Raw genomic sequence first — 71,730 nt, 5'->3', positions numbered from 1 at the left:
GGGTTTTTGTTTTTGTTGTTTTTTTAATGTAATGGCCTAAAGTTTCTTCTGCAGCCTGGAACAGGTATTTTAAATACTGTTTCTTCCTGCAATGAATTAAGAATTGCATTTTAAATCTGCTGCATATATTTTCTTTTATCACATTGTCACCCTTTGTTTTTCTTGTCTGAAATCTGTCATACTCCCAAGTACAGACATAAGGCCACACAGTCATCTTTTCTTCCTTCCTTGGTTTATATTTCTTTTGGATAGCTCAGTAGTATGTTCTCAGCAGTTTTTAAAGGCCAGACCTGTGTGTGAAATGTGAAAACTCCAACATGCTTGGACAGCTTGGGCTCTCTCACCAAACATAAATGTTCATAGAAGTAAGAAATGTTCTATTTCTTAACAAGTTGGACATCACCAAAAATACAGAAAAATGCAGACAAACATGAGAGCATAATGTACTCAAACTTAAAAGCATAAAGGGAACATTTGGTTATAAGCACATAACTTGGGAGATGTGTATCATATTGTTGCAGTGATTCCTGTTATCTTCACAATTAGTTTGAGTATTTGCAGTAGTTGGACCAACCAAGAGATGGAGAAGTGAAGAGCCAGCAGGCCCTGTCAGGTAAAGAGAAGAAAAGGGTAGAAAAGAGAAAGTATCATATAAACTGATCTACAGAATTTCTTAAAAGTTTTGGATAACTGAGGATTTCAAAACATTATTTATATTGAATTCTGTGATAAAATCAAGGTAGACCTGTATGACACTAAAATGGAAACCGTTTTGATATTCTGTTGTTCAGTAGCAAAAAATAATGGAATTCATCTAAGATACCACATATATTTAATATAGAAATCAAGTTTTTAAAGTAATGACTCGAACAATTTGTTAAACCTGAATTTTGAAACTATTATTTTTTAAATTTAAGGGAAAAAATAAACATTTTTAATCTCTGTAAAAAGTATCTTTTGTGATACACTATCACATTTTCTACAAAGTCAAAAGTTATAGTATTGTACAAGTCCTGCACATCATATTAGTTCTACCTTCAAAAAATCTGCTGATTTTCTTCTAAGGCTTCTTTCATTAGTTCCTGGGACTCAAAGACTAAGCAAAGACTTTTTTTTAGTAGCAAATAAAACAATTTAGAAGTTTAATGGACTGTCACTTGGAAGGAAAATTATCTACATACAGGCAGCAAGTTTCCCTGTAACCATTCCACTCTCAGCTCTTCCCATTACCCTACCCTTCTGTGCTGCAGTTAAAATAAATTAGCAAGAATGTGAACACGGCTAAAGTGAGAATTTAACCTGGCAAGATTCGTGGCTGTGTAAAGTAGATTTTATTAAAAAGTCCTGTTAAGACAGACAGAAGTAATTTAGTTCCATCCTCCCCTGTTGTATTCATCTGGGTCTGAACACCAGCCATTCAATTTGCATAGGAGCTTACATTACCAATAAATAGAACAAAACATGGCATTAACTGCAATTGGAAACTTGACTTCCTTGCCTGTAAAGGGAATGGGCATTTCTTCTCCACTTAAAATACACAGGAGTAATATAGGAAATATTCCTCTTATATTGTTGCAAGCAGTGCATGAGAACTAGTGAAAAAAATTTCTGTGTTTACCTTTTCAGAAATCAAATCAGATGTGTGAAATTTAGCAAGAGAATGTTAAAGCTTCATTGTAAATTCAGTATATTTTTAGAAATGTGCTATCTGCTTTAAATACTTTCTAATTTGGATCTGAGCAAACAAAATCTGCTGGCTGAGATAAATACCTATGTAGGATGGAGAAGATTTTGGCTGGGATATATGCAATCAAGCATATTAAAAACCTTTAATAATGCATTGAAAATCTTTGCAATGCTTTATCAACACATAATAAAATACAGGTTGGGGATTCAATTTTCACTTAGGTTTCACAGATCAGAATTAAAAAAAAAATATTCCTCCCTTGAAAAATGGTGAATTTGGACATGGATACTACCCACAGTAATGGTCTTCCCCCACAAAATGCAGTGGGGTGTGGAACCCCCCAGCAAGGGCTGAGCAGATGGAGCCCACATGGGCACCTCTGGGCCTGGGCAGCAAACACTGCCCTAAAAATGGAGAAAATGGTTCAAGTGCCTTGTACTGGATGTCCAGAGTTCACTGGATTTCTCCATGGGTGTCCTCCTGAGGCCTTTCCAGCAGAGGATGGGATTCCTGCATGTCAGGACCACGTCATGTCTGCCTGCTTGATGCAGATTGTTTGGGCAGCATCAGGCACCTGAAAGGCCTCTGTCCATCTGAGCTTGGGCAGCTGACTCTCATCCTAAGCCCTCTCTACATTCACAGGACTGAGTACCTGAATTTCTTCAAATATCTATCTAGGCCTCAATATTTGGTGGTGGCACCAAATTAGTTATCACCAAACCACAAAACGTAAGGACATTCTGACAGCTGTTTCTAAGCCCACTGCAAAAAACTCACCAAATTTGCATATTTTAAGACTGGTTTTGTTAAACTCCAAAGCTCTCTCCCTGACTTTATGTAATCATTGTAGCTCATATTAAAAGCTATATGTTTGGCTATAGAAAAAAAAAATTAAAGAATGACCAGAACACATTAAACACTGTGCTGTAAGAGTGTGCCCTTTCTCTTGGATAAAGTGTTTTTGGGAATCTTATCAGGTCACTGCAGGAGCTCAGCTTCTCTAAGGCTTAAATGCTGGTGCTACAGGTAGGGGAGAGAAAGAGTGGCAGCATTATGTACTCCCATCCATTCAGTCAAATCAATCTGCTGTGTCAAGGGGTAATAAGTGACCCTCCTTTTTCCTTCTTCTCCCAACAGAACCCACTCTCCTGGGCAGCACCTCATTTTCTAAATCACAGCCCTATTGGGTGGGGACCCTCACTTATCTGGTCTCAGGATCATTCCAACTCTTCTGTGATTGCCTAGGGCAAAACAGCCTGTTTTGCCTAGAGCAAACCTTGCCTGTTCTCAGCTACATACCACAGAGCTAAGAAAAGTGGAGTCAGCTTCCTTAAGACCTCCCTTCTGGTTCAATGAATCTTGCCCTGCTGTGAATCACCTCGAATGCTTCCCTCAGGCACCTAGCCTGGAAAGAGGTCAGAGTCCAGCCTTCACTCCTGTATTAATCCTTTCCTTGGCTGGCTGGAAGCAGCTCTTTTCTCAGTGAGTGGCTCTAAATCATCTCCCTCGGTCCTTGGATTTCATTGTGGTCAGCATGTGTCTGGAATGAAGAATTGCAGCATCCCAGTTATAAGCACCCCAGGCTTTTATTAGCTATAGTCCTCACAGCCTAATTCCATGGTTTAATCATTAGATAGGCCTTCCTGCTAGAGATCAAACTTCAGTCTTAGGTCAAGTTAATGTTGTTTGTTTAATAAATGTTCCCCCATACCAAACCATGTACTGTCAGAACATTAGAAATCACCCACCACACCGCTTGCCTTCTGCACCTCTTGAGTACATTGGCTTCAGAAAATATCACAGTCAAGAAATGTTTTTTCCATTAGCTAAGATAAAAACTCACATACTAGAAGTGACAAGCCATCAGCAGGATGTAAAAAATACCTGAATGAAATTTGTCTCTCTTGTGAATGAAACTCATCTCATTCATGTCAGAAGCAGTGTTGAGGTAATAACACTATGAGCCTTGTAAAAAGTTTTACATAATTATGATAGTCTTCCACTGTGGTGTTGGGAGGAATACCAGAGCTCAGTGGTGACAACATTTAATGCACTCCTCTTCTTCTATGTGAGTTTGGGGCATATGGAGGCTCTGTTTTGGGCACAAGAGCCACAGAGAAATCAAGCATTCTTCTAATTTTCTTGAAATGTCAAAATGACAAAAATAAATGTCAACATTTATCCCAATGCTAGGGATAAAGGAATGTTACTGTAGGAAAATACGGTCACCTGATATACAAATATCAGATTTTCAAAAGATATGTGAAGTGACCCAGGAGTGTTGGGAAAACTCTGTCCTTACAGAGTTCAGTCTTGGACTCTTGGCATCCAATATTCCTCACAATAGGAGAGAGATTTGCCAAGGAATTTTGGATCAAGTCTCTTCACTTAGTCGAGACTTTGAAATGTGTTTTGCAACCCATGGAGGAAAAAATAGGGAGAAATTAAAACTGTGACTCAGAACCATCCCTAGAAGGTGTAAATTAAAGGGTTAGAAGACATCTCACTTTTAAATGGTGTTCACATTCAATAGAGAAAAGCACCCCTTGATGTTGCACTGACTTTTTGATTTAGAGCTCAGTAATTAAAAACAGCTATTTTAAAAATGGCTGTTTGTTAATCCAAGATGCTGTTACTTCGCATTTCATTTCAGGCAGCACTTTTATAAGTTTGCTCATAAAAAAAAGCCCAACAGGACTAGTTTTAAACCAAAAATCCTGTGAATATTTATCTTCTGGATTTAAGACATGATGAATTTAAGAAGCTTAGGAAAATGCCAGCAAAAGTCCACCAGTGCTTTCTAGCATTGCAACTGATGCGATATAAATTGGAAATTAATTTCTTTCAGAAGACAGGGCTTGCATTGGAAATAGTACTCCTTCATTGCAGGTCCAAAGGAAGAGAGGGAAAAAGTGGTTCTACTGTGTTGGATCCCTCATGGCTGATCATCCCAGGGGAGGGAACTGGGCATTCTGCATCCCCTGGAGGAAGAACATCCCTAGGACTTAATCTTTTTATCCAACTGGATCAATATGTATGATCATTAAGGTTAGGTTTTAGACTCAATGGTGTTTTTTTCTTACCCAAAGAATACAGTTACAGCTTGGTATTTCAGATCATCTGTGGAAAAGCATCAAGAGGAGAACTATTATAGATTAGCTGCCTTTAACTTTTATCACTAGGGTCTATTCTGTGCAGCTAAAGTTGGGTATGAAAGATTAAGACTGTCTGATTATAGGATTTTAAAAGATGACTTGATCCTTGTCTTTTGAGAATACTTTGTCTGTTATGTCTTCATGCCACCTTTTTTTTCTTACTTTACTCCACTTATTTGTAAGTTTAATTTTCTTCTATTCTCACTCCTATTGAGTTGAGCTCTAATATTTTGAAGCCTTCCTATTCTATAAAGAAGCTTGAAAATGAGAGTATGTCTTTATTTCTAGTAAAATCCAAGTTGCCAGGCACCTAGATAATGCATCTTGCTCAAAAGTTTGTGGTTACACCTACCTCTAGATCTGGAGTCTGAAGAAAATTTCCACCTTCTTCAAAGCCACCACCAAAGGGGCGTTAGAGATCCATTTTCACAGTATGTGGAGCACAGAATAATTTCTGATCAAAGATGTTCAGAGAGTAAGAAGTTTTCTTTCCTGGACAGGTCTGGAAACACACATGACCCCAGATTTTCTTGGTCTCATAGCAGGTTATTTTGCTGAGTTTGTTACAGACTGCTGAGGAGTTAGAGAATGTGAGACATCAAGGGCTGCACTGTCCTCTCTGTCTGAACCTAAAGACTGTACTAAAGATGGCACAGGACAGTGCCCCAGGGCAGGTCCTTCCATCCTTTTTGATTTGCCAGTGAAGAATCCAAACTTGCTGGTCTTGCAAATTCAAAGTGTTCCAGGGAGAAACCTCTGTGACCAGAGTACGTCAGGCTGGAACTTAAGTGATATTCCTCTGTAAGTATGTTTGCCAAAGGCAACAGGAGTGTAGAGGCATCATTACATTTGGCCTGAGATTTTGAGTAAACAAGTATTACTTCATCCAAAAAAATACTTAGAGTTTTAATATATCCCTTCTTGTGAGTCTACATCTTGTCAATCTTTGACAAATACCTTATTTTTCAATAAAAATGAGGAAAACGTAAGTTCAGAAGCATATCAACACCTTCTGTTTTGTCATCAACTGTGATAAGGTTAACCTTGAATATTTTTGAATTTATTTGGTAAAGAAGAAAAATGACATCTGTTTTGTAACCTCACATCATCCTACACTTTCTGACAGTATGCAGCATTTTCTCTGAACTGTAAGGTTTGCTCATGAAAGCTGAGCTAATCAGAGGTGGCTATCCAAAGTTCAGTCAATAAATAGCTTGACTTTCTAGCTTGTAATAATATAAAGGGATCAATAAGAACTATGAAGATTATTTCTCCATTTCCTTCTGCTTCATGTTAAGCTAGCTATGAATGACAGACTACTTCCCTTTCCCTTCTGCCAGTTTTTTGTCTTTAGCTGTTATGCACTATCTGTTCAGGGGATAGAACAAAGTGTATTGTAAATCCTAGCATCTGAGCATTTGCATTTAAGTAATACATTCCTAAACAATACCTGTTTATAACCTTTGCATAATTACTATCAAATCAGAATGTGTGATTTTAAAAAGTGTAATTTCAGTCTTTAGGATGCACGTGATTTTTGGTTTTGGTCACTCTTCTTGCAGAACTGGCTCAGCTATAAATATTTAGACCAAATCTCTGTCCTGAAAAATTAGGATCACTACTAAGAGCAAGCTTTTGTTTTGGAAACAAGTACATAATTTCTACCATAACAGCATATAGCACAGCTTCAGTAATGTCAGCCCACATGAAGCTTGTGGAACATCCATTATGTCAGATCACTTTCTGGAAAAGGCTTTAGTAAATGACAATACTGGAACAGTGGGGAAGTGTCCAGTTTGAAATTAATATCAATGTGGAGATTAAACACTGACCAATGTGAACTGAAGGGTATTTCTGAGGCAAAACAGAAAAAGTAAAGCTCAGTAAAAAGAAATAGAATTACACATTGAATATAGATTGTAGAACTTAATACAGAACACTTAATATAAACTGTAGATTATAGATGGAAAAAAAAGGTAAGAAGAAGGATCCAGAAGAACCAAGTCAGTTGTAAATGTTTATATAAAAAACAGTTACCCGTACAACCAGTGGCTTTTATGTTGGGATTTTTTTAAGGGTCAGTGAAAGTGAGTGTGTACTTTGGATCTGTATCTCACCTGCAATTAAGGTTATTCGCGGCCAGACATTTAATGCAATTTTAAGCAGAAGACTAAGACACAGGCCATAATCTGGAAGAACATAAAGAGTTAAAAGTACTCATAAAGAGTTAAAAGTATTTTAATTGTCAGGATAGCTGAAATTCCAGGAAAGCTGAAATTCCAGGAAGGAGTCTAGGGAAATAAGCCAAAGTAATCTTGGAACAATTCTCTTTGAATATTCATTGAGGACAAAGAAGGTCTGAGAACAGGAAAAGTTCAGAATGCATCTCTGAAATTTGTGGAACAAACCAGAAATCTTAAAGACTAAGGAAGAACAAGTTTGAAGTTTCAAGAAATGCTGGGGCTTTTTTGGTGCTGGTTATTTACCCTCAGTGATGAAGAGATCTATTATTGCAACTGAACATGATATTAGCTACAAATTTGGTGTGGTGGGTAACACAGTGCCACAACCCAATCTCTCTGTTAATAAATTCCATCTCAGAGAAGGAACAAAAGCCAATTTGGGGCACCCAAAAAAGGATACCTCAAACTCTACACCTTTGAAAACTGCCTGAAGTTTGTAAAATTAATTTCAATGCATCAAACTGCAGGGGAGTGAGAGAGGAAATGAAAAAACCAGAGTATGAACGATGCAGCAAAATACCACCACTACAGAAGCTGCCCTAGCTCATACGGCTGATCCTTAACTACATACATGCTGATGCTGTGATGTTACTTTAACAAAAACCAAACTAAGTTTTTGTATCCTGTAACATAAGAATCATATCTAAGTTGTAAGAAGCAGGTTGTTGTTTTTTTCCCACATGGTGGTGCCTAGGATCAGTAGTTAAGGCCCAGTGTCCAGTTCTGGGAGCCACCAAGTGCAGACAGAATTCAAAGGAGAGAAAGGACACCCAGAGAAAACCACTTTGAATACATGGTGTTGAAAGGATGGAGGGATTAGACATAGCTGAGAAAGACAAGAGAAAAGAGACTCTCATAACAGGTAAGGGTTTTGCAATATAGATGTTAATCAGCAAACATTCTGCATGCTTTTTTGACTATGACAGGAAAGAATAAGCCCTGATATTTAGCATTTTCCAAGGATGGAGTCTGCTCAGACCTCCTGGGCAGCTTGCTCCAGAGTTTAACCACTGGGATTTACAATGGCTGCAGCACATCCTGTTGCCTTGTCACTGCTAAATCTATATCCCCATCTCCACTGTAAACACTCTCATGGGCAGTTGTAGACAGCAATTTAATCTCTTTGCCCTTTCCTTTTTAGGGTTGAAAAATCCAGTTTCTTCTCCTATGTCTTGTGCTCCAGACACCTTTGTGACATTCTCCAGCACATCCATGTATTTCTTTGTGCTGGGGAGACCGAAACTGGTCACAGCTCTCCAGATGGGGTCTCACAAGTGCCAAGAGGAAAGGAAGAAGCGCATGCTCTCCCAATGCATATGTGTAGATGGCTCCCACTGCCATAACAGCGTGTGGCTGACTCACGTTAAGCTTGTCTGTCAGGATTTCCTGGTCCCATCCAGCAGAGCTGCTCCACAGCCAGTCAGCCCCAATGCACGTGATGGATTATCCCAGATACATCCTAGATACAAGACTCCATGCTTGTTTTTATTGAGCATCCTGAGGGTGCTATAGCTTGTAGAAGGTCCTCAGCTTGCAGAAGGTCCTCAGAGTCCTGCCTTTCAGTCCTTCAGCTACTTCACCCCAAATTTTGTATCACCTACCAATTTGCTAAAAGCACACTTCATCCTCTCATCCAAGATAACTATTGCCTTTTGCTCAACCTGGAAATGAAATTTGCGATAATTTTAGTAAAGAGGTAACATAAAAGATGATCCTTATTTGAAGGCCTCCAGAGGCATTTATGGAAAGATGTTCACAAAAGCCCACCCCACCAGAGTGAGTACATTTTTATAGGTTTTAGAAAATAAGCATAATTGATAAAAGAACCAATTAGGAGAACAAGTGGTGATGCAATTCCCCAAGTCTAGCCCCTTCTCTGGAGTCCCCCCTTCAGCACTAGTTGTACTTTGCCCAAGAGAATGTGTCTCCAAGAGTTGTTCTCAGCCTTGGCTCCCAGGAAGAACCAATACAACACTGGGGCCTTGTACATCCTGGGGCTCAGAGCTCTGGAATTTGTTTTGTCTTTCTGCTTAGAGAAAGACCATGGGAAAGTACTGGGAAAACTAGCTACTAATACAATAGGTGACAGAATTACAAATACACGTGTGAGCAATACAGAGAACATGTAAAAGAAAAAAAGGCAAAACCCAAATGGCATCATAACCAATGGAGGTACAGTGTGATACCTAAGAAATACTACTTGTATGTGGCTGCCCAGCTTTTCAGTGACTCACATTACTGTGTTAATTGAGAAAGCCCAGCCAAGTTTCTGTCTACCTTGCAGTGAATCCTCACAGTTTGCCTACAAGTTTACTATGGAAGAACCCGTCAAAGTAAAAGCCAAAGTGAAGATATGCAACATCCACTATTCTCTTTTTGCAATGAGGGTGTAACTGGCCTTCTAGGTCAGAGTCCGGCTAGCTGAGGTTAAGGCCGACACCCAGCTGCATCCTGCCAGCGCCCCTCAGCGTCGTAAGGCCTCGGGCTGTGCTGGTTGCGGACTGGATCGCTGCTAAACGACGAGATGGAAGGAGCTGGACACTCGCCGGGGGGGGGCTAAACAGGTTTACTGGAAAGCCCACGATGCCAGCCAGACAGTCACCCCCTGATGTACCAGCAAATGACAAGGAACAAAGGGTGCATCAGGGTTATAAAGGGAAGGGGTGGATCTGGGAGGGGTTTACAGAAGACCAATGGGGGGAGAAGAGGGGATGAGCTTAACACAAATGACATAGTGGAGAGCCCAATAGGTACCAGGTATGGGAGGGGCCCCGGGACCACAGCCAACCACAACCCCCAAAGAGGAGAAGCTTCTGGAATACTAGGTGGAGTGGGGTGTGATTGACTTGGCCCAGCGAGGAGAAAAAGCATACATATAAGGGAAAAAGGGGAGGAGGAATTATATAACCTAACAGATTGACAATAGAACTGACAGGGCTGTGGCGGGAAAACTGAGGAGGGCAGAACCATTTTACACAAAATGGGGGGGAGCAGATACATAAAATGGGGGAGGAATTAAATGAACTTAACGAACACACTACAACATCTTTTCATTGACAGAGCCCCACATTTTTGCTTCAGAATGCAATCAGGTCAATCAGTTTCCATTTGCTCATGATAAATCTGTGTTAGCTGTTTTCAAAAACTTTCAGTTTGTCACATACTTGGACAGGGCTTCTGTGAGGACTTGCTTTGTAATGTACTTACTGATGTGAGGCTGGTCAGGCTGTAGTTTTTTCTTCATTGCTTTTGCTTTTTCTTTTTTGAAAATGGAAATAAGATTCCTCTTTTCACAGTAATAAGAAACCTCTCCCGAACACCAAGAGCAATTTTGCATGACATGGACCAGGTCCTTCAGCTCCATCCTTGAATTCAATTCTCCCCTATCACAGTGGGGACACGTATGTTCATTTCATACCTCCTTCAATTTTCTAAGTGCTGCTACTAAGAGCAGGAATTGTGAGGTCCAAGATCAAACCTTACTAATAAAGAGCAATGAGAAGAGGACCTTGATAATCAAACCCTTGTCAATGCCCTTTGCCATTAGTTTGTCTGCCCATAGACAGCAGTAAGTACCATATTCCTTGGCATTCCTTTTGCTGCTGAGGTACTTACAGAAGGTTGTCTTCTTACCTTTCGTATCTGTGTGGTGTCAAATCCAGTTGTGCTTTGCTTTCCAAATGTTCTCCCTGAAATAATTCACAGAATTCACAGAATGACCAAGTTGGAAGAGACCTTCAAGATCATTGAGTCCAACCCATGCCCTAACACCTCAACTAAACTATGGCACTGAGTGCCAAATCCAATCTTTTTTTAAACACATCCAGGGATGGTGACTCCTGGGCAGGCCATTCCAGAACTTTATCACTCTTTCCTTGAAAAACCTTTTCCTAATAGCCAACCTATATTTCCCTTGACACAGCTTGAGACTGTGTCCTCTCATTCTGTCAGTTGCTGCCTGGAGAAAGGGACCAACCCCCACCTGGCTACAGCCACCTTTCAGGGAGTTCAGAGAGTGATGAGGTCACCTCTGAGTTTTCTTTTCTTCAGGCTAAATGCTCCCAGTTACCACAGCCAGCCTTGTTGCCCTCCTCTGGATGCACTCACTCATCTCAACTTCCTTCCCAAACTGAGGGCCCAGAACTGGACACAGCACTCAAGGTGCAGCCTCACCAGTGCCGAGCATAGGGAAAGAATGACCTCCCTGCTCCTGCTGGCCACACTATTCCTGATACAGGAATACTGGGTGGTTACTCTACATTGTCAGTGGATTGTCTGTCCCTGCCACCACCTCTTGTGGCTTGAGCTCGTTGGGAGTTACGCACTCAGCTGAGATGGCATCCTGACACACGTTCATTTTCCTGAGCACAGAAACACAACTTCCTTACCCTTTAAGAAGGTTGCTTAGGAAGGTCAATCAGCTCTTTTAAGCTCCTCTGCCTTTCAGGGCAGTATCCCCTGGGGCTCTGAGGCTTCTTTCAGGCACCCAGTTTTGCTCAGTTGCTGTACTTGATCAAATCCAGCAGCAATGTGGAGGTCCATACCCAGTCTGGGTGACTGTAACCAGGCTGGATGGAAACCACTGTTGACATTTACTTGGAATTTCTCTGAAAAAAACCATTAAGTTACAAAGGCCTGTCTTTGGCCATGCCGAGACAGGAAAAGCAATTCAAGCTGTAGTAGGAAACATGGAAGGGGCACTCAGGGAAATCCATAACAAGTATCCAGTGAAGCCAGAAAAACATTTTCTAAGATTCTCCATCTTCGTCTTGATGCAAAATCCCCAAATAAATATTTCCCAAACTAGTTTGACATCCACTTGCCATTAATGAGTGTGATGAGTTCCTGTCTGCAGCAGAAAGACTTGCAATCTGCACGTTATGGTACACAGTGTGATGAGCAATATTAAGTGCACCCTTTTGTATGGTGCAGTCAACCTGATAAAAATAGAACCAGACCAAAGCCTAAGGAAGGATTTCTTATTCTCCTACCATCAGATGAAACTCTTCAGACCCATAATTTAAATGTTTTTCTCATTGTAGAGGTGCTAAAAAATGTGTCAAAAGACTTCAGCTAGTTAGTCTGCAATTTAGCTTGAAAAGTTTGTTTCTTCCCATTCTTCCTAGTATTTGAATAAAGAGATGCGGGAAAACGCCTGCTTGCCATGGTAGGTACATGAGCTATAATTTGCAATGAAATATCATGGACTGTGCCATACTACAGAAGCTTTAATTAGAGTAATTAAAACACATTGTAACTTACCAGTGATTTTGCATTCAGTATATTTTAAACAGCTGAGCCCTGAAAAAAATGCAGTGATTTGCTCACTACCACACATCAATGGGTTTCTGCAGCTGTGGAATCACACTCAAATTGAGCTTGCACAGGCAGCCAAATTATTCTTTAGGAGCTGGAGAAAATCAGAGAATGATATTCCTAGAGACAGATCATTAAAGAAAAATTAACTATTAGATCTCCTATGTGATTTTTGGCTCTTAGTACCCAGATGGCAGACTCCAAGGATCTTCTATATTTCATATATATATATATGAATATATGAAGGTTTCCCTCCAGTTAGCAAAAGCAAAGAACTATGCCCAAAGAAAATATGCTGTTAAGAGTACTGTGAGCATGGACTCACAGTAGAAAGGAAAATATACCAGGTATTACTGGTTGGCAGTTTCAATCCAGCTGCTTCTTAAAGGATAATCTCACAAAAGTGTAATTAAGAAATGAATACGCTTTTGAATGAAGGAATGAGGGCTAGGAATTTTTTTCCTAACTGTTTCTTGGCAATTGTATTAGCTTTGTATACATCCCCTGTGTATTTCATTGTGTAGGCCTTTACCACTTCTAGAAGCTAAAAAATATGTAAAAATTCTGTACTTCCTTGCAGAGATGCTTAAATGAAGACCAGCTATAGGTAGGAGACATCTAATTTGATTACACTTCTACACATCCTGCACAAGTGCTTGGTGGGAAAATACGTGGGAGATTCAGCATCAACATCCCCATCCCTGCAACGTGCTCCATAGGGCACAGTGAAATGGCTGATTCATGCTGTGCACCTGGTGCAGCCCAAAGTCCAGGTCTGTGCCCAAAACCACATGTTCTGCACACAGAAATCCCTCAGCTTTGGCCACCAAGCATGTCCTGCCCTGTGTCTGCTGGTGGAGAGGCAATCAAGCCTACCCCCAGTACAGAGCAATACTGTGACTGGCGAGTCCCAGAAAACTGCCCATGTACCATTAGGTCATTGTCAGGAATGAGATGAGTAGTTGGGGATCACCTAAGTAAAAATACTGATAATCATCCTAGCCAGAACCCATCAGAGGCTGATTTGGACAGAAAAATGCCAGCTCAGGCACCAGATGAGTAAAAACCTTGAGATTTCCTTTGAGGAGGAACCAGTGTGTAAACAGAAGATTTTCACACTTCAAAATTTAGTAAGGTTAACATCCCTGAGATTAAATGTACACCACAGCATCTGTAAATGGTAGAGAAGGGTATAAAATCTTTAAAGGTCATGCAATCTCCACACAAAAGGAAGTGATTCCTATCAAAACAGTCTCTCCGGGCAAGGATTGTTCTGATATTTTCAAGACAGCACAACAAAACAGCTAATAATTATAGTTTTCTGGAGGACACCTGCATAGTTAAACTAAACCACCGAGAAACAGAAGCACTTTATTCCAATACTGTTCCTTTTTTTAAAACTACCTTTCTGAAAATGTAATTGAGTCAGCTTCAGCTGTTCAAGTGGCAGCATTGACAACAGAGAAAGGATGAGTCTTCAGTGAGTGATTAAAATCTGAAGCAACCCATTTAGATAACCATAAAAATATCTTATTGCAGGTTTAGTCCAAAATGAAGTTTGACTATTATTTTTTTATTGACTTTGTAGACAAATGAGTATTTAGAGCAAGCAAAAGTTCATATCTGCCTCTCGTCACAGCCCTGCTAATTTGTTGTCATAGGACAAAAAAAGAAGAACAAAATAAAAAAAATTCATACAAGCCTTTTGAATATGTTTTTTCTTTCTTGGGAGCATTTGAAAATTGTTGGCTATTTCTGATACAGAAATTTGTCACAGGACATCACTGCCTCTTGCTGCCCACCAGGCTGTCCCTTCTTGCCCCTTGAAACAGTGAGTGCCTTCTGCCCATGCAGCAGGCACCAAATTTCATTAGTGTGCTTCTACAGGAGACTATTTAGCAGGGCTGTGATGAGAGGCAGATATGAACTTTTGTTTGCTCCAAATACTCATTTATCTACAAAGTCAATAAAAAAAATAATAGTCAAACTTCACAAAGCAATAACACTAAAGAAAATACATATCTGAATAGCCCTGGATAGCACTGACAAGAAGTGATGCTTCTCACTTGCACAATGAGCCATTACAGCTACATCTCCTCATATATGGCCCCAGGGTGGTGAAGGTCCCCCAGTCTGCCCCAAGAGGAACCAGGGGAGGATGCTGTGGCTTAGGACAGTGGTAGGGATAAGGTCATACCAGCCACACTCCAAACAGCAGGAGCTTCATCTCAGGTCCAGCAATGAGGGTCCAGTGTTCCCTTGCATGAGGAACTCCCATAAAATTTACTTCACCATGTAGGGTTTATACTGCCAGTCCCTGGGCTGAACATTACATAGGTCATCCAGTCTTTATCTGGTCTCTGGCAAGGAGTAGGGTGCTGTGGGATGCAGCAGACTTCTCCACAACCACAGTGGTGAAGGGATCAGGATGACAAGAAAACAACCCAGCTCTGACCTGCATAAATCCCCTGGGTCCACAAATACAGATAAATTCTGTCAGTAACCGGACTTCCTTAGGAAAAGAAAATAGCCTCATTTTCTGGATATTGTGTAAGAAGATTTCAGGATTTTCCTGTTTTACTGGTCATTCCATCTTTCAGTTGACCCATAGCTAACCTTGAATGACATATTTTTTCACAAAATACTTGTCAGCACTGTGTAAAGACATCAGTTATCGTGATCCAATGACATGCAATGTAATTTTTTATGATTAAAAAAACGCAGAGGCCCTAACATACTCAGGAGAGAGTTATCAATAGAGATTTTAGTACAGGGCTCAGTAGAGTCTGCAATGTAATCTGCATTCTCCCTTTGAAGCATGATTTGAGAAAAGTATGTTTGGTGGTACCAGCAAGTTGTGTAACAGCTGCTTTAGCTTTCTTGCCTTCCCAAAGGTCAGACTATTCTTCTAAGAATTTTTTATTGGAACACTCACAGCTCATCTAATTATATTGCTTGCTTAGGGGCACATATTGAATAGTAGTCAATTTATTAATTTAAAAATGCTGGAAATGTCTCAGCTCAAGTAAGTTCGATCCTTTCCTTTAAAAGCAACATACTAAAGAAGCCACATTGCCTACAAAGCTTTACCACACACACCTTAACTTAACTACATCTCTAAATGCCACCAAGAGTGTATTCTGAGCCAATTTCAAAGCCCATGCAGAGCAATGACAAAGAAGGAAGAAAGCACAGTAAAGGAGAAGCTTTTTATAAGTAGGTCACAACCAGCCCTAATCATTTATTCACTAACAATTACCTGAAAGTGTCCAAGAGCATCAGGTATTTTGTGTAAGAAAACAGGCCAAAGCAGTAAATCTATTGAAGAAATATTGGGTATTTCTGCTGTATCAATGTTTGCTCTGCTGCCTTCCCAATTCTCTCTGATTAGCAGTAACTTGTAGCAAGTAGCTCAGCTTCAGCTTAAAGTACTTTATTCATCACAGGTGCAGATGAGTCACACTCATGAGAAAGCCTCAGTCATGTGAATTGGATTTGGTATAAAACCCTATCCCAGTGCTTTCTCCCTTCTATCTATAGGTAGTGAAAGTTTTAGTTAAAAGGTTTATGTCTGGTGTCATAATTGTTGCTGGCCAAAGCACTTTGAGGGACTTCCATGTAAGCTGATGGTATTGTTTTGAGCAGGTAGGTAAATTAATGGATGGTTAAATTTTACTTCATAACTGTTTTCATGGTTATAGTGTTGCAGTTTGAAGAGGTGTATTTGGTTAAGCAAATGTGCTGTGAGCAGAGAAATGGCAAGTTAGACCTTCTGCTGATGTTCTTGAAAATAGTTAAGGGTCATAGGACTTTGTGTGTTGGGAGAGAGGAGAGGGGATGGTGTGGTCTGAACTAATTTGATATTAGTGAGGACAAGAATGCAGCCATTATAGGCAGAAAAATCTAATTGCTCAGCATGTTTGCTTTATGGCTTTTTATTATGGTTCTGTACTGTACCTTATGACCCTGTTTTTACTTCTAAAGGGATCTCCCTTTGAAATGAGTTCTTTGAGGTATAAAATTATTGTAGTGCTGTCCATTAGTCTGGCTTATGTAGCAGGAGGTAGCAGTCTGCCATGAATTTGAGTTATGAATTGTTTATACAGATCCTATTTTAAATCTCTGTTCTCAGATTTGTTTTTTTTTTGGCTGTTTCTATTTGTGATGCTAAAGTGATTGGAAAACTAAAGAAGAGCAAATTGAGTGATTCTGGTATTGCCCTTAATAGGCCTTCAAAGACATGCAGATTGAATAATAACCTAAATCCAAGGTAGTTACCAAGTGTCTATAGGCCTAATCAGCTGCCACCACTGGGAATAGTTAACGACAAAAGTGTCCCACTTCTTTGCAACTTGTGTATATTATTTTTTTTTTATGTTTCAGTGTTTGCTGTCATGATGCCCTTCAGAGAAACAGGACAGTAAAATTCCTTTCAGCTTTAAGGTGGTCTGGCATGTGATTTTGATAACCGCTTGGATAGGAACCTGGTGTTTATTGGAACAATGCCAGGTCAGCAACTTTGAAGTGTAAATCTTCTGTTTTGTTTGCCCAAGAAGTGCAGATGAGCCCTGGTAATGCAGGTCTACCTTGCCCTGGGAGTGCTTAGTAGTGTGCCTGAGGGATGGTAGCCTGAGCTGAGAGCATTCCATCACCTAGGGAGGGATGTCTTGTGGCTCTACACAGCATTGCTGAGGGGCTGGGGAGCTCTGCTTGGGTAAGATGCAGTGAGAAGGGGTGATCACTTTGCCCTTGTCCCCTGCTGGCTGCCTGCTCTGTCTTGCTGCCCCAGTGCCTCTCTGTGGCTGGTGCTCCTTTTCACCTATGCAGTAACTGTCTTAAATCCAATTTGCCTCTCTTCCACTTACCTATGCAGCAAGTCTGCTGTGACTTTCTTCAGGCTTTCTAACTCCTTTAATAAAAGCATGGCCTTGGGAGATATCTTAATCTGGGAAGCCAAAAGGGCGATATTGTGAGGGGAAAATTGCTTCCTTGAGGTGCTTGCTCTGATCTGCAGAGTGGATTTGTGGATCCTCTGTGGACTGCTAACAGCGATAAATCCTTGCTGTTCTATGTTAGATAATCTGTCCTTACTTTTTGGGATCCTTTTAGTGCTGAAAGTAACTTATGGGTTTGCAGTGTAAAGGGCATTCACAGTTAAGGAGGGAGTGATCTGATTTATACTCTTATGGTGGCGCATATCAGTAGCCAGTATAAGTAAGATGCATGTTTAGGTTACAAAAATGTATGTATATATACACACATACAGTGTCTGTATATATATGTATACAAGCTGTAACTAAAGATTCTTGTTGCCATAGTGTCTAATTCTAAAAAAAAAAGCCCTCTTCCAACCCAGAGTGTTTTTTTCAGAGCTCTTTTATTAATCATTAGTTTTTGTGTTTTTTATTCTTTTTATTGATGTTGCATCTAATGGTGTCAGTCTGCCTTGAGATGTTAAGACAGACCATCAAAAGGTAAATTTTCTGCAAGACTTAATTCAAAGAGATGTATTATTCCTGCAGCTCTCTTCCATGTTTCCAAATATGATCTCATGAATTTAAATAGATCAACTACAGTTGATGTCTCTTCTTGATCTATTTGAATTGCTTCTGAAGCTACTGATCAGATGCTTTTGTCTCCTTCATGCTGGTGGCACAGCTGTCTGCTCATTCAAGGCCCAGCTTCTGAGGTTCTGGGCTTATTCTATGCCTCTAAACCAGCTCTCAAACTGCTAGCTCTTATAAGTAATCAATGCTAGCTCATTCTTGGCAAGGGTTTAATCCACACCAGGGTTTTGATGGAATGGTTCAATTACTCTTTCTCTTAAACTTGATAGTCAGATGCAAAAGGAATAAAGGAGATGGGACAGTTTCCATAACTCTTAAAGATATTGTGCTCTACTCTGCAATTAATAGTATTTATAGCTTTGTGTACTCTCTCTTCTGCCTCCTTCTTGATATAGAAAAGTGAATTACTGCTTCCTAAAAATCCATAATAAAGACAAAATAACTCCTGCAAATACCTTCTTTATAGATCGTTTGAGCAGTTAATTAAGTAAAGCATGGTTTCTCTTTTCAGTGACTGAACAAAACTCAAAGCAGTTTCTAAAGAAGGCGTGAGCCTAAATATATGCTGAAGGTGTATTCCACAAATATATTACAATTACTTATTTTTTAGCATTAGGTAATATTTTCTTTTCCTGTGAATGCTTCTAAGTTATGGCCTTGTTGGAACTGCTACAGAAGCAAGCTTGACATTTTGAAAATGCCCATTTATTTGTTCCCTGGAGTATCTCATCTAGCAAGTGCTCTGCATTTCCTTTTCTGCTCCTGCTATTCTCTTGTGTGTTGGCATCACATCTGAAGTGCAGATAGCTGACCTGCAAAAAAGCTGCCTCTTCTTTGAGCATCTCTGACCTGCCTGAAATGGCACAAGAGCACTTCAGCCATAGAAAATTACAATAGCTGTAAGATGTTTGTGCCATGTTAATTTTGTTTGAATATGAGGGTAGCAATTGCTTACAATAATTCTGACAATGCTGCACAAGCCACAGCATGGAAATAATGTTTGCATAATACATACCTAGAGCTGCTGTTCCTCCCCAAGAGGATCCTAACAAATTAAGATGAAAAAGTTATCTTTCAAGATTGCCTTTTCTTTGAAGACTCAACAACAATCACAAAATATATCAAAGCAGTTAATTTGTTCCTGCTGTACTCAAGTGCCTGCATGTGTCTTAATAGCTTCTTAATGGATGCTTAAGAAATTCTGTCTGTGTCCAACAAACAGAGAGCTCAACATTTCATGGCTGGTAATTACCCATGAGTTTACTTAATAGGGTGAATAGGCTGCAGTGAGAGCTTGCCTTTTTGCTGTCACATTTGGGAACTCATTGTCAAGGACTTGTTACCTGGGATGTCCCAATGTGTTCCTTCAAAAAAAAATAATCTTGAGGGATGAAAGGGAGAAAAGCTCTGCTTTTACTGACCTTCAGCAGCAGCAGATCACATTAAGCTGGATAATTAAGCACAGACTCAAGCTCTGTCCAAAATAATATTAGATCTATAACTTGTAGGTCTGGGCAGATTGCGAAGTTTAATAGAACTTTGTGCAGTACCAGATGAAATTTGTGCAGCAAACTTTCATTTCCTTGTGGCAGCTTGTTGGGGGGCAGTCAAAGGTAACATTCTGCCCTGTCCTGCTGCAAACTCTAACCCATCCCAAGACTACTGATGCTAAAAGAGAAACCAGGATGAAATATGTTTTGCCTTTCTTTTTTTTAAGATTACTAGTCCAAGTACAGCATTCTTGATAACTGGGAGTATGTTGCTCTCAGCTCTTTTGTTGCCATTGAAGGAAATGACTTTTTTTTTTTTTTTTGCCCTCTGGGCAAAAAGGCATAAGCAGCACAAGGAGGGTTTGGTAGAAGCACATTACAGTATGTGTTTTGTGGCATAGGAGCAGTAGTTCTTGACTCTCTTCATTGGGCATATTGCAGTAATTCAGGTGAAAATGTCCTGTTACATTACCCTGCACACACCTTTCCCACCCCACCAAAAAAAACCCTAAACAAACAAAAAAGAGAAAATCCTCAATCCCTCTCAAAAAAAAAAAAAAAAAAAAAAAAAAAAAACCCACAAACCAAAAAAACCAAACCCCACAAAAAAATGAAATTAACCCCCAAACAACCGTCCTCTCCCACCCCCTAAAACAAACCCTAAACCAAGACAGACTAAAAAACAGGAAAAAACTTTGAGAACTTTGACTAGAGTGAATACAGCATGATGCTCCAGGGATAAGTTTTCTTTGTCCTCAACAATTATTTTTCAATTTCAGAAGAACATTTCTTGATGACAGTCAAGTATCACTAAAACTTGTTGCTCTGCTCATTTCCCAGGACACAAAGGCAATGTATAAATATGAGCTGACAATTCATGCTTGCATGATGGTGTAATAGTAATGTGTAGTGTGGTTTCACTACAGTCCAGTGTGTCACTGTTTGGCTTGAATACAAAATTCAGATGAGCAATGTGGGATTATTGTGCTGCACAGGGCTATGTCTATAATAGCATGTGCTTCTTTGGAGAATGCTGGAAACAGCCTCTCTTCTGGTGCTGGAGTATTAGATACTGTCTTTGTGTCTAAATGTGGTGAGCATATGAATGTGAAATGTAAGAGGAGATTTGCCAACTGCTGATATCTTTCTGATTTCTCTGCCTCCATATGTCTTTCCACTGGCTGCCTCTTACGTCACAGTTTCCATCCCCCTGCTCAGATGCTTCTATATCATTTTTGGAAGAGGGATCTGTGTTCATCTGACAGAAGGCATGCATAATGTGAGCTACTTATTGAAATAGAAGCAGTTTCTTGGACCCTGCATATATACTGATTTTCCTGAGTTCTCCTTTGAGGGTATAGGTAGGGAGGCAGGGAAAAGAGAAACCCAAAACACATTACCTTTTCATGTCTGACTTGATCTGCAGTCCCTCAGTGCAGGGTGAACTGCAAGAGGAGCATGACTCTGCAGAAGTGTGCTTACATGGCAGAAAAAAATCATCCCACTTTGACTCAATGCTTGATTCTGTTTGCATACACCAATAAACAAGATCTTTTTTATTTATTTAACAGGCTTAAAAATTTCCTAAGGAGGGGTGTGTGTAATACAGGTTGTTATTGAAAAATATTCAGGTTTGCAGTTAGGTACATAATGTTTCTTGAACAGAAAAGTGGAAAGCACAGTTTGAAACACTTCAATAAAGTGAAAGATATTTCTTTACAAGTTAACTATGTAAGCTATCAACTTAAATCTCTTGTTTAAATACCAAAAGTGCAATTTTCACAATAATTTGAATTCTGCACAAGTGAAATAAACAAATTTCCAGCTAATATGTTTCTGTTTATACTATAGGTACAAACCTATTTATAATATAGCATAATATATGTATTGTGTCAAAACCAGTGTCTTACCAGTTCCTTTGGGCAGTTTTAGGTCTAGTAACTAAGATAAAAATAATTCTTTAATCTTTATATAAAGGGCAGACATTTTTAAAAGGATATTTGCAGTTTTGCTTCTCTGAAATGACCTCCAGTCTCCGAGAAAGTAAAAAGAAAAAAATGAAGGTGTTTTGTTTTTTAATGGTCTTGAGAGATACTTTCTGTGGTCCTTCAGGTATGCTCCTCTGGAGCGGAACATGCTGCCCTTTAGCAGCTCTGTGCCTGCCTCTTGCCCTGCTTGCAGCCCAGGCTGCTGTGGGTGAAGGGGGACTGGATGCTCTGTGCTGGTCAGATATTCTGTTGCAGCACTTTCTGCACAGCTGACAGGTACCCAGGCTGCAGTGTTTTCTGCCTGTGTCCTTTGGTACTAAAGAATGTCTGTCTTTGAGTCCTTTCACTCTTTTAGTCAGAACAGTGCTTCTGTAATTGTCTGATTAGCAAGGCTTCAGGCAGATGTGAACTAAGGCTCTGACAGTGAGTGGCTTGGATGCTCAGGCAGGGTTTGGAAATACCTATAAATTAAAACTTGTGAGGGCTTAGCTGTTCAGATACAGTATTCTTTCTCTCCAAGGTTGGACAGTCAGTCACTTAAGATGGAGACTTCTTGTGTGCTTGCAGAATAAATTTTTTAAAGGAACAAGTAATCCATATTTGCTTTTCTAAGTGGATATGAGATACTTAAGAAGAGCCATTAATTTACTGAGTAAATCCTTTATACTGCAGACAGTCACTCTGGCTGGATACTGCAGGAGACCATCATAAGCAGAAGCTGAGGTGATGTAATGCACTGTATTTTGGATTAAAGGTTATCTCCTGAATTGATAGCTGGAAAGTGGACTCTTTAAACTATTCTGATTGTGAAATATAGCTGAGATAATGGAATCTGTGTAAAGTGCCATGAGAAATTGTGATAGAGTAAGGGGCAATACCTGGACTATGCTGTCACAAAGCCACAGCTGTAGGCTTTGTGACTCTGGTAGTGTCAACCCCCACCTTTGCGCACAAAAAGTGCTTTCCAATAAAGACATAAGCACTCATGCAAGAGATGTCCCTCCTGTGTGGTGTTCACTTGGTCCATGGGTGCCTCAGAGGTGCTGGTGCCAAAGGGTGATGGGGGTGCCAGGTTTGGCTGAGCTGATGGCAGCTCAGGGCCTCCAGGTGTGGAGGACTTGACCTGAAGATTCTGCCTGGGGGAGGGGTTACCAGAACAGGTTTTTTATAAATCAGTCTCGAGTTTAGCCCTCTCACCTGTCAGTTTAATGGGGATTCTGGTGCTGCCTTTATGAAGGAGTAATGAAGTCAGGACACCCCTGCCATGTATGCTAGAGCAGCTAATTGTTTGTAACATCATCCTTTTTAATTATAACTTCAGTCTTGGTATTTTAGTTCCTCATGTATCAGAAGTGATGAATCTTACCTTTTTGAAGAATGTTTGCTTGCATAAATGATATGCCTACCAAAAATCAAAGTAATCTCAAGTGTGTGCTGATTATCTTATGCAAATAATTTTATCTTGGGTAACATACTTGTTTCATTTTAGGGAGTATAAAGATACACTTTGAAATGCAGACTAACTTGGCCAGATGAAATATACCTTAACTGAGTTCTGCTTTGCTTGGGGCTGAGGGGAAGAGGGGCAGCAGGAATTACAATTGAACCAGCTGACAATGTACAGAATATCTGCCTCTGTTACACCTAAAAGATTAGTACAGCATTCAAGATAATTACTGTTTAATAGCTGCTCAGAGATCCTCATAAAGAAAAGCAATGGCTGGGACATATTTTATGGATGTATTGGTTTTTTTTGCTGCAATGTGAAAGTGGCACAGTGATTGTATGGTTCTAGTCACTGTAAAGAAACTTCCACAAAACCTCTTTAACACCATGTATAATGATTATAACTCGCAGGGGAGCATGTAGTATTTGAAGGAGGATGGTTTATCTTGCATATCTAACACTTTTTCTAATTATAGTGCTTTAAACAATGGCTAATAAAGCAAGCTACACACTTTCATTGGAAAGCTAATAACTGCATTCCTCTTCAGAGGAATGGTGGTGTCAGCTTTCCCTCTCCACCAGGCAGTGGTGGTCTCTGGGACACCACAGTCACTATTCTATGCATCCTGCATGCTAAATGCTGAAACTCCATCCACTTACAGTTAGGGTAATGGTGGGTCATTAAGTATAAGTCAAGCCTTTCTAATCTTTCATCTGGACTCTGGGAACAATTCATTCAGTGTGGTTTGACAAAAATCTGAATGAGCCACTAAGGAAAAAGCAGATTTGTCAAGTATGTGTTGCTCCTATGAAGGGTGCTCTTTCTGCCTCTAATGTCTTTCCACCAAACATAACTATTGTTCATTTCAGAGCTCCCATTTCTCCTATTTTCACCCTCCACCCATTTTCGTTGGCTTCCTCTCTGTAGGTAAACAAATCTTTTAAATTTAGCCTTGGTAAGGAATTAGTGGCCTACTGCTAAATAGCAGCTTTTGGAATGCTCATTGGTTACTTTGGTGGGTAATCAGAGAAAAATAGGCATCATCAAATATGGTATCAGTTTTGAGAGGTGTGAGTTGCTTGATCTTACCACTTTTATACTGGGGAAAATAGAGCTAATAAATGAATATGTCAAGAAACTCTGGATCTTCTGTGCCTCTTGATTAACAGCTAATGTTACACACAAATAAGGCAATTGAAGGATTTACTTTGGTCTAAAAGATTTGGTCTATACAGAAGAAACCTGTAGGTACAGACCATGGAACACTGGTGTTTTTTGCCACTTGCTTGCTATTGTGGGTTAATTAACTGTGGTTCTCCCCCCCCCCCCCCCCCCCTTCACCCTTCCTCCTAACCCTGTATTAAACCTCTAGCAAAAGGGCCAAGTACATCTCAGTAAAAGTTCTCTAGCTGAAGCCATATTTTACAGATAATCTCTAATTGTACTTAATATTCTTTTCTCTCTTCTTGCTACCGTTTCTCATCAACTGCAACAAAATTTCAACTTATGAAGGTCCAATAAACTGGTAAAAGGGAGAAACTTGGGCCCAATAATTTCTATTTGCTTTCTCTTGATCTGACTTAATTTAGTTTTGATTGTAAGGGAATAAAATGAAGGGAGATTGTGGCATCCTGTGATGACCTAAAGGATGAAACTTCATATAGAAATGATGTTTCTAAGAGTATTTGTGGCGCCTGTTTCTTCATCTAACATTGTGATAGCTGCATGCTGAAAAGGCATCTTAGCAGGAAAATCTGGTCTCTGAGATGTCCAGTCTGCAAAGCATGCAATTATTTTTGTGGGGATGGGAGAGAGAGAAATAAGGCCTGGTGACCTTATAAATATACCACAAGACTGAGGAAAGGAACTTGTGTAATTATAAGGTGAGGTGGATGTTTTAGGCATGGCTTGCCAGAGGGCAGTATTGCTTAGAGAAAAGACCTGGGTGCTGCAGGAATGGTTGCTTGCTTCAAATGCCTTTTGCTTCATGTACATCAGATTACTTCAGTAAATTGTTAGCTTTATCAGGAAGAGGAGCAGGGGGAGAACAGAAAGCCCAGGAAGCCATTCAGATCTCAGGCAAAACACAAGAAGTGAATTAGTCTAGTAGGTGTGTGTCTATGCTTGACCAGGACCTGGTAAATCTTCCCTTAATCTCCAGCATTTTAAATATTCTCTCAGGACCTGAGATTCAAGTCTGCTCCTCAGCTACTGAACTGCATCTGCATTCTGCTCCCCTGCAACTGAGTAACAAGGGAGAGACTTTTGCGGAAAGCAAGGCCTATAAACAGAATTTTTTGGGCTTCCCAGACCAGTGCCAGCAAACTTGCATGCCACTGTCATAGCTGAGGAGTTTCTGACCTATCTGATGAAGGAGGACTGTGTAAAAGCTGCTCTCATGGCTTATTTTCTGTGCAGAGAGGCTTTTTTACATGCATCGGAGTGATTGTAAACAGACTTTAAATCATTCTTCAGAGACACTGAGGCAGTGTTAGCCAGTCAGCAGTTTTCCAGCACTTCTATGGAGTACAAAATATATTTCCAGGTAGAAGTGAATGTTGCCTGGCGTCCAGAGTGTCTCTATGGTATGGACACCTAATACTGGCATGTTGCTTTGGAAGTGAGACATTCCATAGCCTTTGCTATGGAATTGTTTTGCACTACAATTAAAATTCAAAGCAGCAGAGTTGAATTTTCTATTGTCATCCATGTTGGGTGTTTGATTTTTCTGAGGTTGAGGAGGTGGGAAGTATCAGACTGAGGTCTGAAGCAGCAAAGACAGGTCTTTGGGCAAATGCTGCCTGCGTCTTCATTGGACAGGTCAGCTTTCCTTCTGGGTATTCCTGGAGCCTTTTGATCAAGGGTTAGGCACAGTTACTATCTGTCCCCAGCCTTTGGCATGGGACTGAGGCTGGGGGAAGCTTGCCTTTGGAGCTTGTGTGTTTGTTGTTTCAGCGCTGCTGGCTGAGATACAAGGGTCTGCATGAGCTCTGTCTGTCAAAAGGCTGGAAATGGAACAAACTATTTATTTGAAGAAAGAGCTTTCTTCATGGTTTAAATGTTCTGGATGCAGGTGGGTGGTCTTCCTGCCATTTTCAGGACCTCGTAAGGTCATATTTCTGTGCTACAGGGGCAGGAACCTTTCCTATTTGTATGGACTGCAGTCTTCAGCTCTTGGCTGCCCAACTTGCACTGGACCTTGCTGTGGGTGGACAAGTATTTGGTGTTGTCACCTGGCCTAAATGGCTTGGCAGGGCTCAGAATAACAGTTAGAAGGGGGACTTGGCAGAAGCCTGGGGCTCTTTTGGGATGCTTCTACTCAGGATCTCCAGCAACTTTTTATTGTACACAGGTGCCCAAGTGTTTTAAAGACCAAGATGTTGCCACCTCATTAACCTCTGAGTTTAGGTTGTGCTAAGTCAAGGCATTAAAAACCTGTGCCCTTAATTCTCAACTTACTGACAGCCACAAAATAGTTATAAGGACTTGCAAAGGTGTAGGGATGGCTGGGTAACAGATGCATCTCTAGCTCTTTTTAGGTGGTGGCATTATCTAATGGAAGTTTTGGGGGAGATGTGCACATATGAAGCAATACAGGCTGAAGAGCAAAATAAGAGTGTAGGGAAGGAACTGTGTAATATTGATGCGACTGCCTTGATGCTACATGTTGGAAACCATAAAAATAGTCTTGTGAAAGACACTGAGGCTGCTTTCTATGTGATTCCTCTATATTCAACCTGAGCTGTTGCATTGTCTTTGCTAAGTTGATGACAGTCTGTGAAATCCCTACTGAAGGTTACTGTGCAGGCACAAATGTGAGAGAGACAATATGGTTATAAGTGTTACTTAAGGGGAGGAAGCCTAACAAAGCCAACAACAAATGTCCACCACCAGGGCATCTTGTTACAAGTTTTTACCTGTTTTAATGATTTTTCATGGAGAAGCTTAGGCTGAGTGCAAGAGAGGGCTTTTTTTAACTTCTGTTATGCCTCAGCTGCACACTGCTAGTAAAACAGATTTCAGCGGGGTTTATGATGTTTCAGTGGCATAAATCCTGTCACTGTAGGTGCATTAAACTTTGACTCACCTACGTGCATCTAAATACTTGTTTACAGAGAATTTAGAGGCTGCATTCTCTGAAGCTGACTGAACTATTCTTACAGGTACTTACCAAGGCTTGCACTGGTTTGAGGCTTAATTTACATAATGGCTTCTGAGAGAGGCTTTCTTTCTCAAGTACCATGACTGTGAGGAAGGCAGAGGAGTTTAATGGTGTCTCAGGAGCTGCTGTGCCATTATAAGTACCTAAAAAATGAACAAGTGTTTTACAGCAGTTACATGAGTGAAAGGGCTTCTCTGGGAGACTTCAATATTGTTCTTTTCTTCTAGTTCCTCACTTGGACATTGAAGACATGAAAACAAGGGCAGAGCTTGTTTTTGTCAAAACTGTCAGTGAAATGTTTGAAAGTAAGTTTTGTGCTGCTTCAGGATGAAATCAGTACTATGTTAGATTGTGTCTTTATTAAGGATCATTGAGCTGATCAGGGATTCTTCATATCCCTCACTAAACACTCTTCCAGAGGACAAAATCTTCTTTTGGAGTCCAGGCCCAAATATCATGGGTAACAGCTGATTTTACAGCTAGTTTATGTCCACAGTGCTTTGCCTCCAGAGAGATAAGATTTGTCTACTTTCATTAGCACTTTGCCTCTCACATCTAAAAAATCTTTAGTAGTTTCTTTAAGTCTTTAGATTTGATATACAGTCAGAAAAATTCTTAAAGCATAGTAGAATATAAGTAATGTAGCTATCTGATGAGTGAAATTACATCTGAAATATATGCAAACATTCAAATATCCTTTTAAAAACTAGTCCACTCTATGGAATAAAGCTCCAACATCTGAATTCTGGAAAGACCATATAATAGCCTTCATATGAATTCAATAAGAGTTTCTTAAGCTTTTCATCTTTAGCCCACTACAAAAATAAGGGTTTTTTTGGGTGGGGGTTGTTTTTGTTTTTTTAATAAGGAGAAAACTACTACCTCTGCCTTGGATTGCCCAACATTAAAGCATGTAGGTTGTGTGTCAATTTTTTTACACTTTTTCTATTTAGTTTTGACTTTTTTCATGGTTGTGGGTTTTGTGGAGGTGGAAAGGGATCAAGTTTTCCTGTGAAATTTGAACAAACATTTTGGTTGTCTTGGAGAGCAGATTTATAAAAAATATCTGCCTACCTCTTATAGCTTCAGGGGGAAAAACCCTCAGTGTTGCCATGACTTGGAAGGACTTAGTCAAGGCCAGTCGTAACCTGCGGTGTGATATATTTTTCTCATACAGATGAGTCCTGTTTGGTCTGTAGAATTTATTTGCTTAGATTTTTTTTTTTTAGCAAGTGCTGTTTCTGTTGAGTGCAATTGAGCTGCATTGCCCAATTAAGAAATATTCTTGGTTTTTTGGGCTTCTGTGGAATTAACCTCTGAATTGAGGAGGAAGAAAAATTCCTTTTGCTCTTTCAGTGCCTTCACTACTTTTATCTTAACAGTATGGGTGGGAAAAGCATCTCCCTTTGCAGCTTCACAGAAGAGGAAAAGGGAATGACACAGGGTGAATGGGAGGCATTAAGACAAATGAGGACGTGGCAGCAGTTTGCTGTAGAAAAAAACTGTAATGTATCCACAGGAAAGAAAAAAGTCGTGTGTGCAGGTCTGATTAGATGGCAACATGCTGCAGTTAGAGGAGACCAGAGCTTCACAGGCAATCTGGTTTCTGTATGAATTCAGCCTCTGAGTCTGGCTCAGGCTATTCTCAGTCTCTGTGAGTAACCACCTCTAGGCAACACACCTGCAGTCCTTTGATAAGGCCTCTGTCTCTGTGGCGCTGCATGCTGTGAAATGGTGTACTCATGCTTTAAAGCATGGGAGACCTAATCAGGGTAGGAGCAGAAGTCAAGACCACAGTACAGTGACTAGAAGCAGCAGTTCAATCTTCTGTCAGGCTCTCCAGAGGTTTTTAGACTGGGCTGTTTGACTGGGTTAAAGCTCCCCCATAGTGAGTCCAATTGCAGAACTGAACCCAGACTCAACTACTGCGAGAAATGCTTTTTAAAAAATAACTGTTAGGCTCTTTTCTTTTCTTTTCCCCCAGTTCCTTTAAAAAAGTACTTCAAACCCCAAAGAAAGAGGAGGAGGATCTTGGAGAACCCCCAGCCTAGGAGAAGAAATCTTTGGTGTTATAGGATGAAGGAGATAAAACGGGAATTGTGCAGGAGCTGGCATCACGAGATGGTTCAGGTAGATGGGAGTCCAGAGGGAGCTCAGCCTCAAGAAGTGGTTCAGGAACCCATTCAGGTGGATGAAAGCCCAGAAGGAACTCAGCAAATCTCACCAGTACAGCAGGAGCAAGAAGACCATTCCTCAGCAGCACAGCTACTGCCCTCTGCTCAAGAGCCTCAAGGAGGGAATGATATCCATGTGCACTCACAGAGGCAGCCAGGGCAAGGAGGCACGGCCCCAGACATGGGACCACAACCAACAGAGTCAGGCTGGGAGCTCCCAAAAGTGACTGTCAAGGTGCAGCCCCAGAGCATGAGCCAGGGGTGGGACTGCCCGGAGGTGACAGTGCAGGTGCAGCCTCAGAGGCCAAGCCCAGGATGGGAAGCCCCATCAGTGACTGTGCAGGTGCAGCTCCAGCAGCAGGGCCCAGGGCCATCTCTCCCACAAGTAACTGTACAGCTACAGCCCCAGGAGTGGGGACAAGGCACTGCTGGCATCAAGGTCACTGTGCAGCTGCAGTTGGGCTGTGACCCAGAAGAGGTAACCTTCCTCCAGAACCAAGGTGAGGAAGTGTTAGATAATGGAGAACAGTGGACCCTCCCAAAAAATCAGGGAGGGATGATGACAAGATCTGAAGGTGAGACAGAGCTTGCTGTGGTGGAGCTGGTGCCACAGGGGGTTCTGAGCCAAAAACAGGATCAAGGAGAAGTGGAAAAACCCCAGCAGGACCAGTGCCAAGAGGAAAGAGCAGAAGTGGTGAAGGTGCATGACATGCAGGCTGGAGACAAAGCAGACCTGAATGGGATGGTGACAGAGGAACAGCTGCGGGACCAGAGCCAAGAGCAGGAACAGCCAGAAGCAGACCAGCCTCTGCAAAAGGAAGACCAGAGACATACTGTGATGAGACAGGAGCAAGGTAATATCCGAGAAGGGCCCAGGGGGATTGTAGAAGACCAGAAGGAAGACCTAGCACGAGAACAGTCTAAGAAACGTCTGAGAGAGTCTCCAAATTATTTTGTTGCTATTCCAATAACAGATGATCAGGTACTTTGAATTAGCTGTTTTATTAAAAAACTTAACTTTAAACTTAGGCTTAATTTCCTGTCTTAGTTGCAAGGGTGCTTAACAAGCCAAGAGTAATCAAATTCTGCCTGCTTACCACAAGTGGTTTGCTGGGTCTGGGATGGAGTTAACTTCCTCATAGCAACCCTTAGGTACTGTGCCTTGTTTTTGTAGGTAGAGCTGTGATTATACACATCCATGTTTCAACTACTGCTAGGAAAGAAAAAAAATAAATATCACTTCCATGATTGTCACTGCCCTTTCTATAGGGTCTGAGGTGGGGTCTCTCATCACTAGTATTTTCTGTTTTGTAATCTTTTTTAAAAAAAAAGACCTGGCTTTCATCTTGTGTTGTCCCATCCTACATTTTCTTAGGGCTGTATTTAGTGCAAGGATATTGATTTGTTTGTTCATAGTCTTTTCCACCAAAGTTCACAGTGGACAATGAGAATTTCCTTCTCTTCTGCAGAAGATTATAGAGAATTGATCTGTTTTTTCTTCTCCATCTTTTATCCAATAAACTTGCCCTGAGATCCTAGATAGATGGTTAATTTCAAGAATCCATGAGTGCAGTCTCTATGCTCATACTTCAAGGTGTGCTGTATTCCGTGACTCCCATGTTTAAGCAGTGTTAGAAAAAGCAACAGATCATTTCACCTCCATAATGTTAAACCAAAGTGCAGCAAACAGTGGAAATACAAATAGACATATTCTCTTCTAGAGGCTTTGTGGGAGACCTAAAGTGTTCCAGTCACCACAGTAAATGCTGCTTTTGAAATAAGTCATACAGTCCTGCTGGGCTTGGCTGCTACAAGCCCTGTCTTATGATCCATGGAAGTAAATTCCAAAAATGATACAATGGCTGGAGAGAGAGATTTCACACTTTATTTACTAGTTAGGGACTTCCAATGAATCTTAGATAACTTCTGCACAAGTCTTTGTACTTGTAAAGAAAGTGGGAAGATACTGGCTCACGTTGAATTACTTATTCCCATTCTGCTGCTGTGAATTTTAAAGCTCATTCCAAGCTTTGTGATAGAAGACTATGGAATGTCTCATTTCCAAAGCAGCACTGCAAAGCCTTTATGGACAGTTTTTTTTTAACCTTTAGCCTTTCACAGACCACTGTTACCTGCAGATGGCAATGGGGGTTTTTTTGCAGCTGCTCAAGGTAAGCAAAAGCAGAGACAGGTCTCACTTTGTCCCAGTATCTGCTGTTATCCCAAGGGAGCTTGGATGGGATTCTGTTCCAGCATTGTGGAACAGCAGCACTGTGAGGTGGGTGCCCCATGGCCTTTATGTAGCAGCAGCAGATGACTGTGCACTCAAATGTTGTATGAAGAGAAAGAGTAGCCTTGAAATGCCAAGACAATGAGCAGACTATTCCACCTGAGGGAGACAGGCAGGGGAAAAATCTTAATTTGAATCAGAAAATTCTGTGCTCAGCTAGCATTGGCAGAATGGAGAAACAGGATATAAAATCTGTAAATTACTAATATTTTTATTATATATATGTATCTTGGTATCTCTTCCTATAAAAATGTTCAGACAAGTTAATATTCAGGTTTTGTCTTTTACAGAGTGAAAATAGACCATTCTACTATCAGCGTCCACTACTAGTTTATGGTGTGTTTCCCAATGAACAAAATAGATATTTTTTGTTGCAGTATATAACTTGGTTCCTTTTTTTTTTCCTAGCTTAAGCTTTCATGCAGTATCTGGCATGACTATTTATGCTGCTGAAAGGCAATAATTAAGTAAGAATGATGTATCTGTTGCTCAGAATTGTTCCTTTTTTTTCTCCAGTGTGACAAGCCGTTGCAGCACAGTAGCTTGCTTTGGCAGGTTTCTGAGTTTTTGTTTTTCCCTAAGTTAAGTGTAAAAACACTTATGCATGTGTTAGAGGGAGGCGTCAAAGGTGCCTTCCTCTTGGTAGGCAATTATTTGCTCTGGCTTTGTCTTGGGCAGAAAATGATCTTTGAAGGTTATCTGGAGGATGGCCTCATATAACTTTTGTGATTCCTACATATGACTGGCTTTTGAGAGGTGAACAAAAGTGCAGAGCACATCAGGAAGATAAATGCCAGGAAGGGAAAGTGACTGTGTAAGCTGAAGACAATGTTGGCAGATGAACAAATGGGTATTAAGTGGGCAAAGAATAAATCTAAGCTAGAAACTGGAAACTTTCCTGCCATCTGAGGAATGACATCATGGAACAGCTTAAAGGGTCATGAATGCTTAACTTATTCTGCTATTTTAATGAGATTTGGGTGTTCTTAATATATGGCCTGGGACCACATCCTGCACAGCCCAATTAATGTCTTTCACCTCTTTTTTTCCTTATCTTTTCTCTCTCTCTTTTTTCCTTTTCCTTTTTTTTTCCTCAAATTGTACTCTTACAGATGTCCCTGCATTCACATGAGCTCTGGTAATCTGGCAGCTCTGGCATCCCTGTTTGGAGGCTTTGCCCAAGATATTCCAAGTTTGTGTTCCTCTGAAGTGCTACCCTTACGGGTGTCAGTGACCTGACTCTCCTGTGTGAGGCCTTGAAAGAAGCACTGAAGAGTGCAGTACTGTAAAGCTGGCATATGTACATAGTGTGGGTAAAGAAATCATAGAATAGTTTGAGTTGGAAGGGATCTAGTTTCAACCCCCTTGCCATAGGCAAAGACACCTTTGACTAGACCAAGTTGCTCAGAGCTCCATTCAACCTGTCTGTGAGAATTTCCAGGAATGGGGTATCTACAACCTCTGGGAAACTTGTTCCAGTACCTTACCACCCTCACAATCAATAATTCTTTCCTAATATCTCATCTAAACCTACTCTCTTCCAGTTTGAATCTCCTTTTTCCTTGTCCTGTCACTCCATGCTCTTGTAAGAAGTCCCTCTCTATCTGTCTTTTGGTCTTGCTTTAGCTCCTGAAAGGCAGCAATGAGGTTACTTTGAAGCACTTCCTTTTCCAAAAGGAACAGAACAGAAACAAACAGAATTGTCTCAGCCTTTCCCCAGAGGTGAGGTGCTTCATCCATCTGGTAATCTTGGTGTATCTCCTCTGGACTCATCCCAACAAGTCTCTCCTGTGCTGGGGCCCCCAGATCTTGATGCAGCACCACAGGTGGGGTCTCCCCAAATGCAGTGGAGGGGTGGCAGCACCTCCCTCGACCTGCTGGCCAAATGTCTGTGTATATACACAACACATGTACATGCACATGTAATAGTGTTTTGACAATTTTAGATGCTCTTACCTCTAAAGCAGAGGTTCCTGACCTCACTGACCATACAATTGGTTTTCTGCTGCTCTGTAGACCTTGCCTATAACAGGAGGGTTTTAAAGATGTTTTTAGTGTTTGGAAAGAATTAATTTGCCTTAATTATTTAAGAGAGCTCTACAAGTGGCAGGACTTAGGGCTGTCAACATATTTCTCCCTTTCAAGAGTAGAAAGGAAAAGCCCTGTTCCAGTCCTGGTGGGTGCACTGCTCTTTGGTCTTTGTGTCTGAGCAGGGTTCTGGGAGGCTGGACACCAGGCTTGTACTGGATTGAATCTAAGAATGTTGTGGTCTCAGGCTTTCAGTACTCCATTTTAAGTGCTTCCTTCCTGCTCTGCACTTCCCAAAAACCCCCCAGCTATCCCATCAATTATACAGCATTTATAGAAAAGTGCTAAAGATTGATGCACCAAAAAATAAAAAAAAAGTGTAGTGATAGGGTAGACTGTTCCCATGGGAGTAGGAGCAGGAAGTTGTGAAGATAAGAAGAAGAGATAAGAAAAGACATTAACACTGCTCTGTAATAGTTAAATATCTGTGTGAGAGAATTTCACTCAAATTCAGCTTCCCAGATGCCTGAGCCTCAAACTGAAATGCAAAAGGATCTTCTTTCTTATTTGAAGTATGTTCTTGGAAAGAGTGGGGAAGGGAGAACAACAGGAGGCTCTTTTGTAGAATTACTGTTAATACTTAGCCTAGTCTGTTGAGGCAAAGGTTGTTGTTTGTGTGGTCAGACAGCTTGATGGCTTGATTCCTGCTCAATGTTTTCACAATCTAAACATATGCTGTAAATAGCAGGCTGAAATAAATTGTGCTTCAGTTGCAGTAGGAATTAACTTAATGTACAGTCAGTGAAAAATGTACCGTAAGGGTCAGTGAATTCAGGGAGTTTGTATCTTCAATTGGTTATTTTGATTGTGTGAGGCTTTTATCCTCGTGTTTATTGGCAACTTTTTATGCTAATCTCCTCTGATGTGCAGGTTGTGGGACTGTTTACTGGGCTGCACAATGGCTGCTAGGCTTTATGGAGAAAGATTGCAAAACAAAAGCATATTGACCCAGCTGTTTCGATCTGTGTAAGGATAAAGGGCAGCTCTAACATGTGTGAGCACCTAGGCATGTAAGGCAGAGTTTTCTCACTGAAATAACCTGAAAATCTATAAGTTATTGCTTTGTAACTTGGGATTCCACCAGATACTTAGTAGCTGCATAAATTAATTATTCTCTCTCCTGCCTGTTCCCATGGCTGGCTTATAAACCTTAACAGCACATATCGAAAAAAGAAAAATCTTTGGAGTCAATTGTGTAAAGGCATAGATAGATCCACAGGAGCCAGAAATTGGCCACAGTTCTGAGAAACACTGGCTCAGAAAACAGCAGGTTTACCCAGCCTTTTCTTACTTCGTTTGCTGTTACATTTTTCTTTTGGGAAGAGATATCAGTTTAATCTGTGATCAAACTTGTAATCAGAAAATGGCATAAGATTAATTATGGAAATGCCATTTAATTTCCACAGTCTATTAACAAGTGACAACTGCATGAAGATCCCATTAATATTTACACAGTGCTGTGAGTTTTATCTAACATTCTTAGGGTCAGATTCACACCTACTTCAAGATCTGGGGCTTCTGGTTCACAGGAGAGCAATGAATTGAGCCTGTAGGCTTTTAAAAAGGAAAATAGATAAATCAATTCCTGAAAAATCAAGTATGAAACTCAAAGTTGCTGCATGATAAATCTGGGGTGGGGAGGAGAGGAAGGTGGCTTTGTGGGTTCCTGGCTTAAACACTGAGTTGCATTTCTGGTTGTGTAAATCTTTGGCATTCTGAATTTTTTCCAGTAATGTGTAGGCATTTCAAAATGAAAATTGATTTCTTTCTTCTATTTACTCCACTGCAGATTTTGGACAGAATTGAAGATGTTCAAGAACTCATATTCTCTAAAGAACCTGACCTGTCAAGAGCTCTTCTCCCTGTTCAAACTATGCACCTTACTATAATAGTAGCTCATCTGGGAACAGAAGAAGAAGTGAAAAAGTAAGAATCCTGCCAAATTCAAGAGCAGCTAATTTTTCTGTAAATGTGGTAACCTTACTGCTGCTATTGTGAATCATTATGTTTTATTAGAGCCTACACACAATTCCTCTTAAACTTTTTTTATCAGTGTCTGGCTTGCTTTCAGTACCTGTGGGGAAAGATCTTTACAAAAGCTAGCTGTGATGCATCAGAGATGGAAATTTTCTTATCTGCCACGGGGTGAAGAGAAAAAGTAGTGTGGCTGTAAATAGTATTACTGCTTTCTTACTGTGTTACTACCACAAATTAGCTCAACAGATGTAAGCTTCCCTGAGCTGCTTTCTTTTGAGAAACCATAGCTTTTCAACTCAGCCATACTTTTATCAGCTGGAAAATGTTTGCTGTGAAGATACATTGCATTAAGAAAACAACAAAAAGTCTGCCTAGTTCCTTCCCAAGCTGCTCTCCTGTTGAATTTGAGCAGTGGGCTGTTGCTGGGGCCCTGTGAATTAAGATGGAGCTATTGACAGATGACTGAGGAAACCTACCCTGTGGTCAGGAAGGCTGGAATTGAAAGAAAGGTCCAGAAAATAATGCCAGTCTGCTGCAGTTTTTTTCCCTAAGCCTTATCTTACTGTACCACACTGGGAAACCTGGAACTCCTTGACATAAGGAGGCAGAAAGGAAAGGCCCTTATTTGCCTGGGAAGGCATCATGTGGTAGAGGTGGGAACCTGGTGAGAACAGCCCTTTCTCCAGGGGCCCTGGCACCTATCAGCATGGGAATGAAAAACAGGCCTCAACACCATATGAGTGTCACACAGGATCTGCTGGGGTGTAAAACAGAATGACTAGCTGGAAAGGTGTCAAAAAACCCAATATGACTAGGAAAGAACCTCTCCTGCCCATACAGGCAGCACCAGTTAAGCATGATTAAGATGCATACGACAGGCTTATATGTGCCTTATTTTGAAGTTACCTGCTTTATTTTTTCATTCTGGAGACTTTTTTTTTTTAGGGTCTGAAGGAAAAAATTAGGAGAGTTATATGGGCTAAGGAGACATGCAGAATACAGTGTACAGTAATTCAGTAATAAAACCCTGTGCCAGTGCTGCTGACTGGGCAGGCTGATGTCCAAGAGGATAGGAAGCTAGTTGAGACCAGCAATCAAAATGGGAATCAATTGGTTAGGGAGGTGAGTGGAGCTAAGTAGTGTTAATGAACTTAAGAGTGGATGTGTGTCTGTAATGTAAAAATAATGGACATACCTAATGAAATGCAGACCTGCCTTGCCAAACGTTTTTCATCCTGTATCTTTTACCTGCCTCCACAGCTCCTCTAAACGAGGCTGTGGTTCAGTGGCCACTGCTCTGTGCTGTCATATGAAAGACTGCCTTGGGCTTAACTGCTTCTCGCTTTTTAAATTGGTGCTGATACAGCTGGCCCAGCCCCTCACAGGGGGAGGGAGGCATCTTCAAATCTAAGGGCAGCAGCTGGAGCAGAACTTTTTACATTGACATAGGACAAGGGGGAATGGCTTCAAGCTGGAAAAAGGCAGGTTTAGATTAGATACTGATAAGAAATTCTTTGCTAAAGTGAGGCCTTGAACAGAGAGATGTTGTGGAATATTCAAGCAGTCTGGATGAGGCTTTAGGTAACCTGATCTCCTGTAGGGTGTTCTGACCCATGGCAGGAAGGTTGGAAATAGTTGATATTTGAGGTCCCTTGCAACAGAAACCATTTGATGGAAGAAGTTGTCTTAGTAGTATTTAATTTTTGCTTAGACATTATGAACTTAAATGAAGGACTAGGTCAGCCATGCTTATTAAGGTGGAAAACTCAAAATCCTCTGCAAAGAATTCACTCTTTTCAACTTCAGTCCTGTCCTTGCTATATCTTTATTGCTGGCTTCCCATGAGTCTTGGAAAGAAGCTGCCCTTATACCATTATAGCTGAAGTAACTGCAGTGTAGTGGTGAGGGCTGTTCACAATGCTGGGTGAAGTGGCCTTTATATGCATTAAAGAGGCTTTCCAAAGGGCACTAGTAAGTACTGTGTGGGTTTTACTGTCTGGATTTCTATTTGTATGTTACATAGGTCCAAGATTTTTAAAGAGTGGAATGAATGCACTCAAAACTTGTTTTAGGTGTAATGATAAAGTAAATGTGGCTGCAGAAGGCCCAGGAAGCTACAAGATGGTATCCTGCCATCCTTAATCATGCTGCAGTTTGTTAGAAGCATGAAACCTTAGTAGAAGGCTTCTGGTCAAACTCAGTTTGAAGACTGATAGGATTCCCCTTCCTGAGACACCAGGGTAAAACTTCAGCAGGTGTTAAGTTCTTGGAATTCTTCGTATCTATATTTAGAAATTTAATTATATTTTCTGTGTCTTTAAGAAAAATATTTTAATTTGCAGTATTAATGCCTTTGGATAACTCACTTTTTTTGAGGTTTCTGTGCACAGCAAGGTGCATATTTAAGCTTTATTAACATGGGATGCAGAGCTGAGAACATAACCATCAATCTGATACTTTTTACCTAGACTGAAATAGGAGGATATAATGGAGAAAAATTCTAATTCTGTTTCAGATGGGAGAGTGAATTTGTTTTAGTTCAAGAATAAAATTAGTCAACCAGTTGAAAATGACAGTGATAAAGTTTTAAACTACATACCACAAATACAAGTTCCATTTTATCCTTTTTGGCTCTTCAGTAGCATATATTCATAGTTTTTCTGCAATGTTAATATTTTGAATGTTCACTTCACTAACAAAACTTACTTCTAATACATAAGCTAAGGTTGAAGTGAAAGATGTAATTTATTTGAAATCTTCTAACTGTTACAAAAGAATTAGCATGAAATTAAATACAAGTGTGCCTGTGATACCTTGCATAGTGCTGCAGAGTGGTCAAAATCAGGTATATTGGCTAGCAATAAAAACAATATTTCAATATGTAAACAACCTAATAACTTTCAGCATTTATCTATTGATTACTTTTAAGGGCTGTTCTGGCACTGAAGCAAAGCAAGACTAAAGTGGAAGACATCTTGCAGGGTAAAGACCTTAATTTGACATTCCATGGGATTGGAGAGTTTAATAACCAAGTGCTATATGTGAAAATGCTGGAGGAAGACCAGAAAATGCTTAGCAGAATTGCAGGTAAGTACAAAACCTCATTCTCTAGCACTTTTAATAAACCAGTTTGTGGAGTCCAGCAGCTCCTGCCAGCACTGGCCCAAGCTGTTGTGCACGGCTGTGATGTGCTGCCTTTCCTCTCATTTCCTCTCTTTCTTACTTGTTAAATATGAAGCCAACAACTGGGTTCCTGCAGAACGATAGGCCTAAAATAAGGTTATCTGTTCTAGTATGGAACAAGTGAGATGCACAGACATTCATGTGAAGATCACACAGCAAATCGAACTTAACCTGCTCTGCAGCTGGAATCTCACAGGCCTGAGGTGTGCACAGTGTTCAAAGTGACACCTCTAGCTGAGGCTCTGCTCATTCAATAATATGAAAGCTTATTAAGTGTTGGCCCCAGCTGATTATACAAGAACTTCCTTTAAACTGGAATATGCATGAAATCATAAGTACCTCTGGGGTGGGAGGTGACAGAAATCAGTATTTGTCTGCATATGTGTGTATAGCGCCAGCAATCAGTCTTTTCCTTCCACTGTAGAAGATGAAACAGAAGTGTAAGAATAGCTTGTCCTCTGCTCTAATTTCCCAAAGCACTGAAGGGTTTATGAGATGGTCTGGATTTTTGATCTGCCTACCTGCATCTGAGTAAAGTTTCAGAAGGGCTTGATACTCTCTTCTTTCTCCCTACCCAGTTCTGCTTTTAGGACCTGCTTTAGCCTGCAATGCAGAACCTAATCTGTGTCCTGGGCTTCCATCCCAACAGAACAGAAATAATCAATATACATTATGTTTCCTTGCTATTTTCATACTAAGCAAAAAGGAAGTATAGTTCAACTAATGTTTCTCAGAGAGTCATGCAATACAAAGACACTGTGTAAACTTGAAAAAATATGATTCTCGGAGCTGTCTGTTTTTCCTTTTGTTGATGCTGTTTCTGACCTCCTCCAGTTCTCAGCTTTGGTATTATAGTTCTTATCCTCCTGTTTATTTTACCTCTTAAGTAGTCAGTGATATAATTAGACAAATGTCTTTTATGAGCAGCTTCTTTGCCTCAGCTATATAAAATTTGCCACTTGATTATCCATTACTTCTTGCTTGACTCTGGCTTTCACTTCTCTTATTGTTCCATCCATCCCAAAGCTAATTTTGACTCAAAGCAGCTGTGCTTTTCTGATGTTGTCCCTAATTATTAGGACTACAACCTCAACAAACTTGCCCATGCACAAACTGCTTCTTCTCAAGGCTTTAACTGGAAATAATCTTGACTGGAAGTTAACAAAGAAGGCAGATGATGCAATTTCCTGTAAGATCATATTTGGTACATGCCTGTCTACAATATATATTCAATTCAGTGCCATTGAAATAAGGGACTGATTGATTTTCTTGATGCCCGGTTTGACTGTTTTGACAGCACTGAATTGGCTTGGCTCTTTGCTCACTCCTGAAAGATACAGAAATGAATACCTCACTCCTCATCTGAAAGTGACTGGTTTCCCCTGGACTCATTGTCTTGCTTAACTGAGAATTTTGTTCCCAATGAGTCATACCATACAAGGTCCATCTTTATCATGCTATTTTATCACCATCAGAAGTGTTTAATTTTGGTTCTGCAGCATGTATGCTATGATGCTCTTTAAATATCATCTTGGACCTGCATTAGCTCTAAAAGCCATTGCAATAGTGGGTGGCAGATCCTTCATCTTCTCTGCCTGTATAACCTGCATCTTCAGGGAAACCTAATATCTATCTTCTGATCTGAACCCCTTAATTAGATAGAGGAGAAAAAATTTGATTGCAAGCCCTGGGAATATTCTGCCAGTACTTGTGTTTTTAATGCAATATGATTGTTCACTGATTGCCTGAAATAATTCCTTGACTGGGAGACAAGCTGCCAGTTTTCAAGCTGTTAACTCTGTTAACAATGATTTTGCTATTCAGAGAGTTGTAGCTTCCAGTGTTGTTCTATTCTGCATAACTTCTGACCATTTCAAGAACTTAATGAGTCTGGGAATTATGCAAATATGTATCAAAGTCTGTCCTTTCAATGACATCTGCAAAGAGATGGGGTTTTGTCTCCCCTTCTCTCAGCAAAGCAATTGAATTAATTGTTATACAATGAAGAGTGATTTTTTTTCCTTACCTTTTAGTCAATATTTTTTGTTGTCATGAGCTAGGTGTGAATTTTAAATGCTGGTTTTTTGAGCAGCATGATGGGCCAGTGATTTGGCTGGCAAAGGTCAAGACACTCCTGTCAGCTGTCTCCGCCTCATCATGTCCTTATCGATGGTTTGTCAGCAAGTTTAAGGGTTCTGCCTGCTCTAATGAAATCTTTTAGCCTCTGAAGTGTTCCTGACATTGGCCAGGTGACTGGCCCTCCATCTGCTTTTGGTACTGCATCATGGACTTCAGTTTAAAGTGGAGAGTTAACCTATCTCTAGATCAATTAACTGCAATTAATTGGTAAATTCTGAGTGCTCCTGGGTTTATCTTGCTGCTAGTGGCCTCAACCACTTTGAAGAAAAGATACTGCTTGCTTAGGATGTCTTGGGACTTTTGTAGGATATTTTTCATACAGCTAGAGAAGACAGTGTCTGGAGAATTGAGTGCCAGCCTGGCATGGACAGGGCACACCAGCCTGCAGCCTTGTCACCATACCTACTTTTTAAAGATGATTTCTGGCCTTGACCTTTCTTCCACCATCTGCTTTTCTGATGAAAATCTGCTCATGGCAGTAAGACCTTCACCTTCTATTAAGAACCCCTTCCAGCTGTTCTGGAGGCTGGGTGGCAACCAAGAGGAGATGCTATTCTCAGACTTTTTCTTAGGTTAATATCTACCTGATTCCTTTTTATGCAGCTAGGGGAGGTTGCATGCTGGATGATGCATGGGGAAAGGCTTTTTGCTTTAGAAGGAGCTTAGACACTCTTCTGTGGTGTTTTTTCTCTGGGGCTTGCTGTGCTTTGACCAACGGACATGGGAACAAAGACTTAATATACAGAAATTCTTCATGTTAATGTGTACTTTTTGACAAAGTAGCAGGGGCACTTTAGGTTGTTTGATACCTAACCATAATCACCTAGGACCATTTTCAGATGCCCTAAGGTATTTGCAGCACTCACAGCAGACCTACAGCCTGGCTGTACCTTCTGCAGCAGCAGCTGGAGGCCAGGTGGACATCCTGTAGGGCACCTAAAAGGACATTAGATGCTTGTTTGGATAACTGGATCCTATTCCTTGTGTTTTCCAGATGGAAAATATAAAAAGCAGTTGCCTTGGCAAAGTGATCAGACAGCCCCAGCTGCTGTTCCCTCATAAATACTCTGAGAAGAAACATTTTAAACTATTAATTAGCTGAACTTCAAGCCAGAGACCTGGCCTTGATACAAATGCATATGACAAACTAGTGAAGACACATGTAGTGAAACTTCCTGATAGGTGGAAAAATGAAATGGAAGCAGGGGATTTCAAAAAAGGCACTCAACTGCTATGTAATATGCTATTTTTTACACAGTTTCAACATTGAACCTCCTTCTTTCAGTGCCTAGGCAATTTAGCAGTAACAGAAAAGGATGTCAAGATGGGGGGGATCTGACTGGAAGAGCTACAAATGCTGCAGGTTTCCATAAAATGCTAAATTCCCCTCTTCCCCCCCCCCCCCCCCCCCCCATTTTATCTGCTTTATACAATCAAGGTATAGAAGTACTCCAGCCTTAGCCAAGGCTTTAATTGTAATTTTGGAATTACTTCTCATTGTTTAAGCTTAACTGTTGAGCAAAGCATCTAGTTTTTGCCAGACTTGTAGGCATCTGCCTCATGCAAACCTTACCTTGCTGTACTTGAGACTCTGCATCCCCAAAATCCGTGAAAACCAAGAACAGTCCAACTTGGTTTGACTTGTCATTAAAATCTTTAGCTGAAAGGCCTTGAAGAATATAAATCCTGGAGTTCCATGTATTTTTTTCTATGAAGGGTAAAACCTTATGGATTTATAAATACGTGACTGAAGTTTTTAAGCCAGTGACATCATAAACACTTTGTATCACAATTGTGTCTGGGGAAGGAGTATTATGTTTGTGTGATATTCCCTCCTGAATGGCTTTAAGTGCTGTGGTGTTGTAGTGGTTTTGGGAATCTAGCCACTTTTTTTTTTTTTTTTTTTTCTGGAAGCTCTTTGCTTCTTGCATTGCTGTTTGCAGTAACTGGGGAGAATCTGTTGTGCCACAGACCCCAGCTGTGGCCGCTGGTGGTGGCTGCATCTTGCTCCTGGCAGGGCTGCCATGGACAGATGCTTTCTTGAGCTCACCATTTGGTAGGGGATTTATGAATTCAGAAGAATTGTGTTGCAAACACAGAAGTTTGGATCCAGTCTCAGGTTTACAGCTTATGTCTGTATGTTATGCAGAACTTTGGTTTTGAGTACTTTTCTCAAATTTTTCTGTTGCCTGTGGTAGTGCAGCAACTGGTTACTGGGGTGTGTTTTAACCATCTTGCTCAAGACAGGGATGGTGGCTTTTTGTCTAACACCCCTGTAAATATTTTTCTCTACCTCCCCACTATTACTTATTCCTTTCTTATATTTTCCTTTTCCAGAAGCTGTGGAAGAATGCTTTATTGAAATGAATCTCGACATTTCAGGAAGTAAGGACTTCAAACCACATCTGACTTTCCTGAAGCTCTCTAAAGCATCAAGGTTGAGAAGAAGGGTAAGTAACTGGGTGTAAGAATATTTTTCCTGGGATCAGTTCTAGTGATTACTTTTCCTTCAATGAGATCCTTGGGATCTAAGCAATAATCACTGCAACTGGAGAACAACATAACTTCTCATATTTAACAAAGCTTGTATATAGGCTGCTCAACACATTTGTGTTTGTTCATATCTGACTGAAAGAAATGAGGTCTGTTGTTAATACTCTGTATGACTCTTGTAGAGTACAGATTGCTTCCCCTCCATTGTGGCTGGTCAAATCTGCACAAAAACAATGTCGAGCTGATTCCACAGGGCAGGATGGCTTCTGAGCAATATTTGTCTTCTGACTAATATTTACCTCAGAACAAGATTAATGTCATGTTGGAAGTCAGGCTGCCTTGATTTATACTAGAAGTGTGTGATGTGCTTTTCTAACCTTTCCTGCACCATTGTATGGGTTTTATCACAAACAATTAAAGTAAAAAACAACTCTGATTAGATTGCTCATTTCCCAGTGGAATACTGTCCTGCTTGTTTCCAGAAATAATACTTGTATTTATGAGGTCAATGTATTGCAAACCTGAAACACTAGAGGAGCATGCAGAAAGGAAAACAGAAAAAGCTATAATAGCTGAAGAAAATGACCTTGTTCAAGTACTTTGTATTGACTTGATATTAGCCTTTTGTGTACATGATAAAATCAAAGTTGGCTAGGACTGATAGAGCCTCCAGCACAGAACTTTCTTTTATACTGCCTATAGGGATTTTCATGAGCAGAGGCATCTGCAATGTCTAATGCAAAAGAAACCGCACAGTAGGCATGTAGGAATTACTGTTGACTCTTGTCTGGAGTATTTTCACACTTCCTCTTACTATGAAATTTAAAATTAAAAAATAGAATTGTAATTTCCTGCATGCTCTCCTCTTTTGATCTCTAGCACTAAATATAGCCTAATGTCTCATAACATGATTTATGTATGCTGTCTCATTGCGTACATATATATAATATGTAAGTGTATAGGTCTTTGAATGTTAGAATATCAAGTGGTATGCCCAGAAGCGGATGCAGTGTCCCTGGTGTGGCCTCACCAGTGCTGAGCAGAGGGGAATTATCTCTGTCAATATGCTGGCAACATTCCTCTTAATGCAGCCCAGGACACCACTGGCTGCCTTTGTTGCAAGGGTATGCTAGTGGCTCATGGTCAGCCTGGTGTCCACCAGAACCTCTAGGTCCTTTTTCTGCAAAGCTTCTTCACAGTCAGCTGTCAGCCTGTACTCGTGCCTGGTTCACTCCTCCCCTGTGGCTGACCTTTGTGCTTTTGTTCAGCCTCATGAAGTACCTGTCAGTTCATTTCTCCAGCCCACTGAGATACCTCTGGTTGGCAGTACCCTCCAGTGATCAGGCACTTCTCCCAGCTTGTAATTAGTGGGAGGGTGAGGGTGCACTCTGCCCCAATATCTAGATGTTTAATGAAGATGCTAAACAGTTCTGGACCCAGTATTGGCCCCTTGTGTATATCTCTAGTTACCAGCCTCCAAGTAGACTTTGTGCCACCAATCACTGCCATAGGGAACTGGCTGTTCAGCCAATTTTCAGTCCACCTCACTGTTTAGCCAGCTAATAATTCATCAGCTTTCTCTATGGAGATCTCACAGGAAACAATATCAAAAATTTCCCGGACTTCAGCTAGACAATATTCACTGCTCTTCCCTTGTTTACAAAGTAGTACTTGTTTCTGTGCGAATTTGTTTTCACAATGAAAATATTGCTCCTAAAATATTATTTTACAGACTAGGGTTGTGAAACTGGAGTAAGACCATATATTGAGTTGATTATTGGGGGCATGTGAACTCTGTAAGTTCATGTACAAATCTCCCTGAGGTTAGTAAGGCTCAAACCTAGATATAAACTCAAAGACCACTTACTGCATTTCTTTCAAAATACAGGACAAATAAAAAGAAGGAAACTGATTACTTTTATAATATCCCGTTCCTAAACAGTGCAGAAGAGAAATCAGCCTTCCCAAACACTAGAAGATGCCAAAGTATGAATAAGGCAAAATATCACTTAAGTTATTATGATGCCATCTACTGGCTGTAATTACTTTCTTTATACCATAAATAACTGTTTCCTCAAAGAAAGTGTGCTGTTTAAGTATTTCACACAGTTGAAGTGCTTCTTAAATGAAGCTTAAGAGGTAATTGCTAAGGCAGTTTATATTTTATATCTCAAGCACATTTGTTAATGAGAGGTATGTGATGATACTGGTGATGTAGCTGCAGACTTTGTTCTCATTTGTGGGGAAAGAGCAGCTGGTTCTCTTTAAAACTGATACAGCTGTAAACTTTCACCTTGAGAAGCTGTGCATCTTTGGCTTTAGTTGTGTGTCTAAATATCTCAAGAGGCTGGAGAGATCTTGGATTGTGTGCTTTTTATTCTGAATAGCTACCGAAGGAGCAGTATGTGCTGTTTGAAGATCAGGTTCCAAATGGGCAGTGTGACCCTGGCATAAATAAAAAATATGGGCTCTTCAGGTGTTTTGATCTCTACCTTTTCAATGAGCCAAAAGGAAACAGTTCACCTCTTAAGAGAATCCACTTCATTACTTGTAGTAACAGCCTTCTCCAGCACACAGGCAACACAGTGTGGGCTGTTAGCCTTTAGTGCTGGGCACTGCCTGCTCTCACCTCTGCCAGAGCAAAGTGGTGGATCAAGTGCCTCTGTGCTAAAGTGGAAAATGTTTGCTTGTTCCTTTTTATGCTGTTCTAAGTAGATTCACTTGGTGCAGGTGTAGAATTGGCTGTGGACTACACTGGGTTGTGAGAGAATATGCTTTTTAACAAATATTAACAAGTCACATACTTGTATTAAAATATTGGGTGCTTTTTAATGGAAGGGCAGTCCTAATCTTGCCCTCTTCTGGCTGCTTGATAAGTTATCTTCAATGATGTGACCTTACTCAGGTTTCCATTATCCTCCTGGATTACCCAGAAGACAGCCCATGCGCAGTGTGTCTCTGCATTTCAGCAGAACTTGAACCTCATGGCATTTGGGTGACAGCAGCTCCTGGCTCCTGAGCAGCCTGCCTCTGACTGACACATGGGTGTCTCTGGGGCACAGAAAAAGTGTGCTGTTGGTTTATTTAAACTTTCAAGTGTTTTAGTCACCTCAGGCAGCAGTGCCTGATGGTTTGATGAGTTTGGTTATGAAGCTATTTATATCTGCTTCTACCCAGGTGACACTGGCTGTTCTGGCTGTCCTCCCACAATTTCCATGCTGTGAACTGCACATATCCCCCTGCTAATAAGTCTGTCATTATGAGGAAGAAATCTTGTAAAAAATGCTCTTTTTTTTTCTTCCCCTGGTGTTTGGAAGCAGGTCTGAACAAACTGATTGAGAATTCTTTGAGGCAATGTGCTGCAAGGAGCTCCTTGGAGCCTTGTTAGCTCACATACTCATTAGGTTAGGAGAGGTGGAGACTATTCTCTGTTTAATGATTCATCTGTCCTTCATTACATCTCCATATGTGCCCCTAGCATATGTGGTTTGCTATAGGCTAAATGCTTTGTGGGAGCCCCTTTTATAAATTGGCAGCCTGTTGCTGTCTGAATTAAAGGCCTGGGAACCATGGAATTGTTGGGTTTCTCATCCATCCCCAGTGACACCTGTACAGGGCAGCTAGTGCTGCTGTGCACAAACTTGTTGAGGGGGAGAAGAGCAAAGAAATCACTCTGTGGAGCTGCTGATTTTTGGTCTTGACAGTCATATGATTTCTAAGTATGTGCTTTGATATGGCAATAGAAGTGACTTTCCTTAGGCTGAAAAGAAGTGTCAGTGTTTAAAAACACATCTCTAGGAGTGTACCCTTTCAGTTGTGTCAACTGTTGTAGCATTTGGCAATTGAGATACTGACAGTGCTTGGTAGCTATCTAAGAGCTGCTGAGGTTTTCTTTTTCCTTTCTGCCTTGCTGGAACATTTTCCTAGTTAGTCATCAAGTTAAATTTCTTTTGAGTATTTCTTCACAGGGATGAAGGTGCATGAACTCTATTTCTAACCTGTCTTTAGCAAACATTTTAATTACTGTTGTGGAGAGTGAGCACCAAGGAGAAGGGTTAATTTTTCAGTCTGCTAAGACAGCTTTAAGATGAAATTGAGTAAGGTGAACTCTAGCTGAAATCAAGCAATCCCTCCTAAAGGCAATTCAGAATAATTATATATGGTAGCTGTGAACTTGCCTGAAGTATCTAAAATTAAGTGGTTGCATTTAAATAACAGTAGGTTAAATTGATCTGATTTTGTATATTTGCCATGTTTTTTATTCTTGAGGAGGGTAGAGTAGATGGAGGATTGGGCAAAAGCCAAGCTTCCCATAACTTTAATTTGTAATGGTTGGCTTTTCTCAGCATCAACTTAAATACTACCACATGAAGTTGATGCTGTTATCCTAATTAGGTGTGAGGTGGGTGGGGTGGTGTTTTCTTTGCTGGGTTTTAAGATAATACTTGACACACCTTCCTAAAGTGCATGAGTATTTGTGCACCTATACTATACACATAATGTCATCTTGCTCTTTGAATAAATAGGGCTTCAGGAAAATTTGTGCAGACCTGTATAAAGAATATGAAGACAGCCACTTTGGCACAGAGCTCTTCAGTCGGATTGATCTCTGTGCCATGCGTAAGAAGAAGCAGGAATCTGGTTATTATTACTGTGAGTGCTCAATCAATGTGGGCTCCAGTAGTAGGGAAGAGAGTAAAGAGCAAGAAATGCAGACAGAAGATGTGGGAGAAGCAAGCAGTGAAGACCTCACAAAAAATGTAGCAAAAGCTGAAATAGGAGAAGCTACTGCAAGCTGTAAGCTTGCCTCAACAGCAGTAGCTGATGATAAACCATCTGAAAATGCTGCTGAGGCCTCAATTGCAACTAAAGAAAAGGAAATCAATGAGGCAAAGGGACAGCCTGAAGCTGCAGATGGGACTTTTCCTACAGCTGGAGATATCTGCTCAAAGTCAGCACTTGGTCTGCTGCCAGTAAGTTCAGATGTGTTGAAAAGCTTGGAAATGGAACAAGAAAAAGCAAAGATAACAGATGGTAGTTTGCAAAAAACTGAAGCAACAGAATATGCTGAACCTGGTCAGACAAGTTTGAGATAAAGTTGTTGCAATCCTTGGTGAACTTGGTGAGGATGGAGAAGACAAACAGGTACAGTGGGGCTGAGGTCAGAGGAGTGGGTATGGTGAGTTCATTTTTTGCAGGAAACAATCTTATTCAGAGTCTGATGAAAAAAAGTAGAGCAAAATCTGAGGGGAACATCACTGAATATTGTAATGGTGAAATGCCTGGCTCAAAACCTGTACCATCAGTGTGTGTGAGCATGTGTACTGCAAAGACAAGTGAGCTGTGGTTTATAGAATCAGACCCTTCAGCAGCCACAAATGCTGTTGCCAGACACATTTGGTGCCCAAATGCACACTGCTGCCTTGGCTGAGCTTCCTTCTGCCCTGCTTCATCCCCTGCCCCGGGCCTGCACCCTCAGCTTTTCTCCTTTGCCTGCCTGCCTTCTCCTCTCTGATTGCTGCCTCAAGACCCCTCTCTTGCTTAACCCCTAGAGCCGCTCTCATTTGTGACTCAAGCCACGATTGCACAGGGTCATTCAGTGCATGTCTGTAACAGGTAGATGGTGTCAGCTGTTAACACACCACTGTGAAGTACATGCTTCCCTCTGACCTAGTAGATACTTAACGAGAAAATTATTTTGCCCAACTTGTGGAAATTGCCTTTTTGGAAGAAAACGAGGTACAGCACTAAATACATTCTTTTGTTTTCATCTTCCTCTCCTTTTCTTTATCTAACGAATTGTCTTTACAAAATGCCCTGAGGAGGGCACAAGGGCGCTTTTCTAAAGCGGAGTTTTGGCCGGGGCTGACGTTTCGTGGCCTTGCCCTTCGCTGGCCGAGGCCGAGCGGAGCTGTGCCCGCTGCCCTGCCGGCTCGGGGCGGCGCTCCCGGCGGAGCCCGGCGGCAGCAGCGCCAGCAGAGGGCACCGCTGGAGAGCCAGATGCGCCGGGAAGGGACCGCGCATCCCGGGGAGCGGGACGGGAGCCGGCGGGCACCTGGGAAACGTCTGTCTGTATGTGCTCCAATTGAAAAGAGATAGATACTTAATACTTTGTATTTTAACATCTCTCTTTTTTTTCCGGGTGGGGAAAAATAAGTGTGCAGTTCAAATTTTAAAAAAAAGTGTGTGATCAAGGATCAAGAAGTAGCTCCTCCTCCCCCACCCACCCCCCTCCCCCCCAAAACAAACTGTTGAAGCATCAAGCCTATTTTGCTTCCCTGCAAGGTGGGAATACACGTTTAGGCAGAATGGTCAGGATGCACTCTGTTAAATTAACATCAGGCTGGTTTAAAACTTGTTACCAAACTTTTGAAAAAAAAAAAAAAAAAACAAAACCAAAACCACAAAACAAAGAGCTGTATTGGTACAATTTTCACAGGGAGTGGAGGGAAACAGCCCTCCCATGCCAGCCACTGTGCAGGAGGAAAGGGAAGGCTCTGCATTTAATGAACCTGCTTTGTACTCACTCCGGGGTCTGTCAGATCCCTTGTGTTGCAGTGCTTGGCAGAGCATTTATTTTTATGTCCCTCCACTGAAGGTCGTGGACTTTGAAAAGGCTGTCCCCAAATGGTCTTCTAAATGCAAATTCCAGAGTAGCTATTCCCAGCTTCTCTGGGGTCTTCAAAAGGCAGCTAAATTGTTAGAGGAAGCCTACAAGGTTATTTTGGGAGAGTACTTAAGAGTGGACACATCAGGGAGCATCTCTATATCAAGGCCTTCTGGATTATTTTTTTTTTTTCAGGAACTCTTGCTTCAAATGTACACTAAGGACACAATGTTCCTTAGTTTTGCGTTGTTTTTTTTTTCCCCAATTCAGAAAAGGATTAGCAGCATCATTCATTGTAAGAACTGAAGTGGGTTCAATAGCCTAGGACCAAACACACTTTACAACATGCTGTATTTCTTCTTATTGAAAATGTTAATTATCTTTTTATAGACAGATGGCACTGGAGTGTAGCAAATGCATGGTGAACCTGCACTCGTAAACATTTGGGGGTTTAGTGTGTACAGGTTCCAATTAAGTTTAATTCTGTTTTAGGGTTAGTATAATGATAGTATGGTAATTAATTTCACTTATCTTGGGAGCAGAGTAACTTGTTTTGGGACATTAAGTTAAATATACTTAAGTTGTATCATTGTGATTAATCTTGACAATTCAGAATAGTGCTTGAAACCATATATCTACCAAATTCATCTATTTAGTCTCTAATGACAACCAAGCCAAAATAAGCTTCTGTAATTCTGTTCAAATAATAACATATTTTCTGCTTTATGGTGGAGAATATAAAAGAAGTAATAAATAAGTCTTAAATTTTGTTGCTGTTCTGCTTTAGCCAAGAGTTTTTGTTGCCTGTTATTTTTTTATTCAAATTAATTGAAATAGATTTGATTATTAGACACTTATGATGTAAAACAAGAGGGAGAGAGTTTCTGAAAAGAAAATCTTTATAGGGCTGAAGATTAATTGTCCTTCTTTACGACTACTGTAGGAAAATTACACTCTGCAAGTCAGATCCAGAAGGCAGTTTGATTCACTCTTTATGATTCCTGTATTTGCTGTTCTTTCCTATGATTTTCTCTTTTTAGTCTCTAACTTGCCTGGGGTTTTTTTTCCCTTTGAGTAATTTTCTTTACAAGCACTAGTTGTTAATGTAGAAATGCAATCTACTACTTTATTGTAATTGAATTTATTTGAATGTAACTTGAATTATTGAAATAATGGCACAACATTGGCATTGGAGAGAGCTTGCAATAAATACTATCCACTGTGACTTTTTGTGTAAGTATTCAATGATGAATTTCACTGCAATGATAAGTACTTTCCAAGCAAGGTGGGAGGAGGCTGGTTATACCTGGATGTTAGTTAAACTAGCTATTCTAATAAATAGGATGCCAAAGCCAATGGAAATAATGTTCTGTAAATACCTCATCATGAATACCATGGTCACTGTTAGGCACTAAACATCAGATGGGCCAGTTCTTTCCTGGATATTCCATATTTTGGAGGTCAGATGCAACTAAACAAGAGCTGTGTTAAAACAAATGAAAATTATATTGGTTACTTCAGCTGGCTTTCCCCTTCTGTACTCTTGTACTTTCTACATATGCAGAATAAAGCAGAGACACCTCCTTGTTTCCCTACATTCCGTGTCAGGAAGGTGCCAGCCTCTTCAGCTGGCACTGCAGAGCCAGTGGAAAGGTGACAGCCTCAGGCAGGATCCCTACACCCATCCTGACTGATCCTTTAACTAGGAGCAGGAAGTTGCAGGGGGGTGAGTGGTAAACTGACCTTCTTGAGGCATTTTGTTTCCATTTGATTTTTTTCTGCTGTTGTTAGCCACAGTTTCTATGGTGTAGTGTACTACCAAGGCAGAGTCCTACCCTGTTTCCTTGCATGCAGGTAGAAGGAATAATCCCTCATTTTAAAACATTTAGCAACACTTGCTGTTGTTCCTCAAAAATGCTTATGTAAAAAACAAACACAAACAACAGCAATAAAAAGGCAAAAAACTTGAAGTTTTTTGCACATTCCCACATTCCTTGCAATGTCAGCATGACCCCCGGCTGAAAAGCTGCGGGCTTAACCAGGAGAGAAGCTTTTTTATGGCACTCTGGAGATCAGAGAAAACTCTGGATTTCTCTCTGTTAAGAAATTTTCCCTTCTTTTCTCATCATCATATTGTCTTGGAATTCAAAGTAGTTGTTGGAATGAAAGATAAGTTTAATAAGTATTCCTGTTGAAAAAGCCATGTCCTGAGGAATATTTAAATGTTGGTAAATACTTTCTTTGTGGAAGTAGCTATTCAGAGTTAGAACCAGAAGAACACATCTGGAGCCCCATAAATCCTAAGCAAGTTAGTATAGTTTTATTCTCAAAACCATTCCCAGATGGGCTTAAATCCAAGCTCTGTGTAAGTTTAACACCTCTGAAGCTGGCTTCCAACCATGGGTTTTGGCCACTGACCTCTGCAGCCAAAACCTGAAGCAAATCTTATAAAAAGAGTCCAAAAGAGACTATTAAATGAGAGCCTACTTTTCTTGCTCATGAAAGAAAAATTAATTTCTAAAAAGTAAAATTTTTTAAAGGATTGAATGCCCACCCAGGGCTTTTTTTTTTTTCCCACTGTGACATTTGATTTTCTAATAAGAAAAGTGCTTTTTAAGATCAGCTGAAAAAATGAACAGATTCTTTTAGAAATTTTATTTAAAGTTTTTTTTATCTAAGTTGCAAGATGTGGGGTGTGAGTGCTTATTTCAGAGGTGGAAAAACAGATCCTGTTTTTAAACTGGACATAGCACTTAGATAATTCCATCTTTGAAATGAAAAAAAACCTTGTAAACTGCTGCCTGGCTGTTTGCTACCCTTTGAACCTTCAGTTTCTTAATGTAAAAAAGAGAAATGAACATCTGTATGAGATAGTAGTTTATATCCCTGTTTGCCAGAAATCCAGCATTTATTATCTGCTGATGGGTGCCTAGTTCAGCTTTCATGCTGTTGAGTAAGAAAAAAATATACTGAATAAGCATTAAATAGTGGCAAGTAAATATGTTGGAGAGAGCTGAGCTTCTAATGCACTTGTAAAGTTTATGGAATGTTTCACTTTTCTTTTCCTTAGACAAAGAATCTGCTCAACTGCTTGTCAATGGAGAACTGGAATCAAAGACCTGTTAAAGGTTTTTCTTTTGATAAATCCCCTTTAGGTGGAGGGCTGAGCTTAGGATGCTCTGTGGTTCATAGGTGTTTTTCAGAATTAAGCTGACTTGAGGTTAAATCCTGCTCAGACTGAAGTGGAGGCAGTTCCATCGGTGACACTGGGCTCTTATCTAATTCTGCTGAGACCAAATCAAATCCCCAATTTTCTGCATGATAAAGGCTGTTATTGAGAGCTGCTGGGAGTTCTGAATATTTTTGCTAAAATAAATTTGATAGAGAAATGCAGAGATTCTTCTGCCTGATCTTTTTAAGGCTTTGCTTCCAAATACGGTATCCTAATGTGAGCGTGTTTCTTCACAGAATAATAATTCTCTTATCTGTATAAAATCTATGGGCCTGATTCTTGATTCGTATCCCAGTGGGGCACTATCTCCTTGTGTTAGGTGACCTGATGGAAATCCAACCTGGACAGATACCTTGGCCAGACAAGAAGGAGGCTGAGAGGGCTATGGGAGACTTGGCAGCTCTGCTGACAAAAAGAGTTTCTTCTCTCACCTTTAACTTTGTGGGAAAGACCTTTTTGGTCTTGGTTTACTTTACTTAAACCCACTAATTAGTCTCTGAGGCTGATACTGAAATTATTCTATCTACTAATTTCACACATAAAGCATCCAGAAATTATTATTTCCAGAAATAATCAAATTATATTGAAACATGTAAAACATAATTAAAATAAAATTATATTGAAGCAATATAATTTCAGCCTGGATAATTGAAACCATTTAGGTACTGTTATGAAACCCTTAACAAAATGTGTTATAAATAAATACACTATAATGGTAATATATTATCAGTCAAAACCCAGATGAATCTTGAGTTTTGCTTAAAGTTATATTTTAAGATATGTTCCAGGGCATTTTAACTGCTGCTGGCACCAGAAAAACTTTATATGTGTAAGAAGTGATATAAATATAATATTTCAGGAGCTTAATCTTTGAGGAAAAAAAAAAAACTGAAAAGAGATGGACACCCTTGTGGCAGTATTTGTTTTACTTTTTTTATTTCCTTCTCCATGTTTTGCTCTCCACTGAGGACAAGAGCCAGGTATCTATTCCTCAGCATATCTGCACATCTTATCTCTTAACTTGTCCTATGCACCAGCCCCACTCCTGTGCTGTCACCCATTTTAGTAGTGGCAGGACTTGCAGTGACACTATTCTGTTTTTTTAAAGCAGAAAAGGAGAACCTTTGCTTAACTGATCACTATTTATGTGATAGAAAGCAAGCAGTAATGCATGCGAAGGCAGTCCCTAAAATCAGGTTTCCCTCAACCTGTAATAGCCAGGAGAAGTACTTTTACATTCAAATCTGCCTCTCAAAAACTTAAAGTACACTTCTCTTCCCATTGTCAGGAGCATGGCTTTGTAGAATTCACTAAACTGATTCACTGCCCCATCACTAGACCACCTCTTAACACTGCCTTTCCTATTGCTGTTTATTTTTTCTGCTACTCTTAGTTTATTCTTCCTCCTATCCATTCATCCAGTTAGGCATGAGGCCATACACTTCTAAGTCTTCCATGATGCTTCTGCACTTGACTGCATTTCCCAGCTGGAATGTTTTGTTCGGTTTATTGGTGCAGAGCAGGATGCCCAATGCCACCCCTTTGAGCTGCTAAGGGCTCTGGGCTGGCTCCCTTTGGCAGCTGTTAGTCTGCTGCTTGTAAGCCCCTTTTGTTCTGGTTTGCAAGAGCCCCTGTGGCAGTGGGGGCACCGAGCCATCCTGAAGTCTCTGAGCTGCTGGAATCCTCCGTGGAATAACCGAGGAAGTGTACTGTAAATAGAAAGTGGGGCCAGCACAAAATGGAATTGCAGTAAATGTAGCAGCAAGTGTACACCAGGGTCTCACAGAGCAGCACTTACACTTTCCTTTGCAGATGCTGGTTGTTTAAGAGCAGACAGAACGGGCACAAGTTCTCCCTGTAGTCTCCAATTTACTCAGATGACTCAGAGAAGCAGCAGCAAATTGCAGGGTTTAGTGTCAGGGGCTGTCCTGTGTCAGGCTGGCTCCAGCCTTGGACATGTGAGCATATCAGCCATCGCTTGTCCATGCCCCATCCCTGGAAGTGTCCAATGCCAAGGTGGATGGGACCCCCAGCAGCCTGGTCAAGTGGAAGGTGTCCCTGCCCATGGCAAAAGGGTTGAAACTGGATGTTCTTGAAAGTCCCTTCCTTAAATCATTTAACCCTTTAACTCAAACTATTATATTCTTATGAAATGCTCCTGTTCTTCCTGGGCTCCTCTGCAGGGTGAGCTGCCATGCTGAGGCTGCTGCTGTCACCTCTGTCCTGTGGGTCAGAGGGTCTCTGTGCTGCAGCCTGCAGTTGTAGGAAATGCTCCACCAGTCCCTGGAGGAGGACTGGTGGAGCATTTCCTACATCCACTAGGGATGCACCACTCACAGTGGTGTGGGGCCTGGAAACAGCAAGTTGGCACTAAGCATGTCCTTTCTTGGGAATAACTCCTGCCTTGAGTTGGGCCCTTTCCCATGTGTTTGACTTAAGATGCAGTACTGATGGGAAGAGTTCCTCTCTCCTTTTGAACAGCTTCCATGGGCTGCAGGTGAGCTTCTTGGCATTGCCTTCAGTTACTACTTGGGCTTTCTTCTTCTATTTTTTTTTTTTTAATTACTTTTTGGCAACTTGTATCAGGTTCAATCTAACCTCCCATTTCAAGCAGCTCTGATTACCAGGTCTGTGGTTTTAAATCCTCCTGCACTGAAATCAGCTATTATTTACTCATTGCCATCCCCATCTATGACACCTGTTTTAGTCTGAGTGCATATGTTGCCCCATGTGTTGCACCAGAACTTCAGATTTTAGCATTTGGCTGCTCTTTGGGCTATGCCGAAGTAATGTCTTTTCAATCAGCACAACCATGCTGATTTATTTACGTCATGTTGATGCAGATTCAAGCATGTGTAACAATTGCTTACACTCCCTACCATAACAGAATTATTCAATTAAACAAAAGCTGATTAAGTTGTAGCCCTTGACAGATGAGAAACAGAACAATTCTCAGGACTCTTCATAGAAGGAGACTTGCTAATATTTCTATATTTGAAGACCATAAAACCAGTGTATTATTTACTATTTCAAAGTCATTAAAACGACACACTCCCATGGCTGATAAAACACAGATATTTCAAGAGAAGGCTCCAAACTGGATATTGCTTCCATTTACTATGTGTTATACAAATAGTCTATCATCTCATGTGGTTGGAAGGCAAACAAAAGAGATTAAGCAATCCAGCATCATAGTATGGATTATTTATCAGCATGTGTTTTAAATGAATATATTACTCACTTTGAATCTCCTACTAACAAAAATCTTCTCAATCCCCCACATTGCCACATGTATTCTGTTTTTATGTTAAAAAAAAGAAATGCCTTGTGAACATCTAAAGATATTTAGGGAACAATCTTTATTTTCTCTGCACTCTATAAGTATTCCAACTGCTCATGGGAAACCACAACTCATTTTAAAATAATTTGAATAACTTATGCTATAATTTCCTAATGTTTTGACATCTTGAATTTACAGAAGTATCTTGGAATGTATGAACTGATGGTGTGAGAATTTCATTTCTAACAAGAAACTGAATTTTAGGATGGCAATTCTAAATAAAGGATTTGTTGTCAATCTAAAGCTGATTCTTGTTTCCCACCATTTCTTCAGGCTGGGATTAAACAAAACACTTGTGTTCACTTTATCAATTTTGCTGAAAAACATATGTCTGTTATTTTTATAGTGGCAGAATTACCTGAGTATATTTGCCTAAATTGCAAGTGAGATTTATCTAGAGGTCTAAACTAAGCCAAGACATTCTGCAGAACATTTTGTGAGGTACTTAGTTGCTGGCAGGTGTTGAACCATGACAGATATATACCTAATTTCTTTGCCAGAAAACATTGCTGTTGAGATATCTGTTGCCTATGTGAGAATTCAACCTTTTGGTGACTCATTAGGCAGCCTAAAATGTTTATTTTAGTAGAGGACTGCATTTCAATTTGCCAGTGAAATGCAGAGAGCTCTTATGGAGGGTGTCATGAGTGAAACCACAGGCAGCCATAGGTGGAAGCAGCCAAGAGCTACTCACCAGTCCTGGTAGAACTGCAGCATTTTGTGGTTCCTGTTTTTGCCCACATTTGACAGCCCAAAACTACAACGACAAGTACAACAGAAACTCAGTGACTTGTTTCTTTGCTTTCCATCTTTGATAGTGCCTTCTTGGCATCAGAAATTATGCAACCTGCACTTTTGTTGGCTTTTTTTGCTCTTTAGGTAACTCCTGGGGCTTGTTAGGTGCCATGCTGGCAGCTGACATTCAAACAGGTGATGCCTAAAAGCTGCTGACCTTCCATACTCATCATGTAACCCTTTTCTCTCTTCCCAGATTGTCAGTGACACACATGTACCAGCCAAATGGCTGCTGAGACACAACCCTGCTGCAGCATTAGGAGCTCACTGATCCCAGAACCATGCTACAGCTTCTGTTCAGGTTTTCCTGTCTGTGTGCCAGAGGGGAGCCAGTATATCCCAGCAGAGAACATTGCTAGGAAGACATCCCCACCTTTCCTTTCCATACTGGACCCAAGCAGTACTGTAAAGAGTGCAAGTGCTTCATTAAGGTACCTGCAGCAACTCTGGTTTAATGGTCTAAAAGAAACAACTTCCTTCCACAGCTTGCTCGTGGTAAGAGATGATGAGAGATGCAGCCTCAGCACTCGTCCTTGTTTCAGTGCTGCCGCTCCAGACGCTGTGCACATTGCAAAGACAGACACAAGGACAGGAACTGTTCTGCTTGCATTTTCAAGCCTCGAGGTAGCCTGTAGTGTGAATTACATTAGCAGTGCCAGCAGACAGTTTTAAGTTTCCAAAACCCAAGGAGCTGCTACTATCATCATCTTATGCTGTGTTACCACAATAAGGTAATAAGCAGTGCCAGACTTTGCTTGTTCTCATTTTAAGTTTCTCATTTCAAATAGAGTATTATCAGCTGTCTAGTGGTACTTGTCTCCTTAAATATATTGCAGGGAGGTCTTGCTGAGTTATTTTGTGTAATATTGGGTGCGATGAGTCTAAAAGACAGTCAACTAAATTAGCACTTCAGTGCCTTACATGCAGAAAGAGGCTCTGTTGAGTTGAAGGATGGATCTCCTGTTGGAGGACAAGTGTTCATGGCTCTGTTCCACAGCAGGCTACTTGCATGGTTTGGAAACATCACTCAGAGGCAGATACTTGCATGCTGTCCTCACTGAATACTGGTGCCTATACTCTTCTCCATTTAAAGAAAATAAAAATCTGGTCTTTGCACACTTTTTCTGTGGCTGTAACTCTGTCTTGTTTTCACAGAGGAAGATAGTTGTGCTCTGTACCCAAGATATGAGAGAGAAAAGTACATTAAGAGGTCATCTGATACTAATTTAATGGGGAGTCTGAAAGCATTTTAAATAGTAGTTTCTATTAGGCTCTGAGAACAAATTGCCTTTCTTTAAAATGAGTTTTGACTGTAAATTCAGGTGAATTAAAAACCTGCTGTACTCCTTAGAGAAACCTTAAGTATACTTCAGGAATGAGGGAGGAAGGCTAGTCTATGGTGTTGCAAAAGTATCATATTATCCCATTAGGAATTTATCCTTATGGGGCTGACTCTGGTGGCTTTTATGTGCCTTGCAGGCAGTTTTGTGTGAGACTTTGCCACAGGTTTCTGTGCTGCTCCGAGGAGTGAAGGCAGCTGCACTGCACCCTGTACAAAACCACCTTTCTGCAAAGTCTTTAACAGCTTCAAGTCTTGCCAGAACTGACAGTCATGTTCTGCATTCCTGCTTCTTAGGAGGCTGATTTAGCTTTTGGCAACAAAATGGGAGCTGTATGGTACTGCCAGCCTGCTCTCAAGCAGGTCAGGCAGGATCATGCCAAATCTTATGAGTGATGAACAAAATGCAGTCTGAGGCTGTGTGCTGGTATTAAATCATCTGACGTGATGGTAAAACTTGATTGCTGAACATTCCCTTTTTACTTGCTATTCTTTACGTCAGCTATGAAGTTTAGCATGGAACAGGCTGCTTATTTAAAACCAAACCATCTCTACCCATTTTTGCCTTCCAGGCTGAGAGTATCAGCTATGTGTCCTTGGTAGAACCAAACTTGCCACATAGTCAGGTAACTCTGCTACCATGAAAATAATAGAACTGTCTTTCAGCAAAATTGATAAATAAAGTGAACACAAGTGTTTTTTGTAATCCTAGCCTGGAGAATTAGTGGAACACAAGAAGGGAAAAAAATTAATACTCAGAAATCACAGATTGAAACTTCTTTGTGCAGAGAAAGGTGAAGGAAACCTCATAGACTAAGCTATTAGCAGTGATTTTTGACATCTGTTTAGTTTGTATCTCTTTACATACTCTCCCCAAATAAGTTGTCTATCTCATTGCAATGTAATTTAAAAAGAATAACAATGTATAGAAACTCCTTTAAAAGTAGTATTTTGGCTTCACTACCTCTCTCTAACTAAAATGTAGATAAAAGACTAACTAGTTGAAACACACATGCCATGTTCCTCTATTTCCTGAATTGTCCTGAAATCCAGTCAGATCCTTTCTAGCAGCCTAGGTCTCACTCCAAACTTCACTGCCATTTTACCTGATTGTGTGTGCTTTTGTCAGATCTTTAGGGTTTCCTTCTGTCTCCATGTTTAGAGTGAAAGCTCAGTGGTAGAAAATAATTTCTACAGTGTTCACTTAGACTTTTCTGTTTTGGAGCTTCTAGAAATGATAAACAGAAATTCTGGCTTCTAAAATGAAACAAGAACAGTATACTCTTCCATGAAAGAATTTTTTTTCTGTGGCTGTGATAATTTATTTATCCTCTCAGATTGTGCCTGCCCATGCTGTGCATCTTGTTCACTGTTTGCAAGCCCAAACTTAAAACCAGTGTGAGTGGCCTGGCAAGTGATAGAGAAAACCTCTATTTTTTGTTCCCTAGAATTGAAAAATGCCCTCCCAAATCTATACTTTTATTCACTACTAAGATTTGACTAGTCAGCCAGCAGTGAGCGTTGTATTTTATGTGGGTTTTGTTTAGAAAGAAAAACTGCTAAGCATTACCAAAGGCTGTTCTTCCAACTGAAATCCAATAAGATTTATCATCCTGTCACCTCGTTTACTTGTAACAAAAACTGTGGTTTAATTGAAGTCATATTGCTACTTCTGTGCAAACTGTTTTGGCTGTTATGAAAATTGCAACAATCCATAGGATCTGTATTTCAGACTGCAGACCCAAAATTATGTCAACAGTTACCTAATTCAATGTTTCTGAGTGCACTATTTCTCACTGTTGGACAGCATCAGACCTTGAAAAGGCTCTAAAAAATGCACTGAAAAATACAGGTTAATAAATCTGGGCTATAGTCTTTTGCAGTAGGTCAGCTGATATGTCAACAGTTAGGCACTTCAGTAAATCAGTCCAGCCAAGCAAGCCAGGTTAATGCAAGGATTCTAAATACTTTGCTAGCCACTGAAAACTGAGCCAGAACTGGGTTACAGTTTGATCACGTCAGCAGCTTCTCCAGAGTCCTGAGGATTTTGTAACAAACAGCAGCCTGACTGAAGTACAATTAGGGCATTTGTCTGTCCTCAGACTGTCCAAACAGCATCTACACTCATAATGAGCATACACAGCCTCCCTCCTAGATAAGGGAGTATTCTGAAGGTTCAGGCAGAAATTAACTTTCCTGTGGAAATTTTATATAAATATCATAGCACTTCTATGCTGAAAAATGCAAATCAAACCAAAGCACACCTTTCTAAACCGAAATCTGAATTTTCTATAGCAAAACTGTGTGGCTAAGTATGCCATCTGAACATATCTTCAGGAACATTACTTCTCAAATACAGGGATTAATCATTATTTCTTAATAAACATTAACATTTTTTCTAAATTAGCTGATTTGAATTAATGAAATACTTCTTAATAAACACGTGTGACAGCCTATCTCTTCCTGAAACATGCAGGAAGCTGTATACTGGCAAGTAGAGGCAGTTCCTGGTGCCTGTCAAGGGCTGTGGAGGAAGCACTAGGTGGCAGGACACCAGAGAGGAAGGCTAGAAGGAACAGACTGGGTTGGAGGAAAATGCACAAGCATCCTGTGACAGGATGTGCAAATGATGGCCAAGAGGCAGCTGGCAGTGCTGAGAAGCAGTCAGGGCCAGCTCAGAGATACTCCAGAGCCAGTCAAAGCACAAACCCCATCACCCCCATCACCAGTGGGTCACACCAGGAAAGGCTCAGCTCTTTACCAGCTGCTTGTGCTAACATCAGTCACAGGGGGTGCACAGGGATTGAATCTCTCAGTCCTTGTCCAACATCAGGGTGTTGGAATAGCTTGCCCCGCTTGAATTTTAAACAAAGCTTTCTGACTCCAATTCCATCCCTGCACAAATTGCTCAACAAATAGTTTTAAGTAATAAATCTGCAAAAATAATGACTTGCAAAGACAGAGAGGCAGCTTTCTCTGCATAGTAATTTATAAGCTAGAAAATCACTCCTTGCTGCTGTTATTAAAAAATCCAGCTCAACTGATGAAAGTTCATGTTTCACATCTTTTTTGACAACAGAGGAACAAGCTATAATTTTACTTATTAAACACAAACTGGTATAATTTTGTCATTCAAAAGACTTTGCAGTAAATTGATCATCAGAATAATTACTGGCCTGCTTTGATTTAAATCAATCTAAGGAGTAACCAAAGGCTTTTTAAAGCTGGGGTTTTTTTGGTGGTTTTTTTTTCAGAGCACACTTCAGATGACAGAAGAAATATTTACTGAGAATATTTTAAAAAGCATTTTTCCCCCTCTCAGAATTAAACAAACTCCTGTCACATCTTCATGAGGATTCCACGCCCTGGTAAGTAGCACACAGCTTGTCTTTTCCCTTCACCTCCATGGAAGGTTTTAGTGTGAGACATAAACAGGATGTCTTCAGCTCTGTCAATAACTAGAGTCTGCATCAGTACCAGGTATCTTAGGTATCTCTGCTCACATGTATCTCATAAATCTTGCTGGACGTCACAGGAGAAGGAGCAGAAGCACATGCCCATGGAGAACTGACAGGAGAGATCCATGCATACGCCAGCACCAGCTGAGCCACCTGCTCACCACCTCCTGTGGTGCCTAATCCAACCCCATGCCAACCTAGACAGTTTTACAATGGATTTTTGCCAGCTGTGTGCTAGCAGTTTAGCAGCAAAAAACGCCACACTGACGTTCATACTGTCAGTGCACTGGTTACCACTGACAGGAGGAAAGATATTGCCACCTGGATCTCTCCTGATCAAGAGAATAAGGACAAGCACCTTCTGCTTCTCCCGTTTCAAGAATCTTACATGGCAAATTATTCTTTCTTTTCTTCTTTTCTTTTAAATTAGTCTTATTTATTACAGAATTTTGCAGGCTTATTAAATGCAATTGTGTTTAGTGATAGTTATAGTCCATCTTGCAATCTACTGTAATGTAAGTAAATATGTAGCTAAGCACTTTAAAACATGGAACCACATGAAAAATTTTAATTGCAACAGAAAGATTTCTGTCTGCCTACACATTGTGTTTGTTTAATGTTGATTTCTCTTCCCATAGAAGAGAAATGCCACATCCATATTTAAAATCAGAAGTATTGACAAAATCTCCTGAGTGCATAAAGCTGTTTTGACAAAACATGAGTGGCTGCCATGCTGCAGCTAGGAAAATGAAAACAGCTCATCAATTTACCAAAACTCTTCCTACAGGCAAAGTATTCTCCAGGCTTCAGGAAACCTGGTGCTCTTTCATGCAGGAAGAAATCCTCATCATGCTGAACTCAGTGAGAAACTGCTGCTGACTTCAGCACAGCCAGCTGCTATGAGACTGACAGGGTTATCATTATGCCTTAATTTTAAGCTTATGCACATGCATTCACGAATAGGAACCACAACAGCAGAAAGGCTTAATGCAACAGTTATAAGGGAACTGAAAAATCCAGAAGGAAGATGATGCAGTTCAAGATTAATCTCACAAAAAACCCTAATATGAATAGAAGATCAAACGTTTAATTTTTTTTCCCCTTAGAATGTCAAGATGTCACATTTCTTAGGCCGTCTGTCACAGAGCACTGTCAGAAATGGAGACAGAATCTGCTAGTTGAATTACAGTGTGATTTCTCAAGGATTGAATCAGTATTTATTTGAAAATTACACATAAATTATTAATTACCTCCTTAAAAGTATAAAGCAAGCCTTTGGCTTCATAGCATTTCTATAATCTTTCACAGTATAAAACGAAAGTTTGTGATATCTGTAATTACTTACCAAAATAAAGAAATTTTTTTGTAGGTTTTGTTTGTAAATATTTTATTAAAAAAACATCTTTTAATGCTATTAGTCAATACATGTGTAATAATACTTTGATAAAGTATCATGTAATAATAAGTATTTTGGATTCAGGAATGTAATGGTTTTAACTAAATCTTCAGAGCTCAGTTCTGCTCCAGTCTCTTCTAAACTGTCATTTTTTTCCAGAATTTAAACAAACTCATTCTTTGTCAAGGTACATCATCCTTAAGGCCTTGCAAATGTTTTACTAATTGAACCAAAACAAAGAGAGAGCTCGGCTTTCTTTCTGAAGACCACGTTGCTTTTGAGCTTAAAAAGGTGCCTGCAGCTTTCAAGCAGTTAGTGGCAAATCAGCAAGAAAGAAATCAGAGGAGAAGAAGGGGCACTTAAAAATCAAAACAGTAAAGTGCACAGCTATACCATCCAAAATTGTATTAACCTGATCCAAAGAACTTGCTGGACTGTGGATATTTAATACAATTTGGGTTGCATGAAACATACAATCACGAAAAGACAGAAAGGATTTTCTTTTTTCTTCCTGAAGTCATCTACAGGATCTATGGAATTCAATTTTCAAGGGTAACATAGTGCAGCTCTTTGGATATTGATTGTTTTCCTAGTCCACAAGGAGATGAAGAAGCGGGGAAGGTGTGGAGGGATGCAAGGTGTCCTCTTGCTGTCTCTGTTCTATTTAGATGCCCGTACTCTCCAGTTCCCCATCCTCCAGCCCTAATGCAGCATGTGACCTAGAAATCATAAAGAGTTTCTCTTTATTTGTGTACTGTCTTTGAGTTTGCTGGGATTGCTCCCCTGTTTGTTCTCTGCTGGTAGCCTTGAGGGGGTCCATCTGATCAACTGGTTCCTCCTCACAGTCCTGAATTTTACTGGCTGTGGTGTTGGCAACTGACTCCAAGGAGGTGCCTGCCTCCTCCAAGTGGCTGTAGCCCTTATTGCTGCTGGAAGGCTCAGACTGGGAGCTCTGGGAGTCCGTCCTGGTGATGGCAGGAGGAGCTGAAGGGGGCGATCCTCCCAGATCTAGAGATTCAGAGTAGCTAGGAGACGCCTTTACCAAGAGGCTGGATTCCAGGACCCTCCTGACAGCTGGTGACCGAGGTGGCTCAGGGGAAAGGGGACACCTGGCATCGGGCAAGCAGCTGGTGCTCTGCCGCCTGACAACCAGCTTGTGCCTCCTTGTGCCACAGCCTCCCTTGATGGGGCTGCTGCTGAGGTCAGTCAGGCTCAGTTCAAACTCCCCCCGTGGGATCTCCTGGGCTCCCCGCTCCCCAGGCGGTCTGTGCCAGCCTCCCCCTCCGCTGCTCGGCCCCAAGGGCAGGAGGGTGAAGGTGCTCAGCGAAGAGCCGACGATGGAGCTGGCTGTGCTGCAGCGCCCACAGCTGCCCGCGGGGCTGCAGGGTGGGCTGGTGACGGGGCGGCCAGCGAGGGCGGCACGCTCCCGGCAGACGCTGTACACAGCCTCAGCCAGGCTGGGTGGCTGCGGGGGGCTGCAGAAGGAGGAACGCTGCGGTGAGGACACCAGATCCGGTGGGGAAAGGGAGACACCCAGTCCTGGTGGCCACGAACTCTTGGCCAGCATGGCTGCAGCACCCAGGCCTTCCCCGCCGGGCTTCAGCTCCAGGCCCCGGGCCTGCATGTAGTTGACAAAGCCATTGAGAGGGGCTGAGGCCGGGGTGCCTCCATCCTTGGCCCGCAGGCTGTGGGCATCGATGACGGTGGAGTAGAGGTCACGCAGGTTGATGATCTTGGTCTTCTTGTCACGGTTTTCATGCAGCACCGCATTGGCGCAGATGAAGAGGAAGATGCCGATACCCATGATCAGAGGGCCCAGCACCTTCAGCTTGTCTGAATGCAAGTAGCTCGAGAAAAGATGAAAAAGGAAACCTGCTGAGGCCTGGGGGGATGAGGAAGTAGGGGCAGACCTACCAGGGGTAGCAGTGGTGGAGGTGTTGGCTCCAGGGGGTGACTCCAGGTGGATCCCTGCTTGCAGCCTTCCCTGGCTCTCGGAGCGGTTCGTGTGGGTGCCGCCCTGTGGTGCTGGGTGCCGGCCCTTGCCAAAGCTGCTTTCCCTGTACACCTGGCTGGGCTTTGGCCAGTAGCCCACCACAGCCAAGGCAATGCCCACCAGCAGCACCAGGATGCCACAGAGGGCGATGAAGCCCGAGAGGGAGCACAGCTTGAGCTTGCCTTTCACCACCACCACGTCATTCTTGCGCTTCTTTTTGGCCTTGCGTTTGCGTTTGGGGAGCTGGCTCTGGGGTTTCAAGGGATCCTGTTTCCTGGCCGAGATCCTCAGGAGGCCTCCAGTGGCAATCATGGCTGGCTACCAGCGCACTGCCCCCCACGGCCACTCCAGCTCCTGCAGTGAAAGGGAGAAGAGAAGATGATGAGAACCAAGGACAGACCTGCAGCGCAAGAGATGTGTCTGCTTGCCTTTCCTCCTTCAAAGTCCTGGAAACTAAAACCCTGAACAAGTGGGATGGAGGCTGACACCAACAGGCAGAACTCTCTTGCCCACACAGCTCCTGTGTGTGAGAAAGAAACAGGCAGAACAACAGCATCAAAGTGGCTGCGTGTCCCACTATACTCCTGCCAAATAGCTAAATGATTACTTTATACTCCAGGTAAATGACAAACCCAGTAGTATCTACTAGAGTGAACAAAAAAAGATCTCACTCATTTCAGAAGGAGCCTGCAAAGCACCAGAGCTCAGAGGACGCCAAGCCCCATTCCCTGATATGTTCTGGGGTTACAGTGCACACTAACTGTGGTTAGTGATGTCATGCAGGATTTGAGGGGATGGGAGAAATAAAAGCAAGAAGGCAGTGTATTTGATCTATAGATTCCATTTGTTTCATTACTCTACTTACACATTACTGTAGGGAGGGTTAAGCATATGACATGTCTTGCTTAAATGAGTGGGAAAGGAATTACTGTGAAATGCACAAAGGAAACATTTAAACCCTGGAAAGTGGTGCCTTGTGAAAAGTTTTTTTCAGAGCCATTTGCACTTGATCTGCAATATTAGAAATTCATCTCTTGCCTGCGGTCTAGAGGCATCCCTAGTTTGGGAACATGTGCAATGTTCCAGGTAACTGTTATGTAACACTGACAAATTCAACCCCCTCCTCCCTGCCCTCAGAAAGGGGAGATGGCTGGCAGGTAAGAGATGGAAGGTCAAATCCTATTAGAGAAGTGAAACTCCATGAGTCACCTGGGGAAAGCACCTAAAAAGTGCTTGCAGGGAAACTGGCAGAGGACAAAACACTGAGCATTTGTGGCTTTTGTCTTACTGGACCATCAGAACTCATCTCTCTGTTCCCGTGATCTGAGCTAAACCACACAGTGTGTAGGAGCATTTCTGCACTGTGCAATTCTTTTTGGAACCTATTTCTTCATTATACCGAGAAGCAGGATTCCCTCCCCCTTTTCTCTTTCTGAGCATCGTATTATTTTTTTTCTTTGACGGGGCAAAAGATGACATCACTGAATATAATACGACTCACAAAGTTCAATTAATTGCACTGAAAGGCAATTAAGTAAGCACCTAAAAAAAAAGCCCCTTGCCCCTCTATGACTGTTCAGCCTTTAAATACCATGTCTTTTCTGTTCTAATGCCAGAATTGCCACATATGCAGCAATATTGTGTCCCATTTATTCTGTTTGTATTTTCCCCAGAAAAAAACAAAAAAAGATGGGTGTTGTCAGCAAGGACGTTGTTAAATTACTCTCCGAGGTACTGCACGCTCAAAACAAAGGGCAGAGATTTCTCTTTCCTATGGCTGAACTATTATTTCTATTAAAAATAGGAAAAAAAAAGAAAAGAGAGCACATTTTGTGGATGCAAAAGTGTAATTTTCGGGGCATGCTTTGCTGTAATTGCCGATTCTTTGATCTCATTTTCTGCCGCCCCACTAGCCAGCTGCCCGTCTCCTCTCCACGGTGATAACAGATGGTCATCAGCTCCGAGGAACGCTCCCAGTCCGGCATCGCCTGGCACTTACTTTCGGCGATGGCGAGAGCAGCGCTCGGCAGGCGAAGGAGGGCACGGCCGCGCCTCCGGCCATGGCCAGCGGCCGCAGTGCCGTGAAACCGCCCGGACGGGAGCGGCGGGGGCTGGAGCCGCATCCCGCACGAACGGACCGAGACCCCCGATCCACGCCGGCAGCCGGACCCGCACGCACCACGACTCTGCCCGGCGAAGCCCAAACACCGCTGTAACACCACTAACAGCACCCGCCCTAACTGCTTCCCCGGGCTCGCCCGCGGGACTCACCGGGCTCCGGCCGGCGGGACGCCCGGCACCGACCGCTGGGGCGCCGCTGGCTCCGGCCGCTGGCTCCCGCCGCCGCCGCGGCACAGCGCCGAGCTCCGCCGGTCGGGAGCCGCCGGCGCACGGACGGAGCCCCCGCTCAGGACGGAGGTGCGCGGTCACTTACCGGGGAGAGCCGGGGAGAAGTCCGGGCGGGAAGCGGGCGAGCCGCCGTGGGGAAGAAACTTTCCAGCCCGAGCGAGCATCCCCGCCCCGCCGCCGCTCACAGCCCCTCACGGCGGACGGGCGGCGGGGCTGGGCCGAGCGCCGGGCGCCCCCTCGGCCCCGCCGCGGCCGGGCGCCTCCTCAGGCAGCTCCGCGGGAGCGCTGCCCCCTGGCCACGCCGCATCCTCCCCGCCGCGGGGCCGCCCCCCGCAGCAGCGCGCCCGCCCTCCTGGCGGAGCCTGAGCCGGGGCCGGGGCCGGTGCCGCCGCTGCGGGCGGAGCGCGGCTCCGCGGCTGGCGGCCGGACCCGGCGCCGTTGCCAAGCGACGGGAGCCGTGACACAGGGAAATTGCGGCAGGGCGGCCGCCGCCCCCGCCACCTGCGCACCTGCGCCCGCCCCGATCGCCGCCGCGCCCCGCAGCACCGCGGCGCCGCCCGCTCAGGGCCCGCCCCGAGCGCCGCGACAGCCCCCGGGCTGCTTTCCGCCACTCCCGTGCTGGCAGCCTCATCTTCAGACTCCTCACTTTTGCGTTTCCCCCGCCCCCCCCCCCCCCAGGTTTGCCGGAATACTTATGGAGAAAGTCAAGAAGCAGGTGAAAAGATGAAGCAAGAGGTTGAAGAAGAAAGCGGCAGTTGAGATCCGTTAGCGGTGTCACCCCGAATATCTCAATTTCAGCAGAGAATGGGAAACAATGTTCTCTTTTGAGCTACTTTCTGAAAAGTGATTAAATTGAAGCTATCACCTTAGTGAGGCGTAATCCAACACGTCCCGTCACAGTGCTGCACTTATTCTTGGGAGGAGATGGCTGCTGATTGCTTCAGTCAAGTCTTGTTAGAGATTCACCATGATCTAGAAAAGCAAATCTCGGGCAGGTTTTTCAGTTAATACAGAAAGCTCATCCTGTGGCTTAGGGTTGCTCCTGAATGTACATAGGAGTGTTTGCTGGGGTGGGTGGACTGAAAACTTGGGGTTTTGTACAGTAGACTTAGAGTTCTTTTGAAGCTGGAGTTTTACCTAGCCTGAGCAAAACCAGCTATCTTCTACCTCTACATGACGTCTTGTGTCGAAGAGTGTGGATAAAACAGCCTGGCAGAAAGCAAAGGGCAATAATGAAAATATTTGTCAAATGATGTCTTTAAAAATAAGACTTCCAACACAGATTGGGAAAATTGTCAGAGAGGTTATGCATATTCAATTAAATTGTATGTATTCCAGCCTCAACAATACTGCAATTCTATGTTCACCCAGACCATGCCATTTTGCATCTTTCACTCCAACCATCAGTTCCTGGTTTGAGACCAAACAAATCCTAAAGCTGCACATATGCATTTTAATGTCATTTGCAGTTTGTCTCAGCAAAATCATTTGGGACACATTTTTTTAGTACATATATAACTTTTGGTTATGCAACAGGCTTGAAATTTAAGATTTATTATTTAAGAACTTCTTTTAAATATGTGCTTTGAACCCAAGTCTTCTGACACTCAGTAATTTGCTTTGTGTTCAGCCCAGGCTATCAGAGGAAACCAAACATATCACATCTGTTTCCACTGGAGACCTGTATCACATCAATAATGCAGCATCACCAGACTCTCCCTGAAATACTCCTGTGTAAGAGAGAGAGGAAGAACAGGACTGATTTTTTAAAGGGCAAAGAACTCTTTTCCCTTTCTGAGTCATATTTTCTATTTCTGTCAAACTAAACCATTCTATTTAGCTATCTTCTTTATACAACAGCTCTTTTTTTTGCCATATTTTCATTGCTTAAGTTTTGAGTGATTGGGCTATCATCACATTCACAGTTTTCAAATAACTCTTAGCAAAATGTGTTGTAGGTGAGGCCAAATCCTGGAAAACAAGAAACATGTTGTTGGATGAAAACCTTCTGAAGGTGGTGTTCTGTGGCAGCTATCAATGTACTCTTAATTTGCTCTATGTGTTAAGAACCCGTTGTACGATGGCAGGCTGAATCCCTCACAGCAAACTACTTGGCCAAGTTATGTATCCCTACCTATCCTACAGATTCTTCTTGTTGGAAAAAAGCTTTTGGGGCTTTAATGAAGCATTTATTTTATTTTTAGTTTATATGGGGTTTTATGTTCCCAGAAGTGGAGTGGTTGCAAAAGGCAGGTTCCCTAATGGTTTGGTTTACTGGCTGCCCAAGAGAATTTGTAACTCTGTGTTTGCATTGAGTACTGAGCACTGCTGGAAGGCTCTGCTCCTACCTTACTTGTATAACTTTCTACATGATGCTGTGCACTTATCCTTCTGCTGGTGCTACTGGTGGTGAAAATAACTAATTTTTAGGACTTGCAAAGAGTGTATTTGAGCTACATTTTTTTCTCCTTTCCCTCTTCTCCTTTCTCATTTTTCTTTCCCCATCTCCTTCTACCTTTCCCATCTCCTTTACTATTTTCCTTTTCCTTTTCTTTTTCCCTGCTTAAAACCTCTCCTCTCCTCTCCTCTCCTCTCCTCTCCTCTCCTCTCCTCTCCTCTCCTCTCCTCTCCTCTCCTCTCCTCTCCTCTCCTCTCCTCTCCTCTCCTCTCCTCTCCTCTCCTCTCCTCTCCTCTCCTCTCCTCTCCTCTCCTCTCCTCTCCTCTCCTCTCCTCTCCTCTCCTCTCCTCTCCTCTCCTCTCCTCTCCTCTCCTCTCCTCTCCTCTCCTCTCCTCTCCTCTCCTCATTTTAAAGCACACACTTGGTTTCATAGGTTGTTTGTGCATAAGCTGATAACCTTTATTTGGTCCTTGTCAGACCACGCTTTGGTACATCAGTACTGCCATCAGTTTTAGTTTATCCACTTGAATATGTTCCATCCCAGGCTGGCTGGGCATCCAGGAGATGTGTAGCCAAGTTAATATATCTCAGCCCTCAGCAGGCTCAAGGTCCAAAAGCAATTCAAAAGACAACCTAAAGTACTTGGTGTACTTCTCTGAAATACTGTGACATCTCTGGGTTCCAAACACAGACCTGCAGTTCTCAGCGTAGAGATCCAACAAAACAAAGTCAGAGAGAAGGCCCTTGCTTGTTATAAGTGCAATCTGAATACCAGATAAAAAGAATAAATATGGAAAGGATTCTTTGCATAGTATAAAAAATATGAGGCATTTTGCATAGGTTTCAGGAACTTTTCTTTGCAATTTCTCAGGCACAGAGTAACAGAAGTACAGAATGGTCATTGCTATCTTAACTTACACCCTGCTAGCAGAACTAGTTCCAGTCAAAACAGTAGCTCTAGTCTGAAAGTCCATTTTTAAGCTACAAATAATAGGTTACTTAGCTATTTTTAATTAGCTAATTTATTACATTGATAAAAACAAGAGCTGATATGAATTTTCTACATATGCTCCAGAGTATATTATACTAAATGCCAAGGTTTCCTGCGTCTTTATTGCTTGAATTGGAATTCATAGCTTCATCTTATTTAATAGCAGGGAAAGTTTTAAGATCATCACTCCAAGTCTGGCCACTGGTCACAGAGGGGTGAGTGGTTGGGGTGGGTTTTTTTCCTAATCTTAGCCTCATATACTTTGTTTGTTTGCTTGTTTCCCATGGCAGTAGCAATTCTGATATGATTAATGGTGGAGGCTCTGATATAGTTAATGATGATTTGATAACAAATGCAGAGGAAAAGAGCAACATTGAGAAAGAACCATGAAAAATTATCCTCACAGAGGAAATATATGTTTTAATTCCTTACA

The 71,730-nt window shown here is 41.5% G+C and overlaps 2 protein-coding genes across 2 annotated transcripts; one reads left to right on the top strand and one right to left on the bottom strand.

Moving 5' to 3' along the window:
* The first annotated feature begins 15,946 nt into the window (after positions 1 to 15,946).
* On the top strand, positions 15,947 to 48,545 carry LOC131567057 (uncharacterized). The gene is made up of 6 exons (XM_058818530.1): positions 15,947 to 16,046; positions 29,040 to 30,211; positions 35,397 to 35,533; positions 38,514 to 38,671; positions 43,244 to 43,356; positions 47,926 to 48,545. The coding sequence occupies exons 2-6, from the start codon at positions 29,132 to 29,134 to the stop codon at positions 48,493 to 48,495; spliced, it is 2,058 nt and encodes a 685-aa protein (XP_058674513.1). The 5' UTR covers positions 15,947 to 16,046; positions 29,040 to 29,131; the 3' UTR covers positions 48,496 to 48,545.
* A 14,707-nt stretch (positions 48,546 to 63,252) lies between these two features.
* On the bottom strand, positions 63,253 to 68,155 carry TMEM200C (transmembrane protein 200C). Its single transcript, XM_058817582.1, has 2 exons — positions 67,994 to 68,155; positions 63,253 to 65,913 (listed from the first exon to the last, which is right to left on the bottom strand). The coding sequence occupies exon 2, from the start codon at positions 65,869 to 65,871 to the stop codon at positions 64,231 to 64,233; it is 1,641 nt and encodes a 546-aa protein (XP_058673565.1). The 5' UTR covers positions 65,872 to 65,913; positions 67,994 to 68,155; the 3' UTR covers positions 63,253 to 64,230.
* Between the last annotated feature and the right edge of the window lie 3,575 nt (positions 68,156 to 71,730).

This window comes from Ammospiza caudacuta, chromosome 1 (assembly GCF_027887145.1).
Source record: "Ammospiza caudacuta isolate bAmmCau1 chromosome 1, bAmmCau1.pri, whole genome shotgun sequence".
In the NCBI taxonomy this organism is placed as follows: Eukaryota; Metazoa; Chordata; class Aves; order Passeriformes; family Passerellidae; genus Ammospiza; species Ammospiza caudacuta.
This window is presented reverse-complemented; position numbering and strand designations above follow the sequence as displayed.

Coding starts and splice junctions, on each gene's coding strand:
- LOC131567057 (XM_058818530.1), top strand. CDS start 29,132: ATGAAGGAGATAAAACGGGAATTGTGCAGGAGCTGGCATCACGAGATG. Junction 30,212..35,396: donor TTCCAATAACAGATGATCAG/GTACTTTGAATT, acceptor ACTCCACTGCAG/ATTTTGGACAGAATTGAAGA. Junction 38,672..43,243: donor AATGCTTAGCAGAATTGCAG/GTAAGTACAAAA, acceptor TTCCTTTTCCAG/AAGCTGTGGAAGAATGCTTT.
- TMEM200C (XM_058817582.1), bottom strand. CDS start 65,871: ATGATTGCCACTGGAGGCCTCCTGAGGATCTCGGCCAGGAAACAGGAT.